Raw genomic sequence first — 72,089 nt, forward strand, 5'->3', positions numbered from 1 at the left:
GTATTTGATCTAGTGGGCTGGCTTTCTATTTGTTAAGGTGGTTGGTTGGTTTTGGAGACAAGAGTTTGCAAGGTGGCCCAGGTTGATTTTGCAGCTTCCCAGCTGCTATGATCATAGGTCTACACCACCACTCTGCACTTCCAACTTCTCAAAACATCTTATCTCAATTTGTTGAACCCTTTTATTTTCAAACCAAACCTCTCCCCTCCCCCCACAACTTCCTCTTTTCCTCCTCACACTGTCAATTACCAGATATTTTCTTGCTACATAATGGCCCGAATGACTGCCTGTGCCAAAAAAAAAAAAAAAAGTAATCTGTTGTAGTACAGGCTGGCCTCAAAACTCACTGAGTACCTGAGGATGACTGAATTTCTGATCCTGCTGCCTCTACCTCCTCAGTGCTGGAATAACAGTTGTGACCCATCACGCCTGGCCTCTGTGGGTCTAGGAGGTTGAACCCAGGGCCTCATACAAGCTAGACAAGCATTCGACCTTCTGAGCTCCCGCCTCAGCCGCCAAATAAAAGCAGTTGTCTCCTTGTTCTTCTCTTTCACTCATTGTATCCAACCTGTCGGCAGGGTCATTCAAAAAAATATCAAGTCGTGCATTTGTCACCAACTCCACACATCCCCTCCTCACGCTGTAGACAGTGTGACCCTGCAGAAACTGCTGGCCCCACCTTTTATCCTTTGCAAACTGGGACACTGCACTTAAGTCCCGAGCTTAAGCTAGCTATCCCTGGGTGCCGTTGCTGCCACCCTGATCTGAACGCAGTCCTCTCTCAGGAGGACAGCAGCTGCTTCCCAAGTCACACCCCCTCCCCCCACTTTCACACCTCAATCTGTTCACAGCACAGCAGTCGCAGCGAGCGGCCCTTTGAAAATATGAGCCATGACATGTCCCCTCTTAAATAAAGCCTTCTGGCTAAATTCCATCTCAGTCCTGCCCAATCTGGTCTCGCTGTCCACACTCTCCTGTCTCTTCTGCTTTTAACCTTTCTTGGTGTACCTCATGAACTTCTTGTCTTTGAAGCATCCACTGTTTCTGCTTGATAGGCTGTTCTCCAAGACATAAGCCTGTCTTTGCTGCTGTACCTGACAGCTGCTGTCATCATAATGCTGCCTAACTGAAATAGTCCTTTACCCTCTCAAAGAGACCTGTTTGCAGGAAACGCAGCCCCAATTCCCATTCCCAGACCCTCAGAACCTCTTTACTTCATTGTGATTCCCCACCCCCAACACAGTTAACATTAATTTCTAATATGCTGGGCTGTCTTTTTTGTGTCCCCGTGAAATGTAGGGTCCACTCACCAGTACCTTCCCTGCCCAAGAACCATGCTTGAAATGCATTAATCATTTCACAGTAAATATGTGCTGATTGGGGGGTTGGAGACAATAACCCAACTTTCGCTGTGAAGGTTTATAGGCAGGGACGCAAATTTTGTCATGGGAAACTGGGCAATCATCACCTCTAAAACAACACTTGAGAAAAAGAGAAGCTGTCTTTTTCTAAAGCCTTGTATGGTTCGAATTTTTTTTCTACAGGAAATGGAAGCAAAGCTTTCCACCCCTCTCCCTCCCTCCCCCACCTTGTATGTGTGTGGTATATGTACGCATGCATTAGCACAGCCCAAAGGAAGACCACAGGTGCCCTGTTCTTGCTCTCTTGTTCCCCTGAGACAGGATTTTCACTAATCCTGGAGCTAGGCTGGCAGCAAGCCCTGTCCATCCTCCTTTCCCTGTTCTTACCCCATAGTGCTGAGGTTCTAGGCATGAGAGCCACCAAGGCTTTTTAAGTAGACGCTGCATATCCAAACCCAGGTTCTCTTACATAGCAAGTGCTCTTATGTGCTGAGCCATCTCCAAAGCCTTCCTTGTGCCTTCAGACAATGAACTGCCAGGAAAGTGAATGTACCTAAAATGGCTCTGACACATTCAGCAATAGAGCAATGTACAAGGCAGTGGGCTAGAACCCAGATTATGGGCCATAGGTAGTGGTCCATTGAGTGGGAAGCTGAACTCTAGCCTCTTGATTTCCATTGTGTAAGCAGTTGCTAGTCTTGTCCATTGGCTTGGGGCATTGTCTACTGTGATATGGGCTCACAGTGTATGTCAGGATGAAAATAGAAAACTCAAACATCAGGAAAGATACTCTCGCAGGAAGATACTCTCTCAGGTAGACTTTCTTCAGCTGCGTCACTTGAGACTGTGCTGCAATCTTGATAATCGCTTCCCTTGCATAGCACCATCAAGTTTACAAAGGCTTGCCTGGGTATTATACCCAAGGGCTCAGAGACACAAAGTGCTCACAGGTCAGCTCAAGTATTTAGCCTCTTCATGGGTTAAAAATGGAAAGAACAGCCAGGCGGTAGTGGTATATGCCTTTAATCCCATACAGAGGCAGATGGATCTCTGTGAGTTCGAGGACAGCCTAGACTACAGCTCAAGTTCCAAGATAGTCAGATAATTAAAGTTTCCAGAAGAAGAAGGAAGACATGGGGAGGAGGGGGAGGAGGAGGAAGAAGAAGAAGAGAAAGAGGAGGAGGAGGAAAGAAGGAGACAACACAGATCCTGAAATAAAACCAGCAACTTTTCAGTGAACCTCTTAAGAGCATAGTTAAAATACAACCTGGAACCCTAGTTTTTCTTCCCACTAGGTAGCCCTGGTTGGCCTTAAAGTCTGAATCAATCTTCCTGCCTCTGCCTCAAGAGAACTGGGATTCCAGGCCTGCACTACCACACCCAGCAAGGATTCTCCCCTAACAAAAGCTATACTGGACCATCATTTTCCAGACATGGGAGGTGTATAGTGGCCATAGACCCTGGCCTATGAGCTCTTTTGAGTCCATCAAATGAATGCTTCTCCACCTCTTGCTGCTCACAGATGCACAGATACACACATGAGCGCACAGTACAGCAGGGACTTTCCCCAACGCCTTCTGACAGAGTCGGCGTCTGTACCCTGCTTTCCCCAACCACTCAGGCTTGAGAGGATATTTCCAGGGTGACCAGGAGTGCCCCACTGATGCCACTAAACCTTTGCGTACCCCAGAAGAGGCTTATGTCCTACACACATATTTCTATACATCTCACATGCCTCTCTCCCTTGATAGCTCCCGATCTGAGCAGCATTTGAATGTCACACAGCTCAAGCCTGGATCTTCCTGCACACACAGAGACCATCACAGATGGAGGTTGCTTTGGACGTTACCTTCTCTCTCTGACCTCTTCGTTTTTTCTGTACGGGGGGGGGGGGGAATGAAGTTCAGGAAAGAAAGAGGGGGAAAGGGAAGAAAGTGTGCCCAAGAGAGGCTGCTGGTCATGGGCCAGGGCTGTGGCAAGCAGTCTTCCTTCCATCTTTTACCTCTCCTGTGGTCAGAAGCCTCTGGGGTTAATGTGTTCCTCAAGGTTCCCCACAGAGACAGAATGTATGCGGATGGAGTCTATTATGTTAAAGAATTGACAGCACTGTGAAGATACATCAATAGGTAAAAGTGTTGCTGCCAAGCGAGTTCAATCCCCCCCGGACCCACACGGTAGGAAGAGAGAAACAGCTCCAGCAAATTGGCACCTTATCTTCACACAAGTGCTAGTGTGCTCACTTACCTAAACAAGAAAATAAATAAGCAAATAAATACATCAAAGTTTAAAAGAAAATTGCCAGTGTAGCCAACGTTGCCACAAGGCTGCTGGTGGACAGTCCCAGAATGGACGAGATGACAGAAACTATCTGAGAGTAAATTCCTGCTCAGGAAGGGACCAAGGCCTTCCGTTGATGGGGCAAGACCCTCTCACTTCCTGGGAAGTAATGCTGCTTGACTCGGAACCCACATATTTAGGCCTGCGTGTGTAGATCAGTGGTACCTCCCTAGCATGTGTGAAGTCTTGTGCTCCATGAAAAAGAAAACAACCCGTCCAGTTTATGTTAATTTTATATATTAAAAAAAAAAATGCCTTTTCCAAAGCAGCTATAATCATGTCTGACCAAATATCTGAATGCTGGTTAGACCAAGTTGAGGTGTAAAACCATTACAGAAGATAATAGCATGATTTTACAACTATGACAGGAAATCTGAAGGTGTTAATCAAGGTTACAGGCTGTGGTGTGTTTGTGTGTGTGTATACGTGTGTGCGTGCGTGTGTGTGTGTGTGTGTGTGTGTGCTTTGTGGTGTGTGTTGTAAGGTGTGTATATGTGCGTTGTGGTAGGTGGTGCGTGTGTGTGTGTGTGGGTGTGTGTGTGTTTCATGTACACATGCCAGTGAATAGTCTCAAATGTCGTTCCTCAGGCACTTTGTTTTAGGAGACAGGGTCCTCACTGGCCTGGAACTCACCAAGTTGTGGAGCGTCCAGCTATCTCACCAGCAGTGGGAGGTTGAGCGGCCCTCCCAGCGTTTTTGACAAGAGCTGTAGGGATGGAGCTAGGTCTTCAAGTTTGAAGACGAAGCATTTTAGCTTCTGAACTACTCCCAGCTTTAGAAGTGGAACCCCAAGAGTGTTGAGTTACAAGCCAGTATGGACATTTGTCTCTTAATTCTAACATTCCCACCTTCCAGCATTTTTAAAGAATGTTTTCTCCGCTACAGGACGTAAATTTCCTCCTTTTTTTTTTTTTTTTTCTGAAAAAAGGTCACCCAAAGTCTTCGTTCACTAAGATCATTTTAAAACTCAATTCAAAGTGACTTAGATAGAAATGTCATGTTAAGAAACTGGCTTTTAAAAATATACAAACTCTTCCATATCAAAAGGAGCACTGTACCAAATAAAAAGCTACCCCAGGCAACAACACACTCATGCATCACTCAAAACTCTACTGTGGCTCCTCTCTTTAAACTGCCTTCAGGGCCTGTATCTCCTGCTTTTCTGAAGGAGTTTTAATGTTGGCAAATGCTCATTGTTTGATTTGATTTTTTTTTTTTTTATTTTTTTTTTTTTTTTTTTTTTTAGGAAACAGCCTGAAATTATCTGGTGCCGGTGCTGAAGGAGGCAGATGCTAAAGTTAATGCAATGCAAATTAAGGAAAGGGGCTGGAGCTGTGGCGGTGCCTTAGTACTGTGCTTGTTCTGTGAGCATGAAGACCAGACTCTGATCCCCAGAACCCAGACATAAAGCAAGGCATGGTTGTGTGTGTTTATAAGCCAGGCACTGGGGAGGTAGGGACAGGAGGATCCCTGAGGCTTACAGGTGAGCTAGCCTTACCTACTGAGATAAGCTCTCAGCCAAGAAGATTCCCTGTCTCAACAAACAAGGCTGAGAGATCCTGGGAGAAACAAATGGGGAGTCCTCTGGCCTCCGCATGGGCACACATGGACACTCACATAAGCACATTCCTACAACATCCAAATTCTCATTTGTTCTGTTTCTTAAATGTCTGTGTGTTCGTGTCCATGTACATATTAGTGTATGAGCGGGGGCACCTGTGCACGTGGAAGCTGGAGGACCACCTCAAGAGCTTTCTTTAGGAATGCTATACACTCTCTTTGAGATAGAGACTCTCACTGGTCACCAAATAGGTTAGACTGACTGGCCACTGAGTCTCAGGCATTCTTTCTTCCTCACAAGCTGGAATTTACAAGGTGTTCCTCTTCACCAGGGAATTATATGGATTATGAGGATTAAATTTAAGTCTTTGCACTTGCTATGTAATCTTTCTACCAGCTGAGCCATTACCTGAACCTGATGGTATTGGTTGTTTGTTTTTCAAGCTTAGATTTTTCAAAAGTCTACTTTATTTCAAGTTCTTAAACAGCTTTACCTCCCTTCCTATGCACCCCCGCACCCTTAGGTAGAAGATTAGTAGGGAAAGGGGCTGTAGAACTCTTTTGTCTACTTCCTGCTGATTAGGGTCATTGGGTTATTTGGAGATTACCAAACTCAGTAGTCAGGATCCTGGTAGTCTGGCAAAGCAGCAGCAGCAAGACTCGTCAGCAGAAGCTGAATGATTCTGTGGAAATGGCTACACTTTGCTCCAATGGCATGAGTCTGCCTAAGGGCTGAACCCAACCAGGGCAGCACAAGCAGCTCTCTGAAGCTGTTTCTCTCTGTAAAGACCAGCAAAGGATGTGACCTGTAGCAATGCGAAGGTGAAGAGATGCAGAAAGCATTGTCTCACTGTCTCTGACCTTCTATTTAACCCTTCCCAAAGTCCACACAAGGATGTTTTGTAGCTCACAAAACCCTCACCCCTTGCACAAGGTAGCTTTCAGATGACCAGCATCCCTCGTGCATTCATGGGGGCTATTTTCCAAGAGGGTTGTTTTCCACAGGGGAAAAACATTCCCACATTCCTCACTTGGGATCCCCCGCTGGAACCTCTCCACCCCCACCCCCCAAAAAAAAACATATTCACATGACACAACTGACTTTCCAAAGAAACCAGAAACTTCTACCTCAGGGTTTCTCTGTGTAGCCTTGGCTGTCCTGGACTTTGTAGACTAGGTTGGCCTCAAAGTCACAGCAATCCACCTCTGCCTCCTTGAGTGCTGAGATTACAGGCACTCAGGGAGGCCTGGCTTCCTTGGTGGCTTTCTTTATGTAGACAGAAAGAGCTTCAGGGTTATGCCAGACTAATTTTGAACAATGACAGGAAAGCCTGACTGGACACTGAGGTTGGAAAAAAATGTCTCTTAGATCACGCCACAAGGTAGACAATGACCTTTTTATGACCCATCCTCTTGTTTATAGCTGTTCCACATGTGAAAGGTCTTTAAAAGGAAATGCAACATTTTCTTGGCCGCTATAACCAGACAGTAAGAACCTATGGCTGAAGACACCACACTTTGGTCACGGGATGTAGAGAAACCAGCCAGGAACGGAGCTGGAAGCTTCATCCCTACTGGTTAATTTTGAATGAAATCAGAAGATTGTACACAGGCTGCTGGAGGAGAACTGTGATCAGCAGTGTTACTCAGCCGCGGCTTCCCTGTGCAGGAACACAGATGGCCAGGCAAGATGAGCCCGCTTGCAAAACAGTGGCAAAGTCTTGTTATGGCAGCAACCAGGCTCTTTTCTGATAGATTTGAAAATTCAGATCTTACACTACAAACCTAGTCGAAAGCACATGGCTGGGCAAATCATAAGTCCCAGTGAGGAAGCTACTGCTATTGTTCTGCAAAACTGACAGCATGAGACTGTCAAATCACCTTCTAAAGAACTGCGTTTATGCTCGTAGAATAGTTTTGTTGTCAGCCATAGTGACAGAGAAGCTTCTTTTTGCAGTGGTTAGCAAGAACTACAGAAACTTATAATACTGAGAATAATGAGTGTTCAGCATGAATGGGACACCTGTATCACCCCATCCAAGCCTCAAAGAACACCAGAGAAGACAGAGCGGAGAGAATGGAAAAGCTGGAGCAAGAGGTGTGGGTACGATGAGAATTGCTGCCTAGCTGTGATCATCTATACAAAACTGGGCCTATCCATACTTGGAAGGAGACGGGTTGCGAGCGCAGTTAATGTTAGAGGAGGAAGGAGAGAACTTTTCTGCAGTGGTGGCCACTGGTGAGGAGTTCAGGCACCTGTAAACAACCCTAATGAGACTCACAGGGTCACAAAGAAAAGAAAACAAAACAAAAAAGTCATGAAAACAAAAGGGGAGCTGTTTAGAAAGAGGAAGAGATTAAGTGGTAGCAAGAGAGAGCAACAGCAGAGGGCCAGTAAAGTGGCACAGGAAGTAAAGGCACTTGCCATGAGGCATGTCAACCTGAGTTTGATCCCCAGGACTCACATGGTAGACATAGAGAATGATTACCGCAAACTGTTATTTGACCACATGTGTGTTGTGGCCCATGCCCTCTCCTGCCAACACACACACACACATACACACGCGCGCGCGCATAAATAAATATAATAAAAGCAACATTTTAAGGCGAGAGGATAACAGAAATGAAGTGTGGCTATGATCAAAACATTTTATGTACATTACATGAAAATGTAATGAAACCCATTATTACATATAATTAATATATGCTAAGGAAACATTTAAAAAATTAGTCAATATTTGCAGAACTGTGCTGGGATAAAACATTCCCACTTATGTCAACCACATGAAGACTGACACAATTTCAAGACCTATACTACCTAAGAATTTCAGTCTAGATAATATGAATTTCCTTTTTTTTTCTTCCCAATCTGATAATGCAAAGAGATAATCAGTCAAAGGATTTTTCTGGAAAGTTAAGTATTTTCTCTCTTTCAATAAGCATCACTAAAATGTGTGGGTGAAAAAAAATCTCCCCAAAGCAGATGAAACAGCCAGTCTTTAAACTCGGAATTCCTTTCCATTACCCAGCTGTGTCTCTTAAATGCCCCCTCATCACTCCCCTTATAAGCCACACGGGGAAGTCCCTTCAGACTCCACACATAATTAACTCTTGACAGAAATCAGCAGTGTCAGCCTGAGGCTCCCTTAAATTTCATTTAAGAAATTCCCGTTTCTGAAGGGGGAGATTAAAGGAAGGGAGCACAGACCTGCTGCTCGTGCAGCATTCCCAGGGGCTGAATTTCACATGAGTTTATGAAAGTGTCCCCGGCCAGTCAGTGCCACGGACTGTACCGAGCATCTGCTCTGCACAGGGCCCTGTGTGGGCGAGGACCTAGCTGCCAAGTAGTATGAGGCAGAGTGCAAATACCTGTTCACTCTACTGGGGTCAGTGTGGATCCTAATTGAGACCTCTAAGTGAAGAGGATCCGACTGACGAACTAGAGGAGATGAGGTGTCAGGAAAGTATCTCTAGTATGAATAGCAGGACCCCAGCAATAGACATAAACAACATAGTTGGGTCAAACACAGATGGAATGAGACATCTCCCACACCAAGCTAAGGAGGGACCCTGGGAGGCTGCAGAGAAAGCCTTGCCTGTCATTCACCACCCTCCTGGGGAGAGCTGGCTATTAATTTCAAGTGTTGTTTGGGCCAGTAGCTCACCATGGGGATCTCTATATTTAAGGTGTGTGGCATGATGCCTTGATACTTTCGTAGTGAAAGGACAACTGGGGTCAAACAATCTTCAATGGTTATCCATTTTTTTTCGAGCAAAGAACACCAAAACCTATTCTCTTGGCCACTTTATAGGCTAGTCCATTCGAGACAGAAGTCACACCTCTCATCAGAGATGCCTTCCCATTCCAGAAGCCATAGTTCGCCTTGTGCTCCTGAACTGTGTCATGGCCCCCCAAACCTGCATACCTTACGTCTTCATTAGCACATAGTGAGAGTTCATCTGAACAACGCAACCCTATCTGCAAGGCAGTTTAAGAAATAGTTAGCTTTCTAGCCCTGGAAGCAGTCACGGCTTATAAAAGGAAAATGGATGGACACCATTGACGGGCTGTTAGGAAGCAAGGCCTGGTTGGAGGGAGGTGGTCACTGGGTATGTGTCCTGGAGGGTCATGTCTTATCCCAGCATATTCACTCTGTCCACTATAAAGCAATGCAGCCAGACAACTAAGAACAAAACCTCTAAAAATGGTTAGCCAAAATAAATACTTTCTCTTTTTGAATTTTTTGTGTCAGGTGCAGGAAAAAGCTAGGATCCCGAGTATAAGAAAAACATTTATGACTGAAGTTTAGGTATACTTTGAATGTAGTGGCATCACAGAAATTTGGCTTATCGGAGTTCCCAAAACATTCGGAAAGCTTTTATCAACTGTCATCTCTGTCAGGGATTGTTACAGATCCTATAGCTGGTTATTTATCTTGAGATTCCTGGGCTCATAAACCTCAGGTCTAATGGAGTGATAAACAAAGTAATTTACCTTCACGCTGCAGTGGAGCAAAGGCTATGAGCACATAGTCACAGGCTTCTAAACAGAACGGGAAGTAGAAGCTTCGGAGGAGACTGAAATCTGCAAGGGTGTGGCCCTTAAACTGACTGGAAGAATTACTACTTTTACTCCTAAGGGAAAAAGAACAACACATGCATTTGGAGGCTGGGAGAGCCAGCCTAGGAGCCCAGGGGCATACAGCAGGACAGCAAGGTGAGGCACTCTGGATTGTTTCTGATGGTTGAATGAAAGTTACGTGGAGGAAGCTAGAGAAATTGCTCCATCCCAGGCTATGCCTGTTTGCCATAAGTAAACAGGCAAACATAATCACGATTTATTTCAACACTGTGTACTGGCTGTCTCTTTTTTTCTTTTTCATTGTTTCCTCAGGTTTTTAGAGTAGAATCCATGGATCTAGTAATACATCTCATCGTCATTTTATCAGACATCTTGTGTTCAGCATTGTTAATTAGAGTGTGCCGTTGGGATGAAATGTGATGACACATCATGATTCAAATTTCACCCAAATAAACTGCAGTGGAGCCATTTAGTAACACTAGCAGGGTATTTCAGAGTATACATCACTACCTACAGTTTGGAAAATATACCCTTGGGATTGGGAAGGTGATCCTAGCAAGCATGAGTTCAGATCCCTGGAACCCATGTAAAATCCAGCAAAACCGTGTGATTTGTTTTGTCAGCACTGGGGAGGCAGAGACAGGGACTGGCCTGGAGCTCACTAACCAGACCGCCTAGTGGAACTGATGAACAATAGGTTTAGAGAGAGACCCTGTCTCAAGAGACAAGTTGGCGTGTGGGAGTCTTGAGTGAATGTGATCTGTTGATATGGGTACCACCATTTCAAGGACTCCAAAGCCTCAGACCCGTGAGAAATGGCAAAACAACCCTCTTCCTAGGTGAGGCTCAGAGGGATGGTACGGACGCTAGTAATGTGTCAAAAAAAAAAAAAAAAAATGTCCACCAAAGCCTTCTTACACCAGATATTTATGACCTGAAGACTATTCCCTTACAGAGACCGCTCCTATCAAGACATGCTAAAGCTGCCTTCTTAATCAGCTGGGCTCAATGCCCCATCTTTCTGTTCAACTTTGTAACAACAGTGCTAAGATTTCTCCACCGGAAAGCCAAGCCTACCCGACCAGCTGCATCTGTTTGTGTCTGTCTCTATTTATCTTTTCTTCATTCTCTTGCCACCCAAGCCAGCGCCATTCCTGAAGCCATATAAAGAACTTGGCAGTGGAGAGTGATTAAAGAAGGCAAAACAGTCTTTTTGTTTTGTTTGTTCATTTTTCAAGAGAGTCTCTCGGTGTAACCCTGGCAGTCCTGGGACTCACTGCATAGAATAAGCTGGCCTTAGAGATTTGCCTGCCTCTGCCTCCCAAGTGTTCGGCTCAGGATACTGAGTCTGGACCTCTGGCCTCCATTCACAAACACACACACACACACACACACACACACACACACACACAGCCAGACACATGATTTTTTGTACATCCCCAAATCATCAATGACTGATGTATCTGTCAATAACAAAGGCTCTTTACGCTGACTTCACGATTTGTGAAGCTGTAAACTGTCCCTTACAAAGAAATGTTCTAAGGCTGAACTCTTTTTATATTACCATATAATTAGACTGACTTCTGAAGCCAAACCACTTAGACGTTTTCTGCCAACACCAGCGCAGATAGCAGGGTAGCACTCATTCAATGCTCTGCACAGTAATCTGATAGCTGACTGTGCTGTGGTCATTCTTTTAAGCCTTGCTGGGGAACGAAATCAATCATAGCGCGTGAATTACAAGAACAGGGCTGTTGGTGTCAATTACCTACGCTCTGAATGTAAGTCTTCTAATTCCTGCTAAATCGGTAATGCTCCTAATCATGCCCCGTTATTTTAAATAGCACTGCAGCTGCAGCGGCTGCGTGGTGGAAGAGGGAGGCAAACGTAATAGCTAAGAGCCTCCCCAGCTAACAGTAAGTAGAAGGTCCACCCTGGGGTCTACAAAAGGTTGAATCGTTTCTTTTTGTCCCGGGGCTCCCCGTACCCTCCCTAAATCAGTTTTGTGAGTTGCAAGTGCCAGCTGGATGTGGGCGTCCTGTCACCACAGAAGTTCCCAGCTTGCCCCTAGATAATGACCCTGAGTTGGAACAGGAAGTCCTGGCTGCACTTTCCCTACTAATCTCCCCACCCCCAGTGCTCATGGCTGCATTTCAATGACTCATAATTTCCAAGTATGATCAGCATGCGAACAGGAAAGACTCAGTCACCAGGCAGAGCACCAGACTGAAGAGCTGGCCAAAAGCAGTCACCACTGATGGCAGGCAGGGCATCAGGGCAGCGGCAACTCAAAAACCCAGAACACAAGAACAGCTTTTGAACTGCACCCCTGCCGTTCCATTGCTTCCTCAGCACACCAAGCATGCCCCTTCTTCTCTTCACACTACACTGAAGGGGGATGGGGCACAAAAACATGCCCCCTCTTTTTCCCCCCACGTCACACTGAAGGGAGCTTGTGGTGCCAAGCTTGCCCCTATTCAGACCACACTAACTGGGGTAGTGCAATGACATTAGCTTTGGGCTATTGGTTAACTCTGTAGTGTCTAAAAAGAATAAAATCATTTACGGAAAACTCTCAGTGAATAATCCTACAGGATTCAACCTGGTCGGGAACACACTGCTGGCCTGCTGACAGAGCTGGTACAAGTCTTGGGGTTTCCTACCCCCTCCGGCCAGGCCCCACCTTCCAGGCTGTTCTAGGCCTCGTGCCACTCTGAAGCAGGCACTCCAGCAGCACACACATCTCACTGTTGAGCCAGCCTCAAACAGGAAACAACTCCACCCTTCTACTTTCCTGGGTAAAATCTCATTTTCTTAAAGAAAAAAAACAAGTTACTTGATACGAGAGAGAGAAGAGAGAGAGAAACAGAGAGAGAGAGGAGAGAGACAGAGAGAGAGAGAGAGAAAGAGAGGAGAAAGAGAGAGAACAAAGTTGGGTGGGAAGAGAGATGGAGGTGGATCTGGGAAGAGTTGCCAGATCTGGGGAAGAGATAAAATGATAAAATGCACTATATAAATTTCTCAAAGAATTAACAAAAATTTTAATGCAACTTTATAAAGCACTTTATTCTTTTTAAAATTTATATTCTTTTACATGTCAACATCTTTCGATTTCAAAGGTACCAACAGTTCACTGAACTCGATCTCTATTGCCTCAATCACTCTCGAGAAATAGATGAAAGGGACCCAGAGACAAAGGGTGACTATTCTTTTATCAGTTCAACTTCTCAAACAAAGCCACAAAGTGATATTCTTTTCTTAAAAATGTGTATATATGTATGTACATGTGCATGCATATATATGATGTGTGCATATATGTAAGTATAAGAGAGACTACACCCATGACATAGTACATGCATGGAAGTCAGAAAACAACTTTCAATAGTCTGTTCTCTACTTCTGCCATGAGTCCTCGAGACAATTCTCAGGTCCTCGTGCTTTTGAGGCAAGTGATTTTACCATGGAGCCATCTCACTAGCCTCACACTAAGAGTGATATTCTAAAGAAATTCAGTGAACTAGTGAGAAGTTCAAAGTCAGGCCCTAGAGTTATAGGCACTGGGTCAGTTCCTCAAAGACATTCTTGGGAAAGTTTTTTTTTAGTGCTTGAGATTTCAATTTGAAAGTGGATGGGTGAGTAGGTAGATGACGAATGGATGGATGCATGAATGATGGATGAATGGAGAGATGGATGGATAAGTGGGTGGAAAGGAAATAGGTAGGTAAATAGATAGATAGATAGATAGATAGATAGATAGATAGATAGTAAATGGTTCATAGATTGATGGGTAATTGTGGGTGGGCATGGATGAATGGGTTGATAGAGGAATGGATGGATGGATGGATGGATGGATAGATAGGTGGATGGATGATTATGGGTAGGACATGGATAGATAGATGAGATAAATGAGTCATGGATTGATAGATGAGAGGATGGATAGATGGGTGGGTGGATGGGTGGGTGGATGGATGGAAGAATGGATAGACAGATAAATAAGAAAATGGAAAAAATCAGCCATGATTAGGTCCTGCGCAATTCATTATTACGAGACCATTTGGTAGGATCAAAGATTAAATCAAAAAAAAATGCCAGGTCTCCTAATACAGATTTCCTAGGTTTGGATTGCGAATGACCACAAGAGTTTTCTGTGTGGGCCTGTCTATGTGCTCTGTCTTGCCTCCCAAATAAAGATATTGTAAAAAAAAAATTAGGGTGAATAGGGTTGGGGGGCAGAATGTGAAGATTTAAAGGAAACTTGGAAAAAAGTAACTCACTCTACACATATGGAAATTGAGTCACAGGCAAAACATGAATATTACAGAGCTCTTTAACAGCCAACTTGGACTGGAATAGCTGTGGCCAGGGTCCCCAAAGGGTTCCTAAGGACTGCCAAGTAAAGCTGCATCCATTCTGTGTAAGAGTTATAAGGTTCTGATGTGGGCTAACTATCCATTCTCAATCTCTCTGGCTGTAAATGAGATGAGAGAATTTGTGTGTTAGGAAATTCTACGTCATCTCATGTGATGGCAAGAGAAGAAGCTGACTGGGATAAATCCTTTCTGACACAGATAACGAGGCAAACTGTTGAGGAATGCCAGGTGTGTTCACACTGTGGCACTATTATTAGCCGAGCCTCTCGCTGTTTTCCTAACTGCAGTCAGGCGCAGGAACCAAGTTATTTCCTGCTTCAATTAAAAAAAAAAAATCTGTTTTTGTAACATGGCCTTTCCATAAACATATCTTATCAGGAAATGTTATAAGTTTTCCCCAACTTAAAAAATAAAACTGTCTGGTTGATGCCTCACAAGCTTTTTGGGTGGGAAGAAAACAAAGCAAAAACCTTCAGAGACTTGGATGCACTGAATATGTAACGGGGATTTTTCTGGATGTTGCTGTTGTTTCATCCTTTTTCTTCAGAGATATAAAAGGCAAGGCATTCAAAATTTCCCACGGAGTGAACAGGCCTCAGCATCTAGGTGGTTGAGTTAAGGAAGAACGAGGAAAGGGTGGTGTGGGAGGGAGGAAGACTCAGGGCCTAGTTTTTCTGAGCTTCGCAGAGTCATGCTGCCTTTGGCCTTCCCCACAGTGAATCAGAAATAGGAGAGTGCATTTGTATACATTAGTAGCATCGGGAATGTGGTTCAGCATGGAGCACTTTCCATGGAGCATGCGTAGACAGACAGCAGTCTAACCCTTAGCGTGCTATTTATTTAAAGTCTTTCGAATTGTGAGCTGACACTTAGCTTGCGGTAGGTGACATGGCAAGTCCTAGACTGGGCTCTCAGTGCCCAGTCTACTTTAGGAGTAGGTGCTGCTCGTACTTCCATTTTATAGATGGAAGCACTAGGAGATGAGGAAGCCTGCCCAGGACGCATGGATGGTAGAGTTCAGGAGACAATCCAAGCAGTCTGATGGCCGCACTATCAGCCTGCTGGAAACACCCAGTGTAGAAGGTATCCGTTTGTACAGCCGTTAGTGACTTTTGCTCTTGTGATGCACACTGCAGTTTGAAAACCCAGATGATGTTACGTAACACAGTGCAAGCTGCTGAAATATCCCACAGATACCTGGGATCCTGAACTCAGAAAAGGGGGTGTGGGATTTTCCAGCCAAGCATGTTTATGTGGACTGGTCCAAGTTCAATCACATGGGCACATACCTGTCATCTATCTGTGGCCTCAAGTGGAACAGAGTATCCAAACCTTGGGGACCGACAGCAGCCTTAGCTCCAGGGATCAGTATCTTCACTGGCTTTTTATCGAATTCCTTATTTCTCTGATGTTCAACACTTATTATTATTATTATTTTAGAATGCTTTAGAAGTATTTTGTCTAAAGAGGATCTCCCCTAAAACCATCCTTCTCTACTATTTTAGATAGTGCAGCTTGTACCAGGATGTTTCGCTCTTCTCCTCGCTCTGCCCTGGTAACACCTGCTCCAGTATCTATTCATGTGGCTTTAGCTTGTTTCGAGGCACTTAACGAGACAAAACTATGAATCCATCACTCCGCCGCAACGTCTTGTTGCTGTGATCAAATGTCCATCAAAAGTGCCTAAGGAAGGATAGGTTCATTCAGGCTCACAGTCCAAGGGCTCAGCCCGCTGTGTCAGGGAAGGCATGGCGATGGGAGCAGGAGCAGCTGTTCAGGCCTCAGCTGGGAAGCAAGGATGCAGTGTCCATCACATGTTCTCCTTTTCATTCAGGACTTCCACCTGTGGGAGTCCACACTTAAAGGGTGGGTCTTCCCGTCTCCAGCAACCTAATCTAGAAATCCTCTCTCAGACATGGCCGGAGGTTTGTCTCCTAGGTGAGTTTAGATCCTGCCAAGTTGACAGTCAATACTAACAATGACAGAGGAAATTTCCTCTTAGGTTTTCGCATAAGAAATAAGCTGCCCCTGAGTTGAATTTTCTTTTTGAAACTATTCTACCTTCTGGATTCTTAAAACACGTACTATTCCCAACTTTCTGCCATTAGGAGTCTTAGAGCCCCTGTGCTCCAGAAACAGAGAAGGGCTTTTACAATATTTATTAACAAATGGATTAAAAATTATGTTTGCGTAGAAATTTTACTTGTCTTTATTATTTTCTTATCAGAGGCAATGTTTTTTTTTCCCCCTCTGGCTGTTTCTTTTACAGTCTTGACATTTTGGAAGGGAACTTCAAGACCATGTGATTTAAGAGGAGAAAAAATGAAGATAGCCCATGTGCCTGGAGGGCCAGCTGGTAATTTGATAGTATGTGGGACTGGGAGTAGAAACTGAATTCCACTTTAGTTACAGGGGTTATTCGGAGAGACGAATGTGATAGATGCTCCCCAGCTGTCTCGCTGTCCCCTGCCCAGGAAGTTGTGTGAACAGCTGCCCCTCTCAGGTCCATGATATTCATGGTGACTTCGTTACAACATTTCAGAGGTGAAGATGCTGAGTGTCACAGATATAATTAAAATGCCCTCTCGGGTTCTTCTCTTGTGGAGGAGCTGTGAACACACAGAACTTGTGGGAAGAGTGTAGAAATTATTTGTGTGCTCACATTGGAGAGCTGCTGAGGCCATGCAGGAGTGACCCAGACTTCTCTGGGCCCCTTAAGTCTTTACATATGACATAAAGACACTGCACCACAGGACTAGACCCTCTCTTTCATACGATAAACCTGCAGTAAATGTTTCATACACATAAAAACAATTGTAAACTCCCCCAAGACTTTTGGATTGCTTGTGATAGGCAATCTTGTCTCCCCAGGCTAGCCTTGAACTTTGTATGTGGCCAAGGATGAACACGACCCCACCTTCTGAGGCCTAGGATTATAGCAATGTGTACCACACTAGATTTATGCATTGCTGGGCATCCTGCAATTAGACAGGCAAGCCTCTACCATCCAAGCTATCACGCCAGGCCTTCCCCAGAGGTTTTTAGAAAAAAAAAAAAAAAAAAAAAAAAAAAAAAAAGTCTGGAGAAAAGAGCTAGAAGGTGACCCACAAAAACCAGGCTAGCACTTAGGAACCTCTGTGATCAAAGGAAGCTGCTGATCTCTTCACTTTGAAGAGCAAGTCATTTTCACTATATAAAGGCGGAAATGTATATAAACAGGCTGTATTAATATTAGCGGGAATTTGGCTGAGGCACCTGGACAGTTAATCCATCTCTTGCCTTCAGGAATCTGATCCACCCAAAAACACACCAGTAGATTTTCCAAAGCAGGCTGGATGTGGGGGTGTGTTGGCTCTACCAGTAGGGTACTAAGAAGTCTTTGTCAGCCCGGCTGTGGCCAAGAACTGTCTCAATTTCCTGATTACCTAAGTCAACAGAGACCAACTCACAGCACCTCCAAACCGTCGCAAGGGAGGCACTAAGCCTGCCACATCGAAGTTTTGCTTGTAGCTCAGAAACCAGGGCTAAAAATGGATTTTATGGTGAAACAGGCGATTAGCTAACCTGCCGGGTTAACGAAGAGCCACACTCAAGCGTTTCCTGCGTGCTTTGTGAAATCTTGAGGTGACAGAGAAGTTCGCCATGGCCTCCAGTGTTCCTTCCCTCACCCCCACCCTGCCTTTTACTGGCCACGAGGGCCATTATAGTTATAGGCAGCCCATCATCACCTCATAGTTCCTGGTTCCTGCTTCCCAGTGAAATTTGCTTGGGAAAAGAAAAAAAAAATTCAATTTTGTTGAATGGATAGTTTTATTTTGTATGAAAAAAATGCAAGCACAATCAAGAAACAAACAAAACCTTCCTTTTCTGCCCAGCAAGGGAGCACTTTAGCAGTAGGAACAGACACCTGTAGCTAAACTCAGAGGTGCTGGCTGTGAGAGAGCCCACTTCTCCCCTGGGTGTCACTCATGGGGACCGAAGCTCCATGTAGATGAGGAAATGCTAGCCCTGTTTTTCTTAACTCATAGCGAATGCCATTTAAATTCTTTCTGGACTTCTTTTACCAGGACATTTTGGGTTTTTGTTTGGTTTGGTTTTTCTTTTTAGGTAAATGGGAATTTCCCAACTGCAATGTTCCACTTTACACCTCATCTTTCTCTTCTCATTTTATTTTCGTTGCAGGCCGTGGGGAAGGCACATAGCTATTATTTGGTAGCCTCTGGGCAAACACTGCGGAAAAGTTGACTAGTAATTACTCCAGTAAAGCCAAAGTCTAGAATCATGAGAACTCTCAGATTCACAGGTAACTGACTAGTAAGCCTAGGTCAAAAGCATCTACTGGTTTAGAGCTGTGCTTTTTACCTTTTGTTGTATATTACCTACTTTTGCAGTGTTCACATGTGTGTTTTTTCTCAGTCACTCTCTGTGTTATGTTTTATTTGGTTGGTTGGTTTTATTTTTTCGAAGCAGAGTTTCTCTGAGTACCCTTGGCTGTCCTGGACTCACTTTGTAGACCAGGCTGGCCTCAAACACAAAGATCAGCCTGCCTCTGCCTCTCTGAGTGCTGAAATTACAGGCCTGTGCCAACTCCCCCAGCTTTCTGTGTTATGTTCTGAAACAGGGTCTTTTACTAAGTCTTGAGTTCTCTGATTCAGGTAGAAGGTTGGCAGATGGGTCTTAATGTGAGAAAGTTCTTTTCCTGATCAGGGCTCATATATACTTTGAGCTTTTCTTGTCCCTTTTATATCAATGATCCAACTGAGTCACATTGGGAAATCAATGGACTGAGACACACACAGTCACCACCTGCATCGGAGATAAAATCAGAGGTTATCTTGGCCATGTGTATTTGCGAGCCCTGTCTGGGTTCTGGCATACCCTTTGTGCAAAAAGAGAGTGCCTTGTCACGTTGCTTTTGCTTTGTTTGTATGTTCCTTTGTTTGACATCATGATTATTCTTTTCCAGCACTGGGGATTATCCTGTCCTGTCTCTCCAGTATTTGCTTTTATATGGGTTCAGGGGACCACAATTTGATCTTTCAGCTTAAGGCAAGCCCTCTACTGACAGAAGCAGAGCTGCGTTTTGATATTGCTTCATCTCTGGAATAAGAGAATCCATGGCTGGATCTTTCCATGATAAACTCTGCCTCGCCTGACCTCTCCTTCATCTTTTATTAGTGAATTTGTTGCCATACATTTACTTAGGGAAGACTAAACACTCCAAACTTGGAACTGTAAGAAGACACAACTCAAACCCTCAACTGAGGAGCTGTGTCTGCTCAGTTTTATTTGTGTATGAAAATTCCAAAGCGATACCAAAGGAGAGTACTAAATTGTATAACACTTCAAGCTAGGAAATCTCAATGTGCGTAGTTAACTCACCTACTGTTCACACAACAAAGCAAACAGTATTTCAAAACAGAGAAAGTAAAACCACAGTTTCCTGGGTCCTGTTTACAGATTTCATTTGTTAAGCCAGAGCCCATCTCTCTTGACAGTTCCTGTGAGATTTTTGTCCATGACGAGACACAGAAGTAACTCAAATCAAACCACAAATTCCAGCCTCACAGCTGCTTGGGGAGGTAACGGTTAATCTGAGTGCCAGATCTCTAGATAGACTCTGAGGCCAAAGATTAAGAGGCAAGATTTCACTGAAAATATTTAGACGGTACATAGCACACAGCTGGAAATGAGGGACGAAGTTACTGGAGAATTTGAATTATGTGTGCATGCAATCAAGAACAATAAATGGATTTGTGTCCAGGAATAGTTCCTCAGTTGTGGGTATGCGCTCTGTTTAGGCCGAATTCCCCCAGAATTCTTTCTCTGAACCACAAAACAACAGGGTGCAAAAGGACCACCACTTTGCAAACCTATTTCAGAAGTTAAGAAGCAGAAGGCTCCAGGAAAAGGGGTCAGCCCCCTCTGAGCCCAGCTGAGGAACAAGGGGCCTTCCAACTCAGGTTTCTCTGTACAGTCTGTCTTCATCCTCAAATCCTGTCAATTAGGACTTCGCCCACGTCGCCAACTTTCCACAGGACAGCTTCTTGCTAGTTAACTCTGACAGACAAAGACAAACCACTCTCCTTAAGAGAAGTGCAACACCGAAAAAGGAAAACAAAAATAAAAGTGTAACAATCATTACATTGCTTCTCTCTCCCTTTTGCCTTGCATTCTCTTTTCCATTTTCCCCCATTGATTTTGTGACTCGGTAGTGATAAAAACTAGAGGAAAGTTGAAACTAGGTGTGCAGTGACCAGAGGGTAAGCATTCACCCAGAAACTCCCTTTGATTGGAAGTTCTGACAAAAGGGAACAACTGTGTCCCTGTGACCAATGCAGCGTCATCTTATTTTCCTGAAAACATTTGTCCTTGCTTCAAGTAGCTTAGAGGTTAGAATGAAGGATTGGCAGGCAGGGTTTATGGTGACTATTATTAGAATTGCCACAGTTTTATCACACAGGGGTTAGCCTGAAGCACCATGGTTTATTGGAGAGAGTTGGTGACTGGAACTGACCTGTTGATGAATGAGAGATGCTGCATGCCAGGACAGCACATCAGCCGCGCTCAAGGTCCAGAGCATTCTGAAAGAGCCACTGCACCCTTGAACATCATGGTGGCAGGACTGATGGGTCGGATTCTCCCAGCTGCAGAGGAATCGAAGGAGAACCCTCCCAGGCCACTCTCTACAGCTTCCAACAATGGAGACAGAAGTCCTTCAAGAAATTTAAGTGTGATTATATTTTGATTGAAAATACGCAAAATATTTTGAGAATCAAAAAATTAATAACTAAAAGGTGTTTAAGCGAAGACGGGAGAAGCAGTTGAAGTCTAGTTTTCCAGGTGTGCTTCTGGTCAGTGCAGCAACTCAAGAGTTGTCACTTTGTGCTCCTGCTTGACAGTAGAGGTCTGAGGACAACTCTCGGGAGCCAGTTCTCTTTTTTCACGTGGGTCCTAGGAATCAAACTCAGGTTGTTAGGCAACAAAAAGCCTTTAACTGATGAGCTGATTGCTGGCATTCCCACTTCAGATACCCCAGCCTGTGCTGAACCAAAGCATTTTGAAAAAAAAAATTTTTTTTTCAAAAGATTTTCATTCACTCTAACTCCCAGTGCCTTGGGTCTAAATGGATTTGTGAGCAAAGGACAAAAGGCAAGGTTTCAGTAAAAATGTTTACCCGCTAACTCCAAAAAAAGGAACTGTGATTGCCTTCTGAGCTGCAGCAACAGCAACAAAAATGAAATGAGCTAGACGTAACAAAATATGTTGGGTCAGCTTTGCATTACCCCCTAAAACACAGACCCAAGATCCATCCAGGCCATTCAGTCTCTTGAACAGCTCTACTCATTTCTCATTCATAGTCCTGGCACCTACTACTCCAGCAACCAGAAATTACAAAGGACTTTGGCCCAGGACTTTGAATGTCTAGAATTGAGACTTACCATCCTATCCTAGCTCATCTTTACTTGATAATTCTACTCTTCCCTTCCTCTTCATCAATGAGGCCCTGCCAGCTCAATCCCCACAGGGAGGCTGCAGTGGGCTCAGAGTAATTAATTTTTTCAATTTACTAATGATTAAGAAACATATTAATCACGTTAAAAATAAGACTTATTTGCTTATTAAAAATAAGAAATTAGTGTTGATTACTTCTCAGACTTTATGCAGAACCAAATGAGGTAAGAAAATACATGGCCTTTGTCCAGTGAGAGCTGGCCAAGCAACCCACAAATAGATGTCTAATTATAACATTTTGGTACATGCTGAGGAAGGCAGGGCAGGAAGCTGTGGGTGCCCTGTGCCCTAGATTGAGGATGGCCTGATATCTAAAGGTGAATGTTCCAGACACCAAGCTCCTAGATACCTCCAGAATTTCCATCTGCAAGTTCCTCCTTTGCCTGAGGAATTCTCACTAGATTTCCATCTAGAACATTCACTGAGCTGTTTTCCCCAAATGTTTGACTGTCTTTGTCACCTCTCAGATCAGCACCATCAACACCCCCCACCCCCGTGACCACAACAGAATGTAGTTACCACATTGTAGCACACAACCTTTTAACAACTGCCCCCAATACAAGGGAACATGTTTACGGCTTTTCAGAGAAAAACTTCGAGATGAGATGAATCCATCTGAGGCTGGGAGAGAAGCATTCTGAGTCAGCCAGCCCTGGGTGGGTTCATTCTTTCTGCCCCACCTTTTAGAATGGACTGTGGAATAGGATGATAACACCATGCCGAAGGTGGAGAAACTGGCCTGGTCTGCCCTACCATTCTGTATCTGCATTGGTGTCTAGAGGTCACCGAAGGGCCCACTCTGTTGCCTCTGAGTATGACTGGTAAACATAGACACTGGTTTGTGTTGAGACTGAAAGTTTTAAGGGCTTATTCTCTTAGGCTGAGTCAAATGTCACTTCTAAATGCCACACTTCAAAATAACTTCCAAAATGCCACATGTATGGCCTATGACAGCCCAGCATTTCGCCACCTAAATTCACCTACTCTAGTTGTTGGTTAACAAGCAAAGAAACCCATTAGTCAGGACATGCTAAATTCAGGAGGGTAAGAAAGCACAGTAGGAAAGAGCTGAAGGTGGGGCAGTGACCCTAGCTAGGAATGATGTTCCCTTCAATCTGTTTGGTATCAACGATGTTCTATTTCATTTAGATCATTATCTAATGAATGATAATCACAAGTTAGGCATCTGGCTAGAATCTAAGAATGAGGTGATAAATAAGATGGCCACAGTCTCAGCCTGTAGGGAGCTTAGAACCTCCCAGAGAAAATGCAATTAAGATTACAATTAGAATGGTGCTTATGAGTCTCACAGATAGAGCCTGAGAGGAGCCATTCTGGTGTATGTTTGTAAGTAATATTGTCATTAGTCTACCCTAAGCTGTCCTGATTGCTGTCTACACAAAGAACTCTCATCTCTAAACTACTGCACCACATGCAACCTCCCACTGACGTCACTTTGCAGATTACAGTCAAGGAAGAAAGCATTCTTGGACCACTTCTCATTGTCCCCTTCTTGGAATCAGCACCTATTAAAAGAAGTTTAATTAATTACAGTTTTCCCATTTGAAAGACATTATGAAAGTAAATTCACATGGTTTCATTTAAAAACCATACACAGGGAAATATGGCTCAGCAAAGGATGAGGGCCAAAGTTCAAATCTCCAGCACCCAAGAGAAAAGGCCCAGCTTGATCACACAGGCCTGCAACAGCAGCACTGTGGGAAGCCAAGGCAGGAGGCTCCCTAGGGCGTGCTGGCAACCAGCTGAGCTCCAGGGTCAGTGAGAGAACCTGTCTCAAAGCAATTAAGTGGAGAATGATAGAGCAAAGACTTTTTATCCTCCTCAATCCTCTGTATGTTCATAGGCACATGGACCTGCACACATACACATGTGTATACACTACTGTCTCTCTCTCACACACACACAGACATACACAAACTGTAGACTGTGTCTTAAGGTCAGATGTAAAGTATTTGTGACAGGCACATTTACAAAGCATGAGTGCATGGTTCACTGAGTAAAAATCGCTCTGCGTGTTACATGAGCACTAAATAAACAGCAATTTCTCCTCATGGGACATATGGCAATTGAAAGTTGAGTGCAGGTTTCAGGGTTTTTTTGTTTGTTTGGTTGGTTGGTTGTTTGGTTTGGTTCAGTTTTGGTTTTTTAAGTGATCAAACCACCTCAGCATTGCCTTGGAAAACTTAGTTGGTATTTTTAAAAATGGTTACAATCTTGTAAAAGGAATGGAAGAGAAGTTTTATTCTGATTCACAAATATTAGCATTCAACATTACAGCTACAAAAAGAATAAGATTTACGTTTATTTACTTACTTACTTATTTGGATTCTGCTAAAGTGAAGCAGAGAAGAGGCGACTGAAGGGACCATCCACTGAAAAATTAAGCCAGAGCCAGGCTGTTTCCCCTTGGCTCCTTTGTGCAATGCTTTGCTGAAAACTGGCCTGTTCCTCAAGTCACTGTGATTTACACCAGAGAGTTCATAATGCCTGGAACCACTGTGTGTCACACCTAGAAAAAGATGAGCTCTGCCAGTCAATCAAAGCAGTCAGCTATGCAATCTGCTCAGTGTCTGTAAGTATAAAGATAACCCCAAAATACTCTTCCCAAGTCTTCATCTAAAATTTCTACTTGTGCAATGAATGTTCAATGAAGAGAGTCTACTTTTGTTCTTTACATTCTCCTCAGAGCAGAGAAGTGCTTATTCTTCCATAAGATATGAAATTGGTTGGGTCTGATTATCAGTCATGAAGAGAAAGCCATTTAATTTCTCTATTATTTGAAAAAAATGGATTATTCTACCTGGAACGACTAAAAACATAACAATAACAATCCCCTTTATTTGTTCTATTCAAGATAAAAGCCGAGGATGAAATGTTTGGCGACTATTTTGTTTTTGTCATAGTCTTCTTTTGTATTTCAGGCATTTGATGAAATAATTGTTCGAAGAAATGTCAAGAACATAATCTTTTGTGGGGGAAAAAAAAAAGTCTTGGCTTGGGACCATTTTGCTGTGTAGATATGCATGAAGTAGGGTTTTTTAAAGTTAATTAAAAACGAAATTGCTGCAAGGAATTCAGAATTGTGACAGTGTTCAGTAATATCGAATAGGAGGGTTTTCAAGAAAAAAAATTACTAATGCCCCAAACACTTCACAGACCAAACTGCATCTTGCTTGAGGTAATTACCATGATCCAGGCCTTCTGTCTAAGACCAATCCTGAATAAAACTGTTCCCATGTAATTTCCTTTGACAAATCTAGGCAGAGTGAGTCACTCCCTTCTGATTGCTAGGTACAGACGAGTGCTGGAGATAGAATATTTTCAGGACACAGTCTCTGTTTAGTCCAGGAAGTAAAGCAGTAAATCACAGTAACACAGTAACACGGTCCAGAGAAACTGTCCTTAGAACAATATGACATGTAGTGCTGTCTTCATGATCCAATAACACAGCCTCCATCCTTCTATCAGACCAGTGTATTTGATTCAGATCACCCTCCACAATCCTCCCCGTCATGTGCATGTGCGTGTGTTCTCCACCTTATTTTGAGACAGGCTGTCTCACTGAGTCTGAAGCTTACCGTTTGATTAGACCAGATAACCAGTGAGCTCCTGGGTGCTACCTTTTCCTTCCCCCAGCACTAGGGTTTTCGGCAAGACAGTACTAGCTTTTTAACCAGTAGCCATTTCTCCTGCCCCATTTTTTTTCAGATTTTGAACATGCTTCTTAAAAATCTATTTTATCAGGGGACTGGATGCTCAACCACAGAGCACTGGCTTAAACATGGTCAACCCCTGGGTCTGATTCTGGGTGCTTTAAAACAAGCCAAATAAATGTCTTCGTTATTATAATAATCATACAATAACACGAGTAAATTTAGTGAGGTCTCCATTACAGGAGCAGCATTTGACGAACGAACGACAGAAGCCCTAACCTGGCTGACCTCCTGGCAGTTGGTGGTTTGAGCTTCTTCTGTCCTGTGAATTGGCATCTGTGCCTGGCATGTGCTTTTTCTGTTAGCACTCCATTCTCAAGGCTATTGAACATGACCACTCTAAGATTTGCCCTGCCATCAGTCAGGCTTTGTGCTGACTCATTCCCAGCCTCTCATCTGGCTCCACTCACTAAGTTTGTGTGGGTTAGGGTCTCTTTGTGGACCTGGAGCAGAAGGTCTCTCTCCCTGAATGTATTTGACCGTATGGAAACGAGAACCCTGACTTCAGGCTCATTAGCACTCTTCTGAACAGCTAAGCTATTCAGTGGCTGGCACATCCCAATGATGACCTAAAATCATGTTGAGTAATATTAGGAGCACAAAAGTCCATTCTTCCCTGTGCAAGTTTGGTGACATAAAGGAAGGCCTTGAGTTCATACTCCTAACATCACAGCTGCCCTGCTTGTCCCCTCTATGCCTCAAGCAGAAGTTGGAAATGTGAGTTTTACTCTACAAACAAGGATTTATGAAAATGTCACAATATTTTTTTTCAAGTGAGTGTTTCTCTATGTAGCCATGGCTACACTTTGTAGACTCGCTTTGTAGGCCAAGCTGGCCTTGAACTCACAGAGATCCTCCTGACTCTGCTGGGATTACTGGCATGTACCACCCCACCCGATTGTCACAGTGTTTTATTTCATCACAAAGACAAATATACATTTGGGTGTATGTTCTTAGTCGTTCCTAGACTGTACAGTGTCACCCAAACACAAAACACACATGTACACCAGAAATTACCCAGAACACGCCCCTTAGGCTGAATCCCCTTGTCTTCACAGAAGCCTTCCACACCAGCCTGTCATTTGAGCTGTAAGGTCAGACAGCTCTGCTTACTCCTGCCAGCGCTGGCACAGACATCATTGCTGGGACAGAGAGCCCCAGAGAATGACATCCATCCTCTCCAAGCACACTGTGGTCACTCATCCCCCGGTTCCCTGGCAGTTGCAAGCAAACCAGGATGGATTTCCATGACCTGAGGGACAGGCTGAAGACAACCATCCTTTCCCAGCCTCCATAAGTCTTCTCCCTTCTGTCTGTTTCTGCTATGTTCCTTAGCATAGCCTGGAGGTAGGGCTTTTGAAGGGGAAAATGAACACGTAAAGAAAAGAAAATGTAAGTTAACATCTCAGTTACACAGACACATGCAATGCCCCCGACAATACGAAATTATCAGACAAGGTTTGCTGCTGAAGCTGTTAGAGGACAACAGGGAGAATTCAGGCAGGTTCCTATTTATGCTTCCCAGGGCTTTGGTTTCCTTGTCTATGAGAGTGAGCTTCAGTCCAAGCGCTTTCCAATTCTAATTTAAGAACTAAGATTAGTGATAACCTTGTACCTTTTGCACAATCTCTTTTCTGTGTCTTGACTCATCTGCTTGTCCTATAATCCTTAAAGGCATAACAGTATTTTATAATAAGCAGAAATATAAGTTACATAATATGCCTTTATTGCTTTGTTCTCTGTGCTGTCTGCACGTGCGCGCACGTGCACACACACATACACATGTGCACATACACTCTTGCACAAGCATGTCCACATGTGAGGCCAGTGGTCAAAGTCCATGTCTTCCTCTATCAATTGCCACCTTATTTTTTGAGTCAGAGCTTGAGGGTGGGGGTTAAAAAATAAAAAATAAAAATAGAGCTGGAGCTTACGACTCACCACTTTAACAGACAGGCTGAGCAGCAAACAGGAGAATCCTTCTGTCTCCCGTTTCCAGCCTTGGGATTACATGTGCACACCACCACAGCCAGGCTTTACATGGTGTGAGGAATCAAACTGAGGCCTTCATGGTTACAAGGCAAACACAGCACTCACTGGCTGAGCCACCTGCCCAAACCATGTTGTGCTTTTCAAATGACAACCCAGCACTCGTATCTTGACACAGTTTTTAAAGTCTCCTCTGTGCTTGGTTGTTATGTTATCCACCACACAGTCTCACATCCTATTAACTATTTCACATTTCCCTATTTCCCCTCAGGCCCAAACCCAAACTTCTAAATGATGACCTGTGGCTTAAAAGAAAATGCCCCCCACAGGCTCATAAGCAGCGTTGCTATTAGAGGTGTGGCCTTGTCAGAGTAGGTATAGCCTTGTTAGAGAAAGTGTGTCACTGGGGGTGGGCTTTCAGGTCTCCTATGCTCAATCCAGGCCCAGTGTAGCTCACATTCTCCTCCTGCTGCCTGCCAATCCAGATGTAGAAATCTCAGCTGCCTCTTTAGCTCCATGTCTGCTGTGTGTTGCCATGTTTCCCACTGTGATGATAATGGACTAAACCTTTAAACTGTATGGACACCCCAATTAAATGTTTTCCTTTATAAATTTGATGTGGACGTGGTGTCTCTTCACAGCAATAAAACCCTAAGACATGACCCTATAATCTAGAAATTACTGACCCTCAGCTTTTTCTCTACTCCTACATTAAAGAATTGCTAGAGATAGTTTCCCATCTATGCTAAGACCTACAGCAGCAAAAAGGACACCGTGGTGCTCCCCATTGGATGCACTGGAGGTAGCAGGTGCAGTGTGAAGCCTGGTTAAAAGGCTTTAACCCCTGAAACTCCAGAGTCAGCATCTGGATGAGATGTCCAGGATCTACTCTCTGGGATCTACTGGGTGATTCAAAAATAAAAACAAAGCAAAACAAACAAATAAAAACACAACAACAAACAGACAAAAGAGATCAAACTCCTCTCTTTAGGTAAATCTGATTTATTTTCAACCTAATTATTAATCTGTTATGGTATATATCCGCTTATTGACCAAAGGGCATTCTCTAAGAAAAGTTACAGTTTCACAATTAAGCTTTAAAACTAAGATAGTCTTAAACTACAGCTGCAGGTTTCAAGCTTCCATCCTCATTCACCAATTAAAAACCCCCTTAGTAGACGAACACTGTGACTTCAGGGAAAGGTCGGCCTGATAAAGGTCAGCTGGACTTCATGATAAGCAATATTATCTGGCATTTATTCTATGCCTTCCTCCTGGGTTCAGTTTTCTACATCTCTGGAAAAAGAAAGAAAGAAAAAAAAAAAAAGAAACAGTCTTATGATGCTCATTTGCCACATGATCAGGGTAGACCATGTGAGACAGTGATGTCAGGGATAGCCGGATAGCGGAAGGATGTCCTGCTCCTCTGCCTTTGACTCCTGATTGGGTTTTGTTTGTTTTTGCTGTGAGAGGAGGCGCTTCACGTAGCTCCATAGCTCCGGCTGGAATAAAACTCACACAATAGACAAGAAGGACTTTGAACTCCTGACCCTCACGCCTCTACTTCTCCAGTGCTGGGATTACACCCATGTGCCACCATCCCCACTTTATCCAGTACTGGTGGTAGAAGCCTGGGCCTCCTGCGTGCTAGGCAAGTGCTCTACCAACTGAGCCCTGTCCCAGCCCCTGCCTTTGTCTCTTATATAATACAAATGAACTCCTCTGAGTTCTCACGGAGTCTAAATGAGATAGATCTAATCTCTGCATAAACTGTTGAGTGTTATTTTATATGAATAGGTTATTTCCCATGTTTTCTCATCTTCTTGACACAAGTTTCAAACCACTGGCTGGAGAAATACACAATACTGAAAGTAAGAATTTATTGTACTAAGGGTTTCAACTTGAGCCAAGCTTTGACTCATACCAAAAGGCTCATATTAATAATAGTATCATTTTTTAAAAAAAATTCCACTGTGTTCAAGAGCTATATGAAATATCAAAGAATTTCACAAACTGTGACTTTTTTTTCAGTGTTCTTATAAAATGGTTGAAATGGGTGAAAAAAATGTAATTTTAGAAACTTGGAAAGGAACAAAACATAATTTATTCTTCTTATAATAATGAATTCTAGAATTAGTATGTAAGAATACGACCACAGGGTAGATATTATGGCTATTATAAGAAAATAGTCTTTAGGATTAAAGTCTTCGGATTTCTGTTTTATGTCAATGTGAATTTTATTAGAGGAAAGAAATGGCTACACAGGGTGACACGGTAGCACGGGATGCCTGTAGTAACTTGGTAGAGTCTCTTAGTGGTTTGGAAGATGGTTCTATCAGGACTGTGCTTGTTTTGCAACCCAAGGCTCTGAGGCAAATCCACTGAAGACCTGTAAAATTGCAGGCTTTGTGGCAACTGCTTGGAATCCCAGCACTGAGAGGGTAAAGTCAGGAAGGTGTGGCTCTGTGGCCAGGCAGTCTAGCTAAATCAGTAAATTTCAGGCCAATGAGAGACTCCTTTCAAAGACGGTGGATGGCGTTCCTACAGATGACGCTTGACACTGTCTTCTGGCCTCCAAAGCCTATGCATACCCACGAATGCTCAAGTAAACGTAAAAGATGCTCATTTAGATGGAACGCTTGCTTCCATGAAGGAGTTACTTACATCTGATGTTCTTTAAAATTAAGGTAAATAGGCATTTTTCACCAGCCCAGTCCTTTCTAGGAAGATTTTCCAAAGTCTGTCATTCCAGCCAACCCCTTGCTCCTGCACAAATCTGTTTCTATCAGTCTCTCTTCGATGGTTAATCTTTGTTCTACTCTCATGCTGTTACTGTGATAAAAACACTCTGGACAAGTGTAATTCCGATGAGGAAATGGTTTATTTAGCTTACACTTACAGGTAACAGTCCATTCCTCAGGGAAGCCATGGCAGGGACTCAAGCAGGAACTAGGAAGCAGACACCATGGAGGAGCGCTGTGTGTGGCCTGCACTCTGTGCTCTCTGGCTCACTTTCTTTCAGGTTCACTCTCCATTAAACTTCTCATACAGCTAAGGACCCCTTGCCCAGAAAATGTTGCAGCACATGGCCGGCTGGGCCCTCTTTGATCAATTAAGACAATCACAACAGTCCCTCACAGAAACATCCACAAACCAGCCTGCTCTAGACAAGTCCCCAGGTAAGGCGTTCCTGTCAGATGACTATCGGCTGTGTTAAGAAGACAATTAAAAGCGAACTAGGACAATTTTCAAATTCAAGTTGACTGGATTTAGAATAGCCTAGGAGACACACATTAGGATGTGCATGAGAGATTATTTTCTGGGGAGGGAAAAGCTACTCTAAATGCAGTCATTTCCATTTAATAGGCTAGGGCCCCTAGGGGCTCAATAAAAAGACAAGAGAAAGCAGGCTGAGCACCAGCATTCACTGCTCTCCGAGTCCTGTCCTTGTGGACAGTTGTCTCATTCTTCTGCCTCTATGCCTTTCCATGATGACAGATTGTACCCTCAAACTCTCAGCCAAGATCCCCTCAAGATGCTTCTTTTCAGGTTCTTTGTTACAGCAACAAGGACAGAAAGCCTGTTATCTATATTTGAAGGACCTGGAGACCAAGTAGAAAGGGCAGAATAACTTTCCAGCCTCCCTCTGCCCTAATGACACTGTCTTTCTGCAGCCATGGGTCACAGGAGCGATATTTCTCCTCTCACGGTCCAAGCTTAATTAAGCATCAAGTCCTGTGGAGCCTGTGAGACATGCTTCAGGTTTGTATGGTCTAGTATAGCACCAGCTACTCTCAAGAACAGACTTCTAACTCTAGACAAGATAGAGTTATAATAATTGAACATACCCTTCCTTCTGAAAAAAATAAATAAATAAACAAATGGGCGAGAGAAATTGCTCAGCTGGTGCAGGCGTTCCCACCAAGCCTGATGATCTGAGCTTTACAGTTGATGAATCCACTGGTGGAAGGAAGAACTGACTCCCACAGGCTGTCCTCTGACCTCCGCATGCTCACTGTGGTATGCACACACCTGCTCCCTCTCCACCCAATCCAGACGCAAAATAACTTTAGAAATATTTTAACTGAAATTAGGGCATCTAGAGCAAACGATGAGAAAGCAAAGAGCTGGGGCTCCAAGGGTCCGCAGAGGGCAGCCCTGCCCCTTGCCTGAGAATGTACTGCCTCAGGTGTGTGAGAAAGTTACCCGAAGCCACCAGGAAACGAAGACGTCTGAACAGGAAGATGACTAAATCTGTCTTTACTAAGAGGTTGTCTGTGAAGGAAAGAGGAGACAGGCTGTACAGAAGGTGCACGCAATTATAAACGAGTTTGAGAAGATGCTATAAATCAATATGCAAAATCCAATAGTGTCTCTAGCAAAGAAATCAGAAATTGAAATAATCGTGGAAAGAAGATAACTGACAATGAAAGGCGCATAAATCTAGAAAAGGATGCATCACACCTCCAATGAGAACTTTAGGACATGGCTGGGAGGAAGGAAAGAATACTGGATAAAGAAATATCCATGCTCATGGGTCTGAGATATTTGCAGAACTCAATAATAAGAAAGCAATGAGCTAAAAAGTGTCCACTGGCCAAGACTATGGTGAAGTAGAAGTTTCCTTTTTTTTTTTTTTCTTTTCTTTTTTCTTTTTTTTAAGACTCAGATGTGTCATGAGTTGTCTTGCTTTGAGATGTCTGTGACAGGGCATATGATGTTTTACTGCAAGCTGTCTCATGTGAGGGGCATGACTTTGGCCAGCTGAGAACATCTGTCGGTGGAGTCTGAGGAGGGGAGATACATATAGAAGTTCATGGACAGGGAGACTGCTTTTTGAAATGACATCACTGTGTTGGTCTTTGTTCTTCTACACTTGACTTCACGGAGAGAAATGGTCCAGAGAACTTCTCAGGGCAATCCAACTGAATCATGTGGCTTTCACTGACTTGTCTTGATCTTCTGAATCATGCTGATTCCTGTTATTACTTGGTGTTGGCCTTTGGACTGGACTGCCGGTATCTAGACAACAAAGAGTGGACTCACCCCAAGGAACTACTTCTAAAAAGAGAGAAACATTACAGAGAACTTCTTGGAGCAATCCAACTGAGTCTTGTGGCTTTCACTGACTTGTCCCGATCTTCTGAATCGTGCTTATTCGTGTTGCTGTTTTGTGTTGGTATTTGGACTGGACTGCTGGTATCTGAGCAACAAAGAGTAGACTCACCCCAAGGAAGTACTTCTAAAAAGGTCTACAACCCCTTTTTCTTATAACCTTCATTTCTCCCATACTTCTGGTCAGTGGATGAAAGAGAGGTACAAGTGTTAAGGAACCCTAAATAAAGTATGTTTGCTAAAAAAATCTAAGCCTATACTATGGCTCAGTTTTTAAAACTTTTGCTTGATTAGCAAGAGGGCCAGAGTTTAAATGCTCGGATCCCATCTTAACGTTGGGTGGCTGAGAGCTACCCTGTGTAGGCATTGAGGTGGGGGGAGGGGATTGTAGAGTAACAATGCATATTTCTCAACAAACCTAACCATTAATCTATTTTCCCATAGGTAAAGGCAAATATGGAACATTTATTTGCTTTTCTTTAGTATGCACTGGCTACTTTTGTGTCCCGGAAGTATAAAACATCCCAGAGTTATGCTCAGTCCAAAATAAACACCCTTTCTTAGTGACCAGGAATAAAAGCATTGCACCCACACAGCCAGCAAAATCAGCTGAAGACTCATTTTAACTCTTCTAAAGAGGTTTCTTTCCTGTTGGTTTTCCTTTTCATCCTAACAGTATAGGAAACAGTATAGTAAATTTTATGTGGGTTTCTAACTTCTAATGTGTTGCAGTCTAAGGCTCTATTTTCAATCTCTGCTCCCAATTTAAATTGATTATATGAATAAGGATTAAAGAAAGCAGAACTATCAGATACATTTCTGAGCAGTAGGGTGAATTTGTTTCTAAATAACAAGAATTCTAAAAACAAACAGTCAATATTTATTGCAGAACTAGGCTACAAATTTCAGAGGATGGTTCCCGAGAGTAACTTAGAAATGTAAGTGCTGTTTCACAGTGAGCTGGTACGACTTGGGATATTGCAGAGCCAAGCCTTCAAACATTTGATCTTCTATTCTGAGTGTGCACATAGTCTCAGACTCTGTGGCAGCATTCCACTTCAAGCTGATATTTACAAATGTGATGACTGAGATCCACATTTACCTAGCAAGCACCATGTCCTAGATTTGGGATTGAAATAAACTAAGTGAATAGAAAAGAATTAATGCAGGCTGTTCCACCTCATCCTTCGGGTGGTGGGAACCACTACGATGAACAAATGTGTGATGGAGAGATGGGAAAGACAGAAAAAACCAAAGTGGTACATGCACTGTGGAGAGAGGCAAAAGTGGAGACAAAAGTGGTGAGGACCAGGCTGATGTGAGTAGCCTGTGCTGCCCCCTGAGGCCATGGTGATGTTCCTCAGCTACAGAGTGCTATGTCTGGGTCTGTAGTCCTACTGTAGCCAGGTCTGTGTTGATGTCTATGGCCCATGTTACCACTAAAGGCCATGCAGATATGTGTGGTCTAAGCTGCACCTTGAAGCCATGTTGATATCTGTGGTCTTGGCTGACACCGGGGGCCATATAGATGTGAGTGACCTGTGCTGCTCTCTGAGGCCATGGTGATGCCTAGCTTTGTGCTTCACTGAGGGTCCAAGGTCTTGCTGCAGCTGGGGTTTCTGTTGATGTCCATGGCCAGTATTGCCAATGAAGGCCACCAGATGTCCATGGTCTGTGCTGCAGTCTGAGCCATGTTGATGGCCATAGGCCATATTGATATGAGTAGCCTGCGCTGCCATCTGAGGCCATCATGGTGTCCATGACCCAGGCTCCGTCTGAGGGCCTTGTCTGGGCCCTTGGTCCCACTGCAGCCAGGGGCTGTGTTAGTAATCTGTGCTGTCACAAGAAACCATGTAGAGTGAGAAAGTTACTTTTGCAGTGACATTGATGCAAGTTTAGAAAGAGGGACATGGAAGGTTTCTGTGACAACCCCTCCTCCCCACCCCCATAAAAAAGGAGCAGCCTAAACAGGAAAGCATTGAAGAGAACTCTTTAAAAGCGTGATAAGTAGGCTGAAGTGTAGCTCTCCACTATTGACGGCTTCTGGAGGGGCTGCGGGAGGAGAATGACTCAGTTCTATTGAAGTGGCAGGCCACTGAGAGTTTGATCTACTCCAATGAGTATAAAGAGAACACAAATTACTTGGGTTTTTTTTTTCTTTTTTTTATTTAATTTTTTACCTTATTTTTTATTGGGGGAATTCGCAAATGGTGGGGGCAAATATGGAAGACTGGAAAATGAACTGATCAGGATGCATGATATCAAATTCCCAAAGAATCAATAAAACTATTATGCTGAAAAAAAATAACTAACAACTGAGCTAAAATCAAAAATTATAAACACAGGGCTGGAGAGATGGTTCCATTGAACAGCAAGCTTGCTATACAAGCTTGAGAATCTGTGTTTGTGTCCCATAACCCACTTGAAGAAATAGCTGGGAACGATCCTTAGTCAACTGCAAGCCCAATGCTGTGGGAGACAGACGAGAGGATTGCTGGAGCTTGCTGGCCACTAGCTGAGTGCCAACTTCAATGGCAGACCATCCTAAGGGAACATATTAAAGAAAGATAGAGTAGGACACAGGCTGTCCTATTCTGACCTCTTGCCCATGTCCACAAACACATACGGACATATCACACACACACACACGAACATGTGTGCACATGAATTATAATCACCAGGACTAGGATGTAGCTCATTTGACGTGTTTGCTCAGTAGTCATGAAGCCCTGGATTTGATCTCCAACATTGTATAAACCAGGCATAGTGGCACACACATATGTGTGGGGGCTATATGAGATAAGGAAAACTTACGAAGGGAAGAAGGGAAAGAGGAAGGGAAGGAAGGGAAAGAAGAGGACTGTATATAATGGGTCTCTTAAAATTCTTTAACTAAGCATTGCTTCTACTCAGACTAAGGATACCCCGGAAGCATGTGTACATGAGGGGTACAAAATCATGGATGCCAATGAACTTATTTTATAGCCCAGCATCTATGAAACTACGAAATGCAACCTCATGTAATGTCTACTATTTAAAATATGCACATTTAAAAGGGAAATGAGAAAAATAGTAAGGCAGTAGGATGAAGAGATAGAATTTTACTTCAGAATAAGACTTATAATCAAATCATCTTGTCTGAGTGCTTCAGGCTGAACTGTACAATAAACAAGGCTTTTGCTCAGCCTGTGGTCAGACTTTCACACCTCTCTTTCAAGAACATGCCTTTTAGTTCTTGAAACATTTTTTTGAAATACATTTATACTTCAAAAAGAACCTTTATCCAAGTAAAATCAATCTCTTGAAATTCAGAAAGAATGGTAAAAGAATCAAAACATGATACTGTTATGTTAGCAACCCTCAGTGGGAAAGCTGCTGGGACAGTGTGCCAGTGTGGACACATTAAGCTACCTGTCTTTGGCTGTCTAAATATTTAGACCTGACAAACCCAGCAGAAATGACCTAAGAACATCTGCCAGAGTAGACACACTGCCTCTCCTTGTCACTGTGCTATGTCCAGATACCCCCAATCAGTTCATTCGTTCATTTGAGTTGATGTTTTAAATCATAAAGACAAAGGGTCTCGCTTCATAGCCCAGCCTAGCCCATGAACTTGCCACCTTCCTGCCTTAGCCTCTCAGGGCTGAGACAACAGGCTTAGCACCAGCACGTCCCGTTCCAACCTTTCTTTTTATCTCACCTTGAGCCCTGTACTGCTCTTAAGAAGAACTCATGGCAGATGCTCTCATCCCATCCCACAGCTTTGGAAAATGAAAGCCAAGAGAGCACATGGCTTCTCTGTCTGCAGTGTTGGACATTAAACCTTACACTTGGAGGTTAAGGGGCATTCCATAGCCCAGGCTTGTTTCTCTTACAAAACATAGTCTGTTCATAGCTTAACACTGCTTAACTGAAAAAGAGAAAAAAAGAAAAGACTTATGTGAGTTTCTTTTAGTTCCCTCTCTTATTCCAATTCCTGGCTTACAACTTCTGAAAACATGAAAAGAGATGAAATAAAGAATTTCCTCAAACACATAACAGTTGAACAGAATATAGATTTCAGAACGCCCTTACTAAACACAATGGTACAAGGAGAGAATGGATGCTAATGACCTATTTAAAAAGCTGACCATCAGGAAAGAAAAAGGATTCTAACAAAAGTAAGCTGGCTTCATCCAGCTTTTTCCCCCACAATCTATTTATTATATATCCCTATTGAAGCCTCCTCCCTCAACTCCACCCAGTCCCACCCTCCCTTCCTCTTCCCTGCTCTCCCCTCCCCCTAGTCCACTGAAAAGGGGAGTCTCCTCCTTTGCCATCTTCCCATAACTTATCAAGTCTCATCAGCACTGCCTGGATCCTCTTCCTCTGTGGCCTAGTAAGGCCACATCACCATGGGCAAGTGATTAAAGTGTTCATGACAGAGGCAGCCCCTGCTCCCCTTACTTGGGAATCCACATGGTGACTGAGCTGCCAATCAGCTATGTCTGAGCAGGGGGTCTAGGTCCTCTCCATGCATGGTCCTTGGTTGGTGCATCCATCTTTGCAGGACCTCCTAGGCTCAGATTTTTTAACTTTGTTGGTCTCCTTATGGGGCTCCTGTCCCTTCTATGTCCTTCTATCCCCACCCCCTCTTCTTCCATAAGACTTCCTGTGCTCTGCCCAAAGCTTGGCTGTGCAATTGAGGAAACAAATAAAACCCATAAAGAAATACAGGAAGATAAAGTCAAACAAATTATGGCCATCCATAAAGAAATACAGGAAGATAAAGACAAACAGATTATGGCCATCCGTAGAGAATACAGGAAGATACAGCCAAACAGTTTGTGGCCTTTAGAGAGGAAATAATTAAATCACTGAAAGAAATAAAAGAAATAGAGGAAAGTTCAAATAAACAGGTGAAGGAATTGAAGAAAAAACAGGAAAATACAAACAGACAGGTGAAGGAAATCAACAAAATGGTTCAAGATCTGAAGGTAGAAATGAAAAAATTAAAGAAAACGCTAACTGGGGAAATCATGGAGAGGGGGAACTTAGGAAAGAAAACAGGAACTACAGAGGTAAGCATATCCAACAGACTACAAGAGATGGAAGAAAGAAACTCATCCAGATTTAAGTGTAAACTCAGGACCCCAAAGCCATAGAGGCTTCAGGAAGTAAAAAGTAGAAAAAAAAATTCTGAGACTTCAGTCCTTGCTCAGAAATCACATGGAGTCAGGAGGACTTGATTTTCACTCTGTGTAGGGGAAAAGGGGGGGGGGAAGACAGGCTGAACATGAGAGAGAAGGAAAAGGGCAAGGGAAGGGATGACTTGACCGAGGCTAAAAAGAAGAGAGGAGGCTTACGGGAAGAGGACGTAAGTAGGGAGTGAGGAACAGAGGTTTAAGAGAGGAAAGAAAAGGGAAAGAAGGGAAGGATGGGAAGATGAAGAGAGGGAGAAAGAAAGAGATCTAGGAGAAAAAGCAACTTGAAGCTCTCTAGGATCTGCACTTTACCATGTGCAGATAGATGTTAGAAATTCCCAACCTCCAGAGTCACAAAAACCAACTAAGTTAACTTTTTTTTTTTTCTTTCCAAGACAGGGTTTCTCTATGTAGCCTTAGCTGTCCTGGACAGGCTGCACTCAAACTCACAGATCCACCTGTCTCTGCCTCCCCATGAATTAACTTTTTAAAACAGCCATTCAGGCCCAACACAATGTCTCTGTGGGTAAAACTATTTGCTGCCAAGCCTGATAACCTGAGATCAATTATTATACAAGGAAAGAAACTCATCAAATATTTATATTCTCTGTGTAACAAAGGCCTGGTTGTTCTGAATTCACTTTGTAGTACAGGCTGGCCTTGAACCCACAGAGATCTGCCTGCCTCTGCCTCCCCAAGTGCTGGGATCACAGGCATGTGTCCACACCCGGATTTTTTGTTTTGTTTTGATTTTTGGAGACAGGCTCTTTCTGTATAAGAGTTCTGGCTGTCCTGGAACTTATTATGTAGACCAAGCTGGCCTTGAACTCACAGAGATTCACCTGCCTCTATCCATGTATATTTTTTAATAGTGTGTTTTTTAAACTTAAAAAACTTTTTATTTATTTATGTTGTATCTATGTGAAGATCAGAGGACAACTTGTGGAATTCAGGTCTTGCCTTCCACCATATATACATACACATTCTTTATGACAAAATACACACTAACACAAGAACATGATACACACTGCGTGCATACACACACACACACACACACACACACACACACACACACACGCTATGGTTCTATTTCTCTGGGGACTCCAGATAGTCACACACCTGAAAGGTTTTAAAAAGAAAAAGAAATAAAGCAGGTAAAGAAAAATAAAATCAAACTGACTTCATGGGTCTTCATTGTAACTAACATACAACGGTTGATCCCTGGAGAAACATTCACAAAACTTCAATGAAAAAAAACAAAACAAAACTGTGACTTGGGAGCATTTAGTCAGGACATCATTCTGGTATGATGACAATCACAGATCTTTTCAAAATAAAGGAAGCACAGAATAGGGGCAATGTGACCTTCTGGGAAAAATAGGACAGTGAAACCTAAGCAGTTAAGAGAGAAAACATAGTAAAGATGAAAGACTCAGCAGCTCCAAGGCTGGCAGGAAGCATCTGAACTCAAGGAGGAAGTACTTGTAGTGGAGAAATTGCTTTACCTCTTCATGTGTATATGTATAAATTTATAGATATGGTGAGATATTTTGACATACACAGAGAGTTGCTAATGATCAAGTCACTGTAGTTAGCATATACCTGAGACAAAGGCAAAAGAGCCTTTGAAGCGCGGTTCTATAAATTGCATTTCATTTGATTTTTCTTCTTTAAATTCAATGGTTTTATTATTGTTTTTGTTATCTAGGTATTTTTCCTCCTTTTGAGATACGGTCTCATGAAGCCGTATGTAGCTAAAGATGACCTTGAACTTTTGATGTTCCTGCCTCCACTTTCAGAATGCTAGTATTACAGGCATGTCCCACCATGTGTGGTAGATATGCTGCAAAAGAGGAAACCTAGGGCTTTGTGCATGCCAGGCAAGTATTCTACCAACTATGACATAACATTTATATCATGATGCCATTTTTTCTATACCCCATCTTCTTAAATGTCTACCTGGAAAGATGCAAGCGCATTCAGCTCTAACTATAGAAACTTCTGGTGATGCCATTCTAAATAAAGAATGAATAAAACTTACTTTCTCACTGTTACTTGACTAAAGAGTTTGAGTTACTTTTTAAAACATTGGAGCAGGGCTGGCCAGAGGATTCATTGGACAACAGTGCCTCCTGATAGACAGAACCCACACGGTGGAAGGAGATGGCTGCTTCTCTAAGACATTTCCCGTCCTCTACTCGGGTGCTACAGTCAATAGGAGCCCACACACATACACTACACAAATAAATGGGAAGTAAAAGAAAACAGCTTCACAGTTTCTTTAATGGAAGTAACAGCTTTCTCCCCTTCCCCTTTGTTAACTTCTTTAAAGTTATCCTATAAAATAATGAGTTTCGTCAAGTAGTTTCCTTCTTAAAACACACCAGAAATTCATCTGAAGGATCCCAGCAGTGATGGAAGTATAACACATGCTCTTTAATTGTTTGATTAAAATAAATTTCAATTTCTAAAAATACCAAGTTCTTCCCCTGCTAGCTTTTTTTCCCCCCGCTAGCTTTTTGCCATATAAAATTTGAGACAATGCTTACCAAAGGTGACTCAAAATTCAGTTATTCTTATTCCCTGCACTCTCAATTTCGACCTTTCCAAGGAAGAAAAGTGGACCCTCGACCCACTCCCACTTTCCACAAGTGGAACTGCAGTGGTTGCATTTCAGCTTCACAGCAAACCAGGGAACACGATCACATGCTGCCTTCCAGAAGGCAGAGCTCTGAAGGGTGGACAGTGGAAGCAGATGCTCCTGAGTTTAAAGCATGACCCTCAGGGGCTAGGGAGCTGGCTCAATGGGTAAGAGCTCTTGCTCTGAAAGCAGGAAAACCTGAGTTCAAACCCCCAGCATCCAAGTAAAAAGCCAGGCATGGCTGCCTCTGCCTATAACCTCAGCTTTGGAGGCAGAGACAGGCAGACTCTAAGAGTTCACTGGCCAGCCAACTTCATCTAAATGGTAAACTTCTGGTTCAGAAAGAATAAACTGTCTCAAGGCAACTGAAACCAATAGAGGAAGACACCCTAAACCTTGCTCTGGCCTCTGCTTAAGTGTACCCATGTACATACACACACACTCATACAAGAGACAAAGACAGAATAATGATTCTGGTATTCTGGCTATGGGACACCAGGGCTTTTTACTGATTCTCACAGAATAGACCACTGGATATTAATGTGTGTTAAGAGTTAAGCAAGCAACATATGTAAATAAATTAGCACAGATTAAGTCTTCAGAAATCCATAGCTAATGTATTCTCAAAACAATTACTGCCACTACTCAATTACAATGAGATCACATCTTGATAAGACCAACACAAATGAAAATAGCACTTACTCCTTGTCACCTACTGAACAAACCAGCTCAGCAAGCATGCTGGAGAACACTGGTTACTGACCTTTGTGATCCCATAGCTAACCACAAACTGAGCAACTGCCCACTGTGAGTCACCACCCCAGGAGGAAGCTCAAAGTCCCACAACCTTAAAGTAAAAAATGAAATTAAAAAAAAATCACTAAACTGAACCAACCTTAAGCTGTCAACATAAATAATTTCTTTAGTTGGAAAGTCAAAACAAAATAAAACAAAACAAAAAACAACTTGGAGAATGAATTAAACCAGAGAACACTCTAGTAATCTCTCTGAAGTCTGCTTTTCCCATGTTCATGGCATGTAAGTTGGTTTTCATTGTTGTTGTTTGGTTAGGTTTTTTTGATTTATTGAGATAAGCTCTCATCTAGCCCCCAATGACTTCTAATTACATAGCTGGGGAGAATCCTCCTGCCTCTACTTTCTGAATGCTAGGATGGCAAGAATGCACTATTATTCCTTACTTACATGCTACTAATCCCAGAGCCCCATGAATGCTAAGAAAGCACTCTTTAAAGCGAGCTATATGCCCAGCCCCAAAAACTAAGTTACTGAGTCTGAGGCAACCATATTAGGCCTCTCCAGAGACTCCAAGCATGTGGAGACCTCTAACATCTTGTGTCCTACCCACAGGTAGACACCTTCCAGGCCTAAACAGAAACATCTAAACATCTGCTCGTCACCTCAGGGTATCAGCTTTGAAGCCTGGATCTATATTAACTTTTTTGAGCCCTTCTGTTGATCCCAGTGGGTGAGAATAAGACCACTACCACAATTTTTGAGCCAAAGTTAAGGTAAGCTTTGTTAAATGCTGGCCAGGACTACAGACACTGTAAAGGTCCGTACACAGAATTCCCAGAAAATGGTCTGACTTAGGCTAGTCTAGTGTTTATAAAGGCAAACCCCACAAGGCTGTGTGTTTCCTGTCTTCATCCAATTTAGGGCAACCATACATCCTGCCTATATGTGCCTTCCTCCTACATGTGATCAGGCACATCCTGTGCAGTTGGGGCAACTGACCTTGTTTACAAAAAAAAATGAAAACATTTTCATGACTTATTATGTTGCATGAACAACAGCCCCCAGCACTCCAGGAAGTTATCAGTCCTTGGGCAAGTGGCACCTACAGGATAGAGGCATTTTTGTTTTACAGATCTCTTAAGCACGGTAATTAAAACTTAAAGCATAACTTTAGCCCTCACACTTGGAGTAGATCATTTACCAAACCGTAAAGTGCAATGAGTTTGTCTGATTTCACAGAACCAGGTTCATGAGATAGTGGCCAGCCTTGCCTGGTGAATGAATGACCAGAATGAAAGCCCTCTTTACCTCTGCTGAACTTGGGTCCTTGATGGTGGAGCTGACTGGTTTCTCCAGGCTGCACAGTGTTGTCTGGCCGGATCTTGGAACTGGGCACACTCCTTGCTCTCCCCTAGGGAGGGATTTATAGGCCACACAAAGTTTTTCAAAGAGGAACATTTCCTTAGGCAGAACACCTTAGATTTATCTGCTGTAGAAGAGTAAACACCAGCTTTGTAATGAGCCGCAATTGAGAAAACACTGGATATAGAGCCAAATCCAGTCTCTTACGCTGCCAGAGCCATTCTCAGAGTCATTAGAGGCACGGGGTGTTCTCTGGGGCTTGGGCCTGGTCCCGAGTTAGCCCAGAGGCAAACAGTCCTTTGCCTACGAGTTGCTGTTCCAGGCAAAAAGTAGATTTGTTCTTGCCAGGATGACTGTCTCCACCTCAGTTGGATTTATTATCTTCTGTCATTTTGAGAAAATGTTGGCACAGGGGATGGACACATTCTGTACCAAGCCAACAGGTGCCCTGCCAAAAATTCTGTGTCAAAAGCTGATGGTGAGGGCTGAGGGGTGTGTGACAGTTGATAGAGTGCTTGCCTAATGAGCACAAAGACTTAGGATCCATCCCCAGCACTGCATAAAGGGTTTGTGGAGGCATCCATCTGCCACTCAAATACTTGGGAGGTAGAAGCAAGAGCATATAAACTTCAACATCCTAAGGTACATAGAAACTTCAAAGAAAACTTAGACAACTTGAGACCCTGTTTTAAAAGAGGGGGAGGGGGGAATGAATAATAAATAGCACTGATATTTGTACATTTGATTTTGTTGTTGTAGTTTTCATGCATACAACTATATATAGCCATGGTCTCCATCATTTCAGAACTCTTGATGGAGCAATCTTGACATTATGGTTGAGTGTAGAAAGAATTTCCATATTAGCTAATAGAGCTTCCTACAGATGGGGCTTGGAGAAGTATATTCTAAGGAACTATTGCATGCAATTATATAGGCTTGGTAAGGCCAAACCTCTTGGGTCAGCAGCAATTTTCAGTAATACCTTCAACTGACTAGTTGGGGGCCTCCATGCCACAGAAAATAACCTTGCTGTACTAAGAATTCACTGGTTTCTATTTTAATCTCACCAAACGATGCTGTTTCAGAAACATCTAAAATAATGTTTGACTGAATATCTAGCACCATAAACCAGTCAAATTGAGATACAGAATGACTCGTGATGGTTTCTAAACACCTGCCAGAGTCTCCTACAGCCTCTGACACCATTAACCACAACAGGGGAATTTTCTCTTTGCCTTACCCATCTCACTGTTAGTCTAGACTCATTACCAAAACCAGACACAAATGTTGGGTTCTTACTGTGAAATCAAGGGGGTTGAGGAGATGGGTGCAGAGAAAGTTCCCTTAACACAACTGAAATATGCTGTTGAACAATAATATGGGAAGTAACCAGAAATGAGAAAATTCAAATGGCACAAGTCACCAGGCTCCTAACAAACACAGCATGTTTTATTGGAGGCCTTCTCTGTCCTACACACTTGCCTAGAAGCCAACAACCTCTTTTCAACTCCGAGAGCTGTGTCTTTTCTTCCCCACATCTTCTCCCACTCTCCTTTCCTCCTGGGAAAACGGCTGTGATGTCTGCAGACAGAGACACCTAGAGAGGTAACAGCTTAGGCAGTTGGAGTTTAAAGTCTAACCCAAACCCGAAGCCTTTATCTCACTATCCGTTGTTATAAAAGTAAACAGTCTTGGCCCATGCCTTTCTCCAGTCATGAGTTACTTCCTCATAGTCCTTCCGTCACCAGTTTCACCTTTAACACGGAAGGTGAAGAGCACATGTCTGCCTGTGTATGGACCTAAGGCCTGAATGTACCAGGACTTCCATTTTTTTAGGTTGAGCTGAGGAAGATTAAGCTACCTTGAAGACAAAGACTCATGGGGTTTGCACTACTAGGGATCATTGCCTCACTATGAATGGGTACAGAATCAGCCTTGGTGGGCTTGGGCCTCTTTTGATAGACCGATAGAATAGGCACAGACGGTGTACATCCTGAGGCACTGTGCGGGGCCCACATCTGCGGAAGTGTCTGCCTAGCACATTTCCAATTTAGTCCTCTCTTTCTTGCTCTCCCAGCCCACACCTTCTCTACAGGAGCAGGCTTCCCATCCACATGTGGAGTCCCTGGCCCACACACCTGTGGAGACAGCCACAGAACACCACTGGACTTCATTACAGTAGGCCATACCTCTTCTCAGTGGCTCATAGTCTCATCAGGAAGACTGAGCTGAAATACGCTCTCACATGGCTCAGCACTTCCATGCAAACTCAAGTATTTCTGGTAAGCATGTCTTCTACCACTTAGACCAAGCCAGCGAGGAACTCAACCAACATAAAGAGGAGTAGGAAGTGGCGAAGAATGCTGGCAATCCTCCCACTCTCAGCTGTCAGCATTCAAGACCCAGTGACATCTCTCCTTTTCTTGGATCTCACTACTCAGTGCTTTCTGGAAGTCTATAAAGCAAAACAAAGTATTTGTGTGTGGAGTGTCCATCCAATAAATGCCATCTTTACAGAGGGTGGTTAATAGTAGATTTCTAACACTTGAGAAAAGAAGAGGAAAGAAGGAGGCAAATCCTGGAAATCATATTATGTGATGCTCTTCAATGTGCAGATTGTATGTGGGGCATTAAATGAGATCATTAACATAAACTTCTTTGTCTTCTGTAAAGTGGAATTCATAGCTATGATTCTCCAGACACCTTTAACTGGGAATAAAAATTATTCCTTAAAGAACTAACTAAAAATGCTTCCTTAAAGACTAACAGATTTGTCACGCTTTATTATTTTCTTATTAAAAAAAAATCCAAGGCTGTATCTCAGATAGCTCAGTCTGGCCTCAAACTTATTTTGTAGCTGAGGATGACCTTGAATCAATCATGCCTCTGTCTTATAAGTGTTGGAATTACGGGCATACAACAGCACTTCCTACCATGCTGGGACTGAAGCCAGGGTTCTGTGCACACTAGACACGCATCAACCAACTAAGCTACATTCCCTACCCGATTTTTTTTTTCAAACTTTTCACAATACATCACCAATATCTGTGATCCCACGCGTTTTCTCTGATGTAAATTAATCCTTAGAAACAATGTGTGTATGTGTGTTGTATACATGTATGAAAATGTCATGATCAAACTCATTAATGCATGTTAATAAAGAAAAACAACACACGCTGCAGAAACGAAACAACAGCATTTGACTGTTTATACGTCTCATCTGTGCTTAATGCCTATACTCACATGAGTTTAAACTCAGCAAGACATGGTAAACTTCCAGAGGCTTCTGTATCTACCTCATGTGTCCATTAATACAAATTAACCGTGACATCACATTTCTTTGCTTTGAGGCTTGAAACAGATCAGCTCAGTCTAGCAACTGACTAAGTCACGCTACCTAGACGTTCTGATTGGCTGCTGTTGATGCTGCAGGCATTTCTCTGAGGGAATTCACTTGTCAGATGGCTATGCACACAGGAAAAATGTGACGGAATCTTTAGCAGTAAATATCCCCTACGTTTTGATATGCTTATGTCACCTTGATTTCACTGTACAGCAACTATGGTTTTGTTTACCAGGAAAAAATTTCAGAGTAAACACCAAACAGAGCTGTGGGTGAGGAAAGATGGCTAGCTTCAGGTCGATGGTCTACCATGATGCAGGGGAAGGGTGCCTTGGTTCTAACTGCAGCAGAAGTGCTGAAGAAACGTTGCATGTAAACACCAGCCCATTAGAGAGCAAAGAGAGATGGTTCAGGGTGCAAAGGTGCTTAACACAAAAACCTGACAACCTGAGTTCAATCCGGGAGTTTATGTAGCCGTGAGAGAAAGAAACAATTCCACAAGCTTGCCTTATGACTTCCACGTACACACAAAATTTTTTTAAAAATGTAATTTTTTAAAGGGCCAGTTTTACTTGGTTAACACTGAGACAAATAAATGTCCTTGTTTTACTGGGGAAATTCTCACAGCCTTGAAGTCTTCATACTTTGTAACTCTCCACGAAGTCATTAGCATGTAACCCCAGTTTTATCTGACACAGAACTTTCCTGTTAAGGGCATTTAGGGAGCCCAGTAACCCATGAAATCTACTTAAAAAATAGATCTGTGTCGCCCAAATAAAGTCTCCACTGGGAGCTCCCTATTTCTTCTGGTTTGTTTATTTGTTCGGGTTTTGTATTTTTTGAAACAAGGTCTTGCTATGTAGCTCCTAGCTTAGGTATCGTAACAATCCTCCTGCCTCAGTCTCCTGAGAGCTGGGATTACAGGAGGGCATGAGCCATCGTTCTCAATTTAAGAGAGTTTCTTAATTTGATTAACTGGCCCACAAGTAGATTTCTAACTGCAGCTGGTCTTGTATTCTGGTAGGATATGTGAAATTAGAGTCACTGCATATTCACACTCAAAAGACTTTGGTATGCATTTAAATTCTCTTTGTTTCTATCATTCAAGTATCGTTTCTAGGACTGAGAATGTAGACCAGTGTTAGGTTACTCACATAGCATTTATGAAGCCGTGAGTTTCTTCTGTAGCCCCTCACAAAACAGATATGGTAGCATAGCCCTGTAACCTAAGCACTCAGGAGGCAGAGGAGAAGAATCAAAAACAGAAGCCATCCTCAGACTACATAGAAAGCTTGAAACCAGCTTGGACTACATGGCCCCTTGTGTATTTTTTTTTGAGGGGGCGGGGGGGTTCTATTTGTTTTGGAGGGATGGTTGTAAAAAAGTGAGTTCTAGGCCAGCTAATGCAACATATTGAGACCCTGTCTCAACACACACACACACACACACACACAGAAACACCAAAAAGACTGTTTTAAGGATGGAGAGGTGGCTTGGTGGGTAAAGCTTGCTACACAAGCGTGGGAACGTGAGTTTGGATCCCAGCACTCACAGTACTCAGTGGCATGCAACCATCACCCCAGTGCTGAGGGTGAGGAACAGGAGGGGCCTGGCCAGCTGGTCTAGGCTAATTGGCCAACCCAGATGTAGTGAAACACTGCTTTAAAAATAAGATGAAAAGTGAGGAAGGCAGCCACTGTCAATTTGGGGCTTTCAGACATACACATATACAAGATAGAGAGAGAGTTAAATGCCTTGGTAGAAAATGAATTCACACTGCAAGAGGAGGTCCCATCCAAGTCACAGCTTGAGGTACAGGGACGCCTGGTGTGGAGCTGGGAAGTAAGGTGCAGCACAGGGGCTTGGCCCTTTCTGATTTCAAGAGCTGCCAACACAGAGGCCATTCCTCTGAGTTCTTCTCTGTGGCCGCGGTGGTTTCTCTTTCTTGCTGGTCACGAAGGTGCCTCCGTGCCCACATTTCCCTTTCCCCGCCCCCCACTTCCTCTTTCTTTTTCTGTTCCTTAACTTCTCTTTCGCCACCTCCTCCACTGGTTTTCTTTATTTCCTCTTCACTGCTCATAATCTAAATGTGAGCTTTATCAGATGGGGGTGGTTGGGTCAAAGTTTGCCATAGTCTTGTGAAAAAGGAAAGAGTTTTGTTTCTTTGAACTTCATTCCTTAAGATCTAAGTGACTACAGACACGGCAGTGAAGAAGGGGGAATAAAGTTTGGTGTTTTCTTCCCATTCTAATAACTGGCATTGGTACCAGTGATGGAAGAGACCATCAACACCACAGAACAGTGATGACTTTGTGCTTTTGAAATTGAGGAACACTTCTTCAAATCAACTCAGTTGGGACAAAAAAAAAAAATTATGTATAGACACAGAACCCATGAAACACAACCAAAAACCACTTTCTTCATCCCTTGCCTGCTCTTTGAGACTCAGATACCTGCTTTGCATTTAAAGTCATCCTTGCCTGGTCCCTGTAGGTTCTAAAGAGAAAGAAGAGCTCTGTGATGGCTATGTCCCTTCAGGCAAGTCTACCACAGTGTTAATCTGATAAATCCCGGGTTAAGACAACTAAGAACTCCTTCAGACAGGAGGACTTCCAGAGCGATGCCAAAGAGAAAGGCCTTTGTGCTGACTGGCTCTTGCTAGGGAGTCCTGGCTGAGCTAGTACTCTCTATGTGAACCAAGACGGCCTGCAACTCATGGCAATGCTTCTGACTTACTTTATGGAATGCTGGAATTACAGGCCTGAGCCACAACATCTAGTCTCTAAAGTAGTTACTCCGTCTCTGTCTTCCTCCTCCCTTGCCCCCAACATCTATGCATGGAGGTATACTGAGGGCATGAGCAGATGTCTTCCTCCATTGATTCTCCACCTTAGTTTTTGAAACAGGGCCTCTCACTGAACCTGGAGCCTGACAGTTCAGCTAGATCAGCTGGCAAGAGAGCTCCGAGGATCTCTCCCCAGCCTTACGCTGGGATTATGGGCGTAGACTACTTTGGGTCCTTGTGAGTATTTTTCATGCTGGGCCATCTCTCCAGGCTAACCTAGCTCTTCTCACTTTTGCCTCTTTTTTCCGCAGCTAAGTTAGTGAAGACGCCTCCAGAAAGGAGACCAGAGATAGGTGTCGATGGCATGTTGTTGCTAATTTGTTTTTTATAAAGTCTGCCCTTTCTCTCACGAGCTCTGTCATGGGTTCCTGAGAGACTGTTCACTTCTGCGAACTTCCATCTGCCTTGCTGGGGAAGCTTGTAAATTAATGTGTTCAAACGGATGGTGAAGACGGCTTCCATGAACGTTGACCTCCAGCCTTTTTCTCCAGACAATAAAACCTTTTTTATTGTCTTAACTAGGCAGAGGCAGAATGTGAGTCCCTCAGAACTACCTTTCCTCCCTTGTAGAATGCACCGGCCCCGAAGGATTCCACCCAGGCAGCCACTTCCAGGGACACAGTCCTGCAGTGCACGTGGGCAGCTCTTGTCTGAGCGTTCAGAGTCGTGCCTCTCAGTAGCTGTCCTCCAACTGCACAGACCTGTGTCGAGGTCTCCAGGAGGTTGCCTTGCACTGCTTCTCCCCTTCCCTTTCCTCTGTGGATAAAGAGCATTAACACTATACTACCAAGTCCCTGAGATCTCAGACTCCAATTTCCATCCAGCCTCTGCCTCTCCAACTTTAATCCCTTTCTGTCCCAAAGCAGATGACGGGTTAAAAGCTGCAGAACTAGCTTTTAACATCCTCTGGTTGGTTCCATTCAGTTGATTCTTTTCCTAACAATATATTTTGAGTTCATGTTTGCAACATTTGAACCAAGGTGCTATTTAGAGACAAACTTGGAATTTCAAAAACAACAGTTCGGAATTGTTGCTGGGGCAAATGTCAGCCTCCACATCTGGAAAAGCAGAGCCAGGCAGACCTTTGGCACATCTGAGCCACACTTGCCTACAGGCTCTGGTCTTGTGTCTCAGAAAGGAAGAGCCTGGGGAGGACCCTACAAGAACTAAGAGACTCTGGATCACATGGATAGCCAGTGACCTTGTCACTCACCCTCACTACTCACTCTTGTGTAGTCAGGGCCATCAAGTCTTGGCAAGGTCCTGTGACTCTCAGAGAAAAGTAGATTAAGTAACCCCAGTGACTCCAAATCCTGGATCCTGCAATTGTGTTCCTGAGAGTCTTCATCTTTTGTCCTTTGATTCACTGCTACCTGTGACATGACAGGAACATCAAGGACAAGTGAGTAGTTTATAAAATAATCATGCTGTTGTTGGATTTTTTTTTTTTTTGAGACAGGATCTCACATAGACTAGGCTGACCTAGAATTGGCTATATAGTTAAGGATAGCCTTGAACTCCCGATCCTCCCGCCTCTGCCTGAAAAAGCACTTTTTTAAAACTTTGAAGCTTAACCAGCTGCTGGTTGTCATTGTTATTATGTTGGAGGTCTTTTAAAGAGGACCTCGGTTTGGGGATTATAAGATTTAGTGTGAAATTACTAATTTATGGTAGTGCTCATTTGTGAGAAATGCATGTCCTAAAAAGGTTCAAATGTTTTCAAAAACTCTCTAAGCAACCGCATATCTTTGACTCTACTAATAAATTTTTATTTTTTTGTTTTTTAAGACAGGGTTCAAAATTCTGTGTGGGCTGAATATCCTGGAGCTCTTTGTAGACAAAGCTGGCCTTGAATTCACAGAGATCCACCTGTCTCTGCCTCTTGAGTGCTGGGATTAAAGGTGTATGCTACCAAAACCTGCAAAAAAAAAAAAAAAACCCACAATATTTTAAAGAAAGTAGTTTGTATCTCAGCCACTAGAGTGCTTGCCTAGCCCTGGGCTTGATACATAGCCCAGACTGTGGTGATAGGCTTAAAACTCCAACACCCTGGGAGATGGAGGCAAAAGGACCAGAAGTTCAAAGTCATTCTCAGTTAAATACAAGCTCCAGGCCAACCTGGATTACAAGAGAGCCTGTCTCAAACAAACAAAAAACCTATCCATGAGAAAAGCAGTCATTAGCTATGTAAACAAATAAGTGCAGATTACAAAGCCATGTGAGACAAAGGCACTGGCTCTCCACCTTGGTCAAAGCTTGTCCAGAGGGGAGCACAGTTGCCTCCGCAGAACCACGGTGAGGGACAGACCTGTCCCCTGAGAGGTCTATTTGTATCAGACGTCTGTGAGGTAGGGTAGGCACTGGAATGTCCTGTAAGTCTAAACGTCTTTCTAATATAAAGTGGAAAAAAATAACACAGCAGGTGGCTTGTCCAGCAAGAGTTCTTGAAACAAATCAATGTCAAAGACACAGAAACTCAGAGAAGGCCAAGCAGTGACTTCCTGAGTGAGGCTCGGAGGGAAGGCTTCTGGCACAAGCTTCTTTCCCAAGCAAGAACCCTGACCTTTATTCGTGCTTGATCTCTCTAGATTGCAAAATCCATGAAACCCTCTCTCCTCTGACCTAAGAACCTCCCAGAAGAGGAAAAGGCTGAGATGGGGACACTCAGTAAGTGAGGAAATTTGTGTTCATTGTCACTGTTTTTTGAGACAAGTAAGAGAAATCAAAGGTTAAGACATGATTTACACCGGAAAATCCTGGTTTCTGCCCAGTCATTGAGTGTATGAGCAAGGTTACAGTAGATTTTACTTCATGTTCCTTAAAAAGCAAGTTTGACATGAACCGTGAACACTTATCTAAATGGGTGACCCAAAAGGTGTGGTGGCCTAGATAAGACTGTCACAGGCAAACTGGCCTATGCACTCTGCTGCCTAAGAAAGCATTTTATATATCATCTCAACAGAATCTCACATAGCCATGCTAAGTCATTTGTGGTTTCTGCTATGATTATAAGAGAAATTGTTTACGGGTGACGGATCGGTTCTATTTTATTTTTTATTGTCATCCAGGGAAGGGGTTGGGGATGTAGCTTAGTTAAAAGAATGCTTGCCTAGCTCACACAAAAATTTGGGCTCAACCTCCAGCAGTGCCATAAACTGGACATGGTAGCCCACAACTGTAATCTTTACACTAGGGAGATGGAGACCAGAGGATCAGAAATCCAAAGCCATCCTGGGCTACATGAGACTCTGTCAAGAAAGAAACAAAGGAAGCAAAAGAAGAAAGAAAGAAAGAAAGAAAGAAAGAAAGAAAGAAAGAAAGAAAGAAAAGAAAGCAGGAAGGAAAAAGGAAAGGAAGGGAGGAAGGGAGGAAGGGAGGAAAGAAGGAAGAAAGAAAAAGAAAGGAAGGAAGGAAGGAAGGAAGGAAGGAAGGAAGGAAGGAAGGAAGGAAGGAAGGAAGGAAGGAAGGGGAAGGGGGGAAGGTAATTTTCCCTTTAGTGCTGTGTTGTAGAGACTCTAAATACCACCACTGAACCAGCCTGTCAATCTATAATCTATATAAGTCTACTTAACAGATTTTGAATGACTAAATGGGTTCAGTCCAAGGTACTATGAAATTTATTCATGGACTTTGGGAGACCTGGAACCTTAGCAAAAGATACTTTAGAGCTGTCAAACAGGAAACAAACCAGTGAATATTCTAGAAGGTGACCCTGGGAGAATGAATCTGTATCCACTCGGTTTCCATTTCCCAAGTAAGCTCCGGATGCCCTACCTCTGGCTGCATTGCTCTTAAGCCTCATATTCCCCTATATGACCATGAGTCTCTCCACTGAAGGGCAGTCTTCCTATTCTGCAGTTACCCACAGAGAAACCAAATTCTAGGATCAGCGTACTTACCCAAATTTGATTCACAAGCCCCCACTCTACTTATTACTTGTGTGTGGGTCTGTGTGTGCGCGCACACACACATGTGCCATAGTATGTGTATAGGTCTGAGGATTTTTGGACTGTTCTCTCTGTCTACTATGAAAGTCCCAGGGACCAAACTCAGGTCACCAGGCTTGGCAGCAAACACCTTTACATCCTGCCAGCCCCCCTTGTTCTATTTTAATCTAGTCAGTCTCTCCTCATATACTTCCTCCCCCCACCAGGGACTAATGCCCAACAGGCAAAAAATATGGAGTCAATGAGTGAATTAATGGACATGCTAATAAACATGTATTGTCTGATTTCATACAAATGCATTTGCATATCTTGGGAATACAATAATGCCGTCATTCTAATGCTGTTTGCTTAAACGTGATATTATTATTCATTATATAAATGCACTTTTACATTTTTAGGACTTTGTGCTAGATACAGAATGCTTTCAGCCCAGTTATCTGACCTAATCCTGCCACAGTGCTGCAAGAGAGATATCATTATCCCCGTGTAAGATAAGATAACTGCTGTGTCCAAAGTGCATACAACCTAGAGCTGGACTTGAACCCAAGGCTTGCCACATGCACACACTGGGCAGTGAGGAGGAAAGGAAAAGTCATGCTCATTTGTACACAGATTCTTGTTTCTGAAAGCGCTGCTGTGTGTGTCGGTCGTGGCAGCCATCTTGCAATAACTCACCAAGATGACGGAACACAAAGGGAAAGAGGAGGGGCACCCACTATATGGTCTCCAGGCCTTTTAGGGAACATGGAGTTGTTCCTTTGGCCATATACATGTGAGAAGAATGGCACTATAGACATCAAGGGAATGGGCACTGTTCAAAAAGGAATGCCCCCCAAGTGTTATCACGGCAAAATGGAAGAGTCTTCAGAATCACCCAGCATGCTGTGGGCGCCATTGTAAACAAGCAGGTCAAGGACAAGATCAAGAATCAACGTGTGGACTGAGCACATCAAGAGCTCTGAGAGCCGAGACAGCTTCCTGAAGTTCCTGAAGGAAACGATCAGAAGGGGAAGGAGACCAGAGAGAAGGGAACCTGGGTTTAGTTGAATCCCCAGCCTCCGCCCCCCCCCCCGCCTTCCCCGCCAAGAAACACACTTTGTGAGGACTAATGGAAAGGAGCCTGAGCTACTGGAGCCCATTCCATATGAGTTCATCACCTAATGTACCAAAAGAAATAAAGGACCCAGACTGGAATATGTTTTCCTTAAACAAACAAACAAAAAATGTTACTATGTGCAACATTCAAACACATGGCAAGTGACATTCACTTAGCCCACAGCTTGCTCTCTCTCCAGGTACAAGGCTTGTGGTGGGCTATACCCAGTTTTGTTTATAGAGTCAGTCTTTTGTCAAGTCAAGGCACGGCTTACACTTGACTACGGCTACATAATATCAAAACAGCTAGTGAAACAATTTTCAAGGTTTTGGTTTTTTGGTTTTTTGTTTGTTTGTTTGTTTGTTTTTTAATCTTTGATGTATTCAGAGAGATGCCACAATTATTTCTTCTCTGAGTCAGCCTATGATGAGGAAACCAGAAGACTGTAACAGCAGCAGTCAGTCAATATCAGAAACTCAAGTGTGGCCAGTGGCCTACACTGCTTACATTCGTTCTGTTCTGTACTAAGGCTGCTGTGGATACATCTAGAATCCTAGCACTGTAGACTCTGAGATCATTGGAAGCCATGGTTTTCAGTTTGTGAGAAAAGGAGATGAATAGTTTATCTATCATGGAAGAATCCCAATAGCCAAAGCCAATTCAGTCAGGGGCTCTGTGCTCAAGGAAAAGGCCAGGATGAGGGTGGGAAGCTCCTGCCTAGCAGCGTGGTCTCTGAGGTAACCCAACAGTGCCGAAATTTTATGAGCGTCCAGAAAGTAAATGACTGGGGAAAAAGAGCCACTGGTTTGCTTTCGCTACTCTTTGGGTTTCCATGTGTAGCCATGTTCACTATTTATTTATTTATGTTCTTAAGTATTTGCTTACTTATTGTTGAGGCAGAATTTCATACAATCCAGGCTGGCTTCAAACTGATTATGTAGCCTAGGGTGAGCTTGAATTTCTGATCCTCCTGCCTCTACCTCCTAGAATGCTAGTATTACAGACATGTTCCATCTTGCTTACTTTATGCTTTATGCTGGGGATCAAACTCAGGGCTTTATGCATGCTAGACAAGTATTCCATCAATTCTGCCAAACCACATCCCCAAACTCTCCTTGGTGCCTTCTAAACAACATACACACACAGACATACACACAATCCTAAAACCGATGTGTTTTCCCTCTTCAATCTAGGTTGAGAAATGTTCTACCCCTCAGAGAAGAGCATGAGTGTCTGCAATGATGTGGAACAATGATAATCCCTCTAGCCTGCCCTACTGGCTGGGCGTGCGCCTTTTCTGTCACAGCAAGCAGCTGTGTAGTTTGCCCACTTATGTTGACAAAACCGTAAGGCTAAGATTACAGTCAGGTGGCGGTGGCCCACGCCTTGAATTCCAGCACTCTGGGAGACAGAAGCAGGCAGATTATGAGCTTGAGGTCTACAGAGTGAGTTCAAGGTCCGCCAAGGATACACAGAGAAACTTTGTCTTAAAAACAAAAAACCAACTAAGATTACAAAGGGCCTTGTGTTTTTTGTTTTTGTTTTTGTTTTTTTTTGTTTGTTTTGTTTTGTTTTTTTTAAACCAAGCTACATGAGCTGTGGTTCTTTCCAAAATACCATAAGGCAAGCAGAACAGGTAAGGAATCTTGCTAGTTACCTTCTCCAGCAAAGGAACGGAATTTCAACTGGTCAGGTAGCTATTGGGCTAAAGACCCCTGTTGTAGCCTCTCTGACATTAGGAAGAGACTGTACAACCAACTAAGTTCCAACCAATGGAATGTGAGAAAGAGACATGTCTCATTTTTCTCAGTTTTTTTTTTTTTTTTTTTTTAAACCATGGAGCCTGCATACTGGACCCTTCCTTCGGCTGACAGTGAAATGTATAGAACAAAAGATAGCAGACTCCCCCAAAGCGCTTCTCCTAAGAAGCACTGATTTTGGTAAAGGAAATGTACTTTGGCTACTGTTTGTTACAGAAGCTTTTATGAGTCACTGTCAAATACAGAAATGTCACCATCCTCATGGATGCCCATCTCCTTGCAAGAGACACAACCACTGAGAAGCAGAGCTTGGATGTGGATATCTTTGTTTTCACATTATTCTTAATGTAAAACTGTAATGTAAAAAAAAAATGTCTGCTTAAACAATAACAGTAATCTCTCATAGTACCTTCTCTGTATGGATTTTTTCACATATTAACTCTTGCTCCTATTACAACTCCACAAAGCAGATGTATTTTTTTTCTATCCTACAGACAAGAAAAGAAACAAAAACAGCACAAATATATTTTACATGTTTGCTGGGAAACTAAATTGAATTTGATAGGCAGAAAAGTGACACCAGGGTCTTTTGTGAGCATGCTGAGGTGAGCTTTTGAGAAAGTGCAAGAACTCACATTTTCACCTGAAACTATCCCACTAGGCTGAGTTTGTACTGAAATCAGACTACGTTCATCTAGCTGAAGCCATTTTCCTGGCCAGGAAAATGCTATCCCCATAGTGTCTAGACCTCAGCTCCAAGTTGAAGGTCTTCATCATGTCACTCAGCTGTTCATTTTTACTTCCCAGGGACCCCCACCACTGGGTTGCTTATTTCTGGATAATCGTTGATGAGAGCTACAATTCTATGTTGCTCTTCATTTTAGAAGGAAAATTAAGAATTTAATTACCTACCTTTCAAACTCTACACTTTTGTGAACCAATAGTCAGTGATTCCACAAAAGATTCACCAGTCTGAGCCGGGTGAGGTGGCACACACCTCTAATCCCAGCACTTGGGGAGGCAGAAGCAGACAGATCTCTGTGAGTTCGAGGCCAGCCTAGTCTATAAAGCAAGTCGAGGACAACAAGGCTACACTGAGAAACCCTGTCTCAAAAAAAAAAAAAAAAAAAAGATTCACTAGACTTTGAAGCATTGGGAGGATGGAGATGGAGATGGAGCTCTTCTACTGGAGTTTAGATATATAATTTAGATATATAATCCTTTTTTAATTATTTGAATAACTCCAAGCGTGTGTGTGTGTGTGTGTGTGTGTGTGTGTGTGTGTGTGTGAAAGCAATCTATTGCACTCTTGTTGTCATTATGCTTTACAGACCTGATATTCTGAAACCTTCCTCCTTTCCAGTACAGACTTGGAGAGTCCACATAGCTCTTCATAAATAATACTTTTTCCTATGCTGTGTGGGGTAAAGATTTATAATTTCTTCTGTTCTCATTTTCTTTCCACTTGGTAGAGAAAAGTGACTAACAGGGCCAGTGGGCCGGGAGAGAGCCCTTGCCACAAAAGCCTAACAAGAGTTCCTCCAGGGTTCCTCACTTAGAGGTGGGAGTGGAGAATCAACTCCACAGGGGGGTCCTCTGAACGCTGCACGCACACTGAGGCGTGTATCTCCACCCCCACACCCACACACGAATCATAAACAAAACAAGTAACAAAAAAGCAAAAGCATGGCTGGATTTCTTAGAAAGCTCCCGGGCAGGTAGAGATAGTCATATGCTCTGGCCTTTCAGATCTAAGTGATGTCACTGAGTCTGCTGAGAAACCAGCTGAAAAAGACGAGAAACTCAGCCAACAGATACAATTCCCTGAAGTGGAAGTTTCTGGTTTCTTTGGAGAGCCAGTTGAGTCATGTGATGTTTTGCTAGAAGCTGTCTTGAGAGAGGGCGAGCGATGTTTTGTTGGAGGCTGTCTTGTGAGAGGGCACGTGATGTTCTGCTGTGAGCTGTCTTGTGCCAGGGTCCAGACTTTGGTCAACCGAGAACATCCATGGGTGGAGTCTGAGGAGAGGAGATACATAGAGGCCCACAGACAGTGAGACAACGCTTTTTGGATTGACATCGCTAAGCTGTACTTCATTCTTCGACACTTGACTTCACAGAGAGAAGTGGTCAAGAGAACTCAGGGCAATCCAACTGAGTCTTGTGGCTTTGACTGACTTGTCCAGCACTGCTGAATCATGCTGATTGGTGTTGCTGCTTGGTGTTGACCTTTGGACTGGACTGCTTGGTATCCAGACAACAAAGAGTGGACTCATCCCAAGGAAGTGCTTTTGAAAAGATCTACAACCCTCTTGACCTAATAACCTCCTTTCTCCCCTACCTCCAGTCAGTGAGTAGAAGGGAGGTATAAGCGTTTAAAAACCCTAAGTAAAGTAGGTTAGGTAAAAAATCTAAGCCTACAATTCCCTCACCCTTTCTCTTCTCCTTCCTCCATCGGTTAGCGTGGGTTCCTGAGCAGGGAGCAATAAACCAAGCTCCCCTGAGGGAGCACAGAGACTGAGGCTCTCAAGCCAGCTCCTGGATGCCATGTAAAGAGAGTAACAGACTATTTTGTTTAAGTGCCTTTTTTTTTTTCTTTCTGATTTCTCTTATGGGAAAATAAACTCTCTAATTTCTGCATGATCAGATAAGCAGCAGCGGAGATGGAAAGGTTTTCAACGCATTGAAGCCTCAAAACTGGGATAGGTCTGCAAGGCATGGTTAAAAATTCTGTCATCCAGCCATTAGGTGTTTTCAAATAGCGTCTGAAATTAAGTAATCTGTTGGTGAGTCAGAGCAATCATTCCAAAAATGTGAGTTAGCTATCTTAAAAGATAAAACGTCCATTCTCCACTTATGTTAGGAAAATTAATTTGCACATAAAAAAAGAGCATTCACCTTTGATTTTTCCCTTTAGATAGTGTCAAGTCAGTAAAGTATTGTTTCATTATTTTGTTTAGCTTTGTTTTTACATGAAAACTGTGCTCAGGGCCATGTGCACTCAAGAGCATGGGCTTAGATTTTATCAGGGAAGCCAGAGGAGCCTTGGAACTGGAGATTAAAAAAAAAAAAAAAGTATGAAGCCAGTTGTCATAGTGTATGTTCCTATAATCCCAGCACACTCGGGGAGCTGAGGCAGGAGAATCCCCTGGTCACTGACAGTCTAGGTTCCCGGCTGACTAAGACTGTCTCAAAAAAGAGAGCCCAAGCTCCAGTGGCAAGTCTGTTAGGGGATCCAGCTGCTTTCTGATTGGAACAGAGGCCACTGCACTAAAGGAAATCCATGCCTGCTACTGTAATCCTGGTCAAAGTGATGGCTGGGGTGTGGAGGATGACACGGACCCCTGTAGAAAAACTACAGCTGTTGTTTTGCCAAATGGAGATAAGGTGCTCATCACGATACCTTCTGAATAATTGCTTTCATGCCTCTAGATTACTGTTGCTGTCGGCTTTGTCAGAGAAGCTTCGTTTTGCAATGGGCTGCAGTCAATGAAGAGACTCATAATTAGTCAAAGTGATGAGAAGCCTCAACCATACATGGCACATTTATATTAATCCTTTCATACCTCAGAACTGGGAAGAAGAGGGAGCAGAAAGAATGTAAGAGCTTGAGGAAGGAATGAAATGTTATGGCACACTGTACTCTGGGAATAACTTGGTCATGACACTTTTGAACTCAGAGCAGCTAGGATTAGCTGAAAATGATCTTCGCAAGATGGGAATATCCTGCCATGGAGGTGGGAGGGATTCATGAAGCCCTGCTCCTTCCTGAGGACCTCAGGCAGGTAATGGCTGCTAAGGGAGAGAGGCATTTTCCTCAACGGTAAACTCATTGGTACAATACCCAAACTCCTGTAAGCAACCCTAACGAACTTATTAAAGACACACAAAGGAAAGAGGATATGAAAGTAGAAAGAGTCACGTTGGACAGCGTAAGGGCTTCAGTTCATCACGAGTGTGAGGGGAACATCAAAGGGTAATGGTGGCCGAAGACAATAAAAAAAATGTAATGAAACACACAATTGTACATAATAAAAGCATTTTAAAGCATGAAAAAGAAAAACAAAACAAAATATAAGACTATAATGTAAGTTTTGGTTTCTTTGTAAACTCAGTTATATTATGTAAATGTTTCCGTTTTAATCCCAAGTTCGGGATTTTAGTTGGACTACAGTTTGTCCACACCTATTAATTGTCTCATGTGGGTGCAGCTTTTGCCAGCTGGTAACACCCTCCACGCTGAGGGGTGTGACCTAGGGCTCTGAGGATGTAAATTGAGAGCCAAGAAAGAGAAGGGACGGTGTGCTGTGATGTTGGCGTGTGGTGTGTAGCAGTTTGAGGAGACTGGCGAGAAGGATGGTGCGGAGGTTTGGAGCACACAGACAGTGAGAAACGTTTCAGGGTGTAGTGCCTTGAAGAAGACTGCTGACGGCATCTGCTGTTGAGGGAGATCGGTATAAAGCTCTAAAGCAAACAAACAAACAAACAAACAAAAAACCCTTTGACCCTAAACAGCATTGAAAAGTAAAAGGGCCCTCTCTCCCCACTAACCTTCTCTCCATTACAAAGGGTTGGGAGGTTGGAGGGGAGGTTGAGGCCTACATACCCCAAATGAAGTAGAGTTTTAAAAATGAGCACTACACAAAACAGAAGGAAAAGTATGACAAATATCAATGAGAATGAGACTTTCTGCCAGCTCTTGTGGCAGAAGCTTATAATCTCAGCTACTCAGGAAGCTGAAACAGGAAGATTACAGATTCAAGGCCTTTCTTTACTGCAGAGTGAATTCAAGGCTATTCTGGGCAAGTAAGTGAGACCCTGTCTTAAATTTTACAAAGTCAAAGGCAGGGTAAAGATACAGATCAATGGTAAAATGTTTTCCTGCCATTCACAAGGCCATGAATTCAATTTTCATTACCACAAGAAAGTTATACATATTTGATAATAACTACTATTGAAAATTTATCAATCGTGTCCAAGCTCTGTAATACATATTAGGAAGTAGCCTAGATTTTAGTCTAGGCTTTGATTCTTTCAGTCACTTGACAGAGCATTCAGTAGGATTGTGGATATATTCCTGAATTAATTCTTCTTTTGTCCCCATATTTTTAAAAAAATGTCTCAGGGACAGAAATGATGGTCTAGTAGTTAAGAGCCCTTGCTACTCTTGCAAAGCACCTGAATTCAGTTCCCAGTACCCCCATGAATGCTTACAACCACCTATAATTCCAATCCTTGGGGATCCAATGCCTCCTTCTAGCCTTTGTGGCTACCAGGCATCCACGTGTTGTGCACACATACATATAAGCAAACATTCACATACATAAAATAAATGTACTTTTTAAAAAAGATTTAATGTCTCTATTTCCTATAAATAAACAAAATAAAGAACTGGAAAAGACATTTTTATGCCACTAACAAGTATTTTCATTGGTGGATTCCAATCAGGTCTATAATAATTTTCTATTGTGTATAAGGAATTACCCCCAACTCCAGTGGCTGAAACAGTAACTACTAAGTATCACCTCATACTTAGGGTCAGACATACTGGGAGGCTAGGGTAGGACATTGGGTCATATGCTTAAGACCTCACAAAGCAGAAGTTAGGTCGTCAGACAAGCCAGGTTCTGTCCGGGTAAGGCTTTCTTCTAAGCTCTCTTTGAATGTCAGTCAAATCCAGTTCCTGTGGCAGAGTAGTTTTCTTTTGACTGTGTGCTTATCCTTCAGTCCAAGAGCATTTCATGGATGCTTCCCCTTCTAAAGAGCTCATTTAGGGGCTGGGGGGTGGCTCAGTGGGTAAGAGTGCTTGCCCTTAACCGTGGCTTTACAAGGGCCCAGACAGACAGAAATGTTTCCTGCAGAAAACTATAGGAAGACACTCAACATTCTGCCTCAGTATGCACACCCACAGACACACACACACACTCCTATGCATGCATAGGACATGTACATATACAACACATACATTCAGAGCGACAGAGAGAAAGCAAGCTAGAGATGATAGCTGTGAGGTACACACCTGAATCCCCAGTATTCAAGAGCTTGAGACAAGAAGACCAGCCTGAAGCCAGCCTGGGCTACATAGAAAGATCTTATCTCCAATAAAATAAGGACAAAAAACACCTGTAATCTTTGCACTCGGGCTGCTTGGGCACATAGATCAGGAGTTCAAGATAATTCTTGGCTGCAGTAAGTTTCAGACAAACATGGGCTTAAAGAGACTCTGATTCAGCCACAAATAGCTAACTAAGCAAACAGCTGATTTGATTCTATATGGCCCACTTAGGATGATTTTTTGTGATTCACCCGAGGACAGCCACTTAATAACCTCATTATGGAGTCTGGGAAATCCCAGCCTTTGAGCCCATCACTGCTAATATTCTCAGTTGTTGGGCTTGCATATCATAGGACAGAATGTTAGGAAACAATTCAGAACCCCAGCACTTAGCAGGCAGAGGCAGGCTGAGTTCTGTGAGTTCAAGGTGAGTTCAAGGTCTACATAGTGAGTTCTAGGATAGCCAGAGTTATACAGAAAGACTTTCCTCAAAAAAAAAAAAAAAAAAAAAATCCAGATGAGGTGGCACATACCTTTAATGCCAGCACTCTTGAGGCAGAGGCAGGTGGATTGCTGTGAGTTTGAGGCCAGCCTTGTCTACAAAATGAGCCCCGGACAGCCATGGCTATTACACAGAGAAAGCCTGTGTCAAAAAAACAACAACAGAAGTCTGTGGTCTGAACACACCTGATCTATCTGTCTATCTGAAAACCAGGCAAAAGGTCTGGGGATATGTTTCAGGCATGCACACTCAAGGCTCTGGGTTCAGTTCCCCATACTGGGCAAAAGGGGAGGTGTAATGGTTACATTTGGTTCAGAAATCTGCGGAAGGGAGAAATTCCCATATTCCTATATTGCCTATATATTATCCAGGACATTGGGTCATATGTTATCCAGGAATGTCACTGTTAGGCCCACATGGTCACCACCATGTTAAAACGAGGTGTTCTTTACCTTAGTATGATGACGCCTGTGTTAGTTACTTTCATTGCTGCTGTAGCGGAATGCCTGCAACAAACAGCTTATGACAGGAAGGATTTCTTTGGGTTTGCGGTTTCACCCTCTCCTGGCAGGGAGTAGTGCCGGGCTGAAGAGCTTCTGCATGGGAGACTAGGACTGAGACGTGTGTCAGCTCAGCTTACTTTCCCACCCATAGGATGGTGCTGCCCTCCCCTTTTGGAAATTCCCTCACAGACGTTCACAGACTGATCCTAAACAATCTCCTAGGGCATAGGTGATCCTGAGTACAACTGAGAGGATGAAATGAGGACAAGACCAATCCTCGGTATGGTTGAGGACACAGGTTTTATTGTAGATATGAGAGGTATCTGGAAGAGTCCAGAATGAACTGAGTAAGCGGGTCAGGGGTGAGAAGGGAAGAGATCAGGCCAAGAAAGAGGACCAGGAGCCAAGACAGAGGACCAAGAGGCCAATGACAGGTTCCGTGTAGGAAAGAGAAGCTGGGGGTGGGGGAGGAAACCCAAGCCCAGCTCCCAGACTGGAGAGGTTTAGGGTAAAGAGCAAGGTGAAAAGTGCTGGGAGGAGCCACGGGTACTCAGTGAGATTTGTCTGGGGTTTCTTTGAGACCTGACATTGAGTTGACAGTGAAGAGTACCCATCAGGTTTTCCTCAGACCTCAGTGAAAAGATATGACCAACTCTGCTCCTTTTTTCTTAGAAAGAATAAGCTGTCAGACCTCCATGCATGGATCTGGGCTTAGGAACGTCCTCTTTAGCTCTGAACTTGGTCTGGAGCTAGCAGCCATGGGGTAGCTTCCTCATGAAGCTTCAGTATTACTTCATGGCACCAGCATTTCTCTGTTTCCTTCATGATCCCACGGGCCATATGGTAGCCTTTATTAAGTCTATTTCAACTAAAACTAGCCCAGGTATACTCTCTTATTTTCAGATAAGAACCTTGACCAGAATAATAATCATAGTAGACTTGAGGCTAAGCAACATTGCCCTCAAGAAAATGCTTATCTGATGGGGTCAGATTTGTCAAAATTTTTGCTTAATTCATTATTTATTTGCTCTTTAATGTGTGTGTGTGTGTGTGTGTGTGTGTGTGTGTGTGTGTACTGCCCACATGTACGTGTGTGTACCACACGAATGCCTAGTGCCTGCAGACGTTATGGATGATTGGGAACCACCTTGCAGGTGTGTGAGTTGAACTCCGGTCCTCAAAAGACCGAGTTAACCACTGAAATATCTCTTCAGCCCCCACAACCAGATTTTGCTGCATGGGTTCTGGGAATCAAATTCTGGTCCTCCTGCTTTCAGGACAAGCAATCTTTTTGGCCCAGGGCATTCTTGGTTTGTTCTTTGAGACAGAGTCTCCTATATCCCAAGCTGGCCTTAAACTCCCTGTGTAGAATAAAATGACTTTTGAACCCCTGTTCCTTCTGCCTCGACCTCCAGAGTGCTATGATTATAGGTGTGTGTCACCAGGCCAGATTTATGGAGAGCCAAGGATTTCATGCGCACTAAGCAAGCTCTACCAATTAAACTTTGCCCTTGGCCCTCCTGAAGGCTTTTCTTCTTTTTTTTAAGTGATATTATAGTGATCTGTTTTGAGTCCTTCAGAAAGGTGGCCCTCACACAATCAGTTGACAACCCTAAGAGAAAAAGATCAGCTGCAATGGAGAGGGAGGTCTGTCTTCAGATTGCAAGCAGAGCTTGAACAGGACTCTTCTTTGAGTCTCCATCCTGTTGTCTTGCTTTATAGCTACATTCCAACTGGCAGCCCCTATAAAGGCAAGATCCAATTCCTTTGGAATCTCTTCCTCTGCTCTCAGAAAAGCAGACTCTGACTAATCCAGACAGGAGAAGCATTTAGCTGTGACCTGGATTGGCTTAGCAAACCATATGTCCTCTAAAAAGACTGCCTTGTGTTCTGTGGAAATGGAGACTGAAATTATGACACCGTGTTCTCTTACGGGTTGTTGAGTTACAACATTCCTGAGTTTCAGCACCTCCTAATTCTCTGAGAATCTCCAAGTTTGTGATTACATGGGACACTGCAGGAAGTAGGCTGACTCATGATGCTCAAACTCCAAAACCCTCTGGCTTTCTCAGACCCAGGCAGCCCTTCTGGATCTGTCTGACAGGGCCATTCAGATCTGTCTTGAGTTCCAGGCAACAGCATGAACTGGCAATTGCCTCTTCCCATGCCTTTCACAAGAGAGCAAAGCCCTTTGGCCTGTAGTGATATGACTTACCATCCTGACTAGAGTCTGTTAGGTCACAATGGTTTAGGTCTGGACTTTCTCCAAAGGCTATGTGTTAAAGGATGGTTCACAATGCAGTAGAATTCAGAGGTGGCGCTTTGGGTGTTGACTGTTTCATGAGCACTTTGACCTGTTTAGTATCTTATTCCATCAATCCACTGCAGCATAATGGGCTGTCAGGGATGATGTCAACAAGGAAGTGGGTCTAGTGTAAAGAAGCAGGACCCTGGTGACCTTTCCCTGGTTTATCTTTCCTCAGAGTCAGACACAATACAGACAACTGACAATGGACTGAAAGCTCTGAGACAAAATACTTCCTCCTTGCTGAGTTTTTCATGTATTTTGTCACAGTAATGGAAAGCTGACAAACATATTCCAATAATAATAATAATAATAATAATAATAATTCTGTCCAATGAAATAGATCAGGAGGTAAAAGTGCTTGCCACTATAACTGATGACCTGAGTTAAGTCCCAGGACCCACACGGTAGAGGGAAAGAGCTAACTTTGTCAAGCTAGCTTCTACCCTTCACTCCCTCAATGTGCTCGGCAGTACCACGTGAGTGTGTGTGCGCACACACACAAATGCTCGAACAAGATCATGTGTGGGCAGATACACACAATAAATAACTGAAACGTAATTTAAACATTTTCAAAACTAATCAGTCATTAAAATGAAGGAAGACTGAGGCAGCCATGGTGACTCATGCCTCTACTCTCAAAGTTCTGGAGGCTAGAAACAGAATATTGCCACACGTTTTAGACAAGGCTAGGCAGGGTAGTGAGTTCTAGGCCAGCCTAGACTACAAAATGAGACCCATACCATATATATATTCACTAGCAGCAACAACAATAAAACAGCAAAAATGTGTCTAGTTCTGAAGGAAAAAAAAAAATCATCAAACTCCTTTGAGACTGAGTCAGTTAACAAACCACGAAGCCCATGAATGAGGGACCAGGCAAGAGGTGGCTAAGCATGTCCTCTGGCTTCTCAATGGCATCTACTTTGTAAGGAAGACACTGCATCGTGAGAAAAGGAATCGCTGTTGGGTGTTTGTCCCTGGGAACCCAGACTTCTGCTAGTTTCGCTAGCAAGAATGGAAGCCCAGGGGTCAGGCAGTGAATGAGTTTTGAAGATGTAGATGGTCTAAGAGTAAACCTAATGTTGATATCTTCTCACTTTTCAGAATCGTCTGAATAGATGAACTCAACTGTCAAAATCTGTTACGGTATAGAAATGATCAAATATACACTCCGGGATCTTAGTCTCTCTCCCAAAACGTTAATCAAAATCAGTAAATATAAACCTGTTATAGTGATGCATGCCTGTAATCCTTGAATTTGGGAGGAAGAGGCAAGAAGACCAGAAGTTCAAGGCCATCCCTGACCAATCAGGGCTACATGAGACTCTGTCTCAAGAAAACAGAGGCTAAACAATGGCTCAGTAGGTAATGCTCATGCTTTCAAGCCTAAGAACCTGATATTAACACTGTGATAAAACATCCTGACCAAAGTAGCTTGGGGGAAAAGGGTTTGACTTATACTTCCACATCACTGTTCATATTGAAAGAAGTGAGGACAGGATCTCAAACAGGACAGGAACCGGGAGGCAGGAGCTGATGCAGAGGCCGTAGACAGGTGCTGCTTACTGACTTAGTCTCTTTGGCTTGCTCAGCCTGCTTTCTTATAGAATCCAAGACCACCTGCCTGGGTTGAGCACCACCCACAACAGAATGGGCCCTCCCACATCAGTCGCTAATCAAGAACATACCCTACAGGCCTGCCAATAGCCCAATCTTACTGAGGCATTTTCTCAATTGAGCCTTTCTCCTCTCCAGTGACACTAGCTTGTGTCAAATTGACATAAAATTAGCCAGCACACCATGTAAAAGAAGTAGAGATCAACTCCAGAAAAATCACTCTCTGATATCTACACACATACACATACACACACACACACAAACACAAACACACACACACAAATAATACATTTTAGTTTCAATATTTGAATGCATGTGGCACACAGCAGTGGAAGAGTTGAAACCACCCCTGGCTGTAGGAGTGGCACAGCAATCTTTTTTATACTAAGCAGCACTAGCGATCTCAGCGAGAGACCCTTGGCTTGCACCGTGTTACCATGGAACATGTGCTGCCCATCGTGAACTATGTGGCATTTAATGTCCCTCACTGGGCTGTCTAACACTCCTTCTGTGTTTCACCATCCTGTGAAACTGTTTGTACTTGAATAACTTCAAGAAGGTTGCAAAAGCACCTTGAAAGCTCATGTGGCATCAACCTTGGCCATACTGTCTGTCATCACTCTCTTGGGCCAAAGATCTCTGTAATCAGGTGAGTAAAAAGAAAAATATCCCCGGCCTGGAGAGATGGCTCAGTGATTAAGAGCATTGACTGCTCTCCCAGAAGGACCCAGGTTCAATTCCCAGCACCCACATGACAGCTCACAACTGTGTGTAACTCCAAGATCAGACACCCTGCCACAGACATACATGCAGCCTAAGCACCAATGCACATAAAATAAAATAAAATAAAATAAAATAAAATATACATTAAAAAAGAAAAATATTCTAGCCTAATTTATTTTTGCCTCTACTTGCGCACGACACTAACACGAATCCCTAGGAACCTGCATTGTAGAGCACATTCTCATGTGCTCATGTTACGTAGTATTATTTTGTTATCCTTCCCCATTTATTTGTTTATTTATTTATTCATTTATTTTGAGAAATATTGATTTATTTATTCTGAGAAATGAGCCTGGAACTCCCTATGTAGCCAAAGATAACCTTGAACTTCTGATCTTCCTGCCTCTCCTTCTCCTGGGAGTACTGAGATTATGAATGTGAAGCGTATGCCAATTTTATACAGTGCTAGAGATCAAAGCCGAGGCTTCTTCATGCTAGGCAATTACCCTACCAATTGAGCTTCATCCCCAGCTCTTTCTGTCCCTTTGAATGCAGCTGTCAATCACCCTTGCCTACAAGAGACTAATGCAGCATGACAACCCTACCCAAGAGGTAACCTTTCATCCTAAGCACAGAATTTGAGAATAGTTGTGTCCTGTGTGGATAATCAAAATGAATGGTGCTGCCGGTGGCTTTCAAAAGATGACTGGAGGAGCTGCGGCGGTAGCTCCTCGGACACAGCACCTGCCACACAAGTACAAAGAGCCACGTGGAACGGTGGCTCACTTGCAATCCTAGCACAAGACAGGTAGAGAGACAGGGACTCCCTGGACTGAGTTGGTCAGTTGAGTAGAAGCAGTGAGCTACAGGGGTCAGTGGGAATCCCTACCTCAATAATGTAAATATATAAGGTAGAGGGCAATTGAGGAAGACACCAAACATCAACTTCAGGCCTCTGAACACTCAGGCAGGCACACACATGAAAACGTGTACATATGTACTCACACACACACACAAAGATAACTGGACTAGATGAAAAAAAAAAAAAAAAAAGAGGAAGCCCTGTGGAGCTGGAGTTGTCAACCTTAATTTTGTCAGTCACCCTGGGAACTGTTGAATACCCTCAAGAGGAAGGTTTGATTGTCATTTCAGAAAGGGTTCATGCATGGGCCTATCAACGAGGCCTATACACCGAGGCCACTACTTCAAGCATTAGCCCTGTCATCTTAGCCCTAAGGGACTAGCCACTCTCCTGGCAGCAGGCTAATGACACCAGGCTCCTGCACCTGGGCTTAGCTGGAGTCTCTTCTTTCTGAAACCACACATTTTAACATTGTGTTCTTCCACTTGGTCTAGCAAGCTTCTCTCCATACCATCTCTGACCTTAACCAATGGCATCGTAACCCACAAAACAGTAGTTCTGCCCCAAGATTTTATTTCATAGTGAAATGATTAGGACGGTGGACAGGCGCCTTTTGTCCGCAAAAGGCTTTCATGTTTGAACAGCTGGTCCTTAGTTGGTGGCCCTATTCCGAGAGGTTGTGGAATGTTTGGGGACCTAGTTGACAGATGTAGGACTGCTGAGGCAGGACTCAGAGGCTGTCGCCCAGCCCCGGTTGCACTCTGCATCGTTCTGCTTCATGGTCTGCACAGGCAGGAGAGAGTAGCTCAAACTATGGAGCCACCACCATGAGCCATATGCCCTCAAACTGTGGGACAAAATAAGGCCTCCTCCAAGTCACTTCTCATCAGGCATTTGGTCACAGTGGCACAAAAAAGCATCAAGATTTCTAAAAGCACATGGGTTTATAACTAATAAAATGACTTCCTTGGGTTTGGTTCCTACTGGCAGTTATTTTCAAAGCCGTGTTGCCTTCCTAGAAGATATAGCACATGCCACAGAGCAATGACTGATGAACGTAGTTCATGTTTTTATTTTTCTTCCAAGTCAGAGTCTTGGGAACCAAGAAAAGTGCAAAAGCCAAAGTGGAACAATGAGTGCAAAGCCATGCTCCTCAGTGTCTCCAGTACAGATCATTAATGAGAATTTTACCTGGACTGGACTGGTGGCACAGCGCTTGCCTGCTCAGCTCCAGGCCCTGACTCAGTCCCCAGGATCTCAGGAAAAAAAGTTATTTCATAACCTCTGAGCACAGGGTAGAAACAGGAGATATTGCTTTAAAACTCAAACTTCTGTAGGGTACTCCCAGGTATTACTGTTTTAAAATGTGGATCAGGGTCCAAAGGACACCCACTGAGATTCCTAGGTTCGTTTCCAGAATGAAGAATTAAACAAGGAACACACAGCTGATAGAAATACAGATGGTTTACTAAGAAAAACATAGCACTCAGGAGAATGGAGGTAGGCAGAGAGCTGGGACAGGTCTGAGGCTCCAAGGCCACCAGGACCTGATGCTCTACAGCTCATCCACTTGCCTTCTCCAACGTTTAGAGCGTGTGGGCTTGGGGGTTTGTTTGTTTCTCGTAAGTCCGGTCTTTGTAATGAAGAACCATCAGTTTGATGACTTTGCAGTCTTCCTCTGCCATTGGTTCCTTCCATCACGTTTTTCTTGATGTCTCCAGCCTCTCTCTCCTCCCTTACTTGCCGCCACGTTTCCTCCTAAGCGTGGAGAAGCAACGATAGCTCCCCCACACAAGCATGTCTGATACAGACCCGGCTTCTGAAGAATGAAAGTGGGGGTTTCTCCTCGCTGAAGACCCCAGCTAACTGAGTCAGCACTGCTCTAAAAACGAAAGCAATGTGGAATGGCTGGTTAATCAGCGAAAAGAACAAATGTGAACAATTCAAACCCATTTGCAGAAATACGGCTGATTCTGTTTACTCTTGCTTTATTGTGCCACTATGCCATGTATTTATAATCTAATCTATATGTTATGAAATATCAAGGCAGAAACAAGGGCTCACAATCATGGCTACATGTTTTAGACCTGGAATCAGTTTTGGGTTTATTTGGTTTGTGGTTTTTTTTTATTTTTTATTTTTTTTATTTTTTGGTGGTGGTGGGGGTGTGTTTTGGTTTTGGTTTTTGGTTTATCGAGACAGAGTTTTTCTTTGTAGCCTTGGCTGTCCCAAACTTTCTTTGTGGACCAGGCTGGCCTCAAACTTACAGAGATCTGCCTCTGCCTCTCTGAGTGCTGGGATTAAAGGCACCACCATGACCCAGCTACTTGTTTGGTGAGAGGGTGAAATCACCTCATCAGGAGAGCGGGTTTTATTCGAACTTAGGGGAGGTGCACGCGTGCACACAAGTGAAGGTACAGCTGCGTGTGTGCGCGCAGGCCCATGTGGAGGCCAGAAGACAGCCTGTGGAGTCACTCCTCGTTAGCCATCAAACTTTTTAGTTTGACGTTTTCTTCTTTATTGCTTATTTGGGTGGTAGGAGCAGAAGCATTTATGCCACAGAGTGTGCACTGACACCAGAAGACAAGTTATGGGATTTCTCTTTCCACCCTGGGTGTCTTAGCTGGAGTTTCTATTGACGTGATAAAACGTGATTACCAAACAGCTCGGAAGAGAAAGGATTTATTTCAGCTTACAACTGTCAGGATACACTCCACTACTGCTGGAAGTCAGGGCAGGAACTCAAGCAGAGCAGGAACCTAGGGCTGGAAACTGAAGCAGAGACCATGGAGGAGTGCTGTGTTACTGGCTTTCTCCCCACGGTTTACTCAGCCTGTTTTCTTATAAGACCCAGAACCAGCAGCCCAGGGATGGCACCACCCACAGGGAGCTTGGCCTTCCCCATCAGTCAGTCATGAAAATGCACCACAGGCCTACCCACACGCCAGTCTAGTTGGGGCATTTTCTCAATTGAGATTCCCTCTTCCAAAAAGATTCGAGTTTATATCAAGTTGACATAAAACTAACCAGTACAATATGGATCCCCAGGATTAAACTCAGATCCCCAGGCCTGGTGGCAAGTACTGTTACCCACTGAACCATTTTGCAGACTCACCCCTTTTTGAGACAGGGTCTCTCACTGAAACTTGGGGTCCCTACTTAGGTTAGGCTGGCTGGCTAGCCAGTGAGTCCAGGGAGGCCCCCTGTCTCCTCTCCAGCACTAAGAATACAAGTTCATGCTGCTTCCCTTGCTTTTTTAGATCAGTTCTTGGAAAGGAACTGATTGGTCCATCTTTCTAGCTCATTCCTATTTCCTATAAATTTAGGAAATGGATGCATGTCAGACTAACAATAAATGTCTTTTGTGACTGTTCAAAACATTGTAATGACTCTGTTTGCTTTTGATTGTTTCTTTGTCTTATTTTCTTTAATAGAATCTTAGAATAGTAACTTTATAACTCTTAAAAATTCTGCAAATTGGGCTGGAGATGCATCAGGCTTAATTGGCAGTTTTTGCCTAGCATGTACAAAGCCTTGGGATCAATCCCCAGCATCACATAAACTAAGCGTGGCAGTGAACACCTATAATTCTAGTATTCAAGAGGATAGAACAGGAGGATCGGGAGTTCAAAGTCATCTTTGGCTATACAGCAAGCTGGAGCCTAGTGTGTACTACACAAGACCCTGTGGGAGGGGACATGAACAGTCAGGCACCTGCCTTCGGCTATAGGGGATGGTGGAGCAGACACAGAGCTATAGGTGGAGCAGACACAGAGCACTGCATTTTGAATTGTACAGATTTGCAGACTTCTTCCTCCATCTAGCAGAGAAATTCTGTTCTTCTAGCATGAGTAGCAATGACAGCAAAGATCTGCCACCTTTTTTCTCTGGACTGATTTGTGCGTAGTTTGGGAGCCAGTAGTGGTGATACATAGCAGTTTTGTCGTTAGTCCAGTTCAGGGATTTGCCTCAATTTATTGTGCCTGAAAGCCTAATGTGTTTCTCCAAGTCTGGTCCTGTGTAAAG

At 43.4% G+C, this 72,089-nt stretch overlaps 2 long non-coding RNA genes and 1 pseudogene across 2 annotated transcripts; 2 read left to right on the forward strand and 1 right to left on the reverse strand.

Moving 5' to 3' along the window:
• Positions 1-16,429: 16,429 nt before the first annotated feature.
• Positions 16,430-19,322, forward strand: LOC132652456 (uncharacterized). The gene is made up of 3 exons (XR_009590044.1): positions 16,430-16,566; positions 18,393-18,513; positions 19,177-19,322. It is a non-coding gene; the product is annotated as an uncharacterized LOC132652456 (long non-coding RNA).
• A 150-nt stretch (positions 19,323-19,472) lies between these two features.
• LOC132652455 (uncharacterized) lies at positions 19,473-42,651 on the reverse strand. The gene is made up of 4 exons (XR_009590043.1): positions 42,452-42,651; positions 24,064-24,255; positions 20,728-23,251; positions 19,473-20,296 (listed from the first exon to the last, which is right to left on the reverse strand). It is a non-coding gene; the product is annotated as an uncharacterized LOC132652455 (long non-coding RNA).
• Positions 42,652-53,323: 10,672 nt separating this feature from the next.
• LOC132652533 (large ribosomal subunit protein eL21-like) lies at positions 53,324-53,801 on the forward strand (annotated as a pseudogene).
• The last annotated feature ends 18,288 nt before the right edge of the window (positions 53,802-72,089 follow it).

Source organism: Meriones unguiculatus, chromosome 2, assembly GCF_030254825.1.
Source record: "Meriones unguiculatus strain TT.TT164.6M chromosome 2, Bangor_MerUng_6.1, whole genome shotgun sequence".
NCBI classification, from domain to species: Eukaryota; Metazoa; Chordata; class Mammalia; order Rodentia; family Muridae; genus Meriones; species Meriones unguiculatus.